Source organism: Humulus lupulus, chromosome X (assembly GCF_963169125.1).
Source record: "Humulus lupulus chromosome X, drHumLupu1.1, whole genome shotgun sequence".
Lineage (NCBI taxonomy): Eukaryota > Viridiplantae > Streptophyta > Magnoliopsida > Rosales > Cannabaceae > Humulus > Humulus lupulus.
In genome coordinates, this window is record NC_084802.1 from 147414852 (window position 1) to 147486940 (window position 72089).

The window sequence follows — 72089 nt, forward strand, 5'->3', positions numbered from 1 at the left end:
CCCTACTTCCTTAGAGCCGTTACCAAGTGAGTTTTAAAAGAAAACTTTGTGCAATTAACTCGCTAACCGAGATTTTGAAACGAAAGTGTGACTAATTAAAAGTTAAGGCCGTAATCTTTGCAAATGCGTTGTTTCAATAAAAACTTCTAGTATTAAACATTTGGGATCCCAAAATAAGGTTTGAAAACTATTTACATCTTGAAATAAGTTTACAGTTGATCAGTTCTAAAAATCATAGATAATTACAGCCATTTTTGAATAAACCCCCAAACAAAGCATTCGGGCAGGCCAAACATGTACGCGTCGCTTCACGCTCTCCGTACTCAAGGCTGGTTGACTCAATCTTTGACCTTACCTGCAACACAGAGCACCCGTGAGCCGAAGCCCAGCAAGAAAACTCATGCAGTACATAACATATGCAAATTATACAGTTAATCATACCAGATAGTCCACAGGTAAACAAGTCAACCATTAGACTAAGCAAACACGGCCGTGCCGCCCCAGAAACCTTACCAAAGCCTGGGGTCTCGGTCCTTACCGTAAGGATATTAAATTTATCCACTAGGTCCGACCTTGACTATAAGCATCCCAGGTGCTAAGTGCTACTTCCGGCCCCACTGCCGTTCTCGGCCTTTCGCCGTTCTCGGCTCCATTGCCGTTCTCGGTTCCGCGCCGTATCATTCTACTATAATCAAAGATAGTCTAACTCAAATAACAATTGAACATATATATCAATTCAATAAAGTCTACACCCTAACATATAATGCAATATAGGGTCGTGCCCGGCTATCACACTATGGGCCCATGCCCTATCCTACGGGTGTTATAGTTTTCTTACCTGTATCCCGAGCTTTCCGATGCACCAAGGCCACAAGCACGGTCCTCTAGCACGAGCCTCTCCCAAATCCTAGTCACAACACACATAAAACACTTTTTAATACTAACCAACCCAAAACCACATCCCGGGACCAATCCAGCACTCTCGGGACCTCTAAATCCTTAAAACAATACATTGGAACCATCCCTCGAGTCCCCGGGCAAAAGCCCTAAACCCAGAATTTTTGCCTGCCAAAATGGCCTAGGGCCACGGCGCCCAGCGGCTTGGCCCCCATCCTGAAGCATCCTCGCGCCGCGGCGCCCAAGAACAGGGCCGCAACGCTCCATCGCGGACCCAGATTTTCTGGGTTTTCCCATGCGTTTTTCCCGAGCTTCAACCTCTCCAAATCACCCCAAACAAATAGCTCAATCCCAAAATCAAATAAAAACCTCATATGAACCATCTAACAACCTATAGATACTAGAATCAAGAGCAAAACACCATCACACCCAAAAATCCACTCCTTGATTTCAAATTTCAGCAACTCAAACCAAAACTCAAAAAAACTAACTCAAGCTTTAGATTCACAAGTCAAAACAGAAATCAAACTTAAATATGCATAAGATCCTTACCTCAAGTGGAGAATCCACCCTAAAAGTTTCCTTGATCTCCTCCTAAACTCCCACTTCAGCCCATTTTTCTCTTCTTCTTCTTCTTCTTCTCATTGCCCTAACTTTCCTTCTCTTTATTTTTAACAAAGCCATCATATAATCCAAATGCCCAAACCGTGTACCCTATAATCCCAGCTGAAAATTGGCTAAACCCCTTGCCAAATGACCATGCTACCCCTCCAAATAATCCTTTCCCAACTAAGTCCTCAAGGGCACTCTAGTCCTTTCACTAATATTTCAATTCTACCATTTTCCAACTAAACTTGTTACTCACAGCAGTAACTAATGGTTACCCAGGTTACTCAATCACCAATAACCATTACCCGCTAAATCTCAACTTAACCATAGAATTCCCAAGGTACCCCTAGGCTCCTCCCGAGCCGGGTATAGAAATCCCGCTGTGACTTTTAAGTTAATTTGCTCTCTAGGACTGGCTCGGCACGTGCATCACAATAATAACACCACACTCACGTGGTACAATTCATAGAATACAATAATCACATATATGCCCTCAGCGGGCTAAAATTACCAATTTACCCCTATCATGCAAACGCGGTCCACATGCATAATTATTTCACCTAACATGCGTACTAACCACGTAATCATGCATCTCGAATGTTCAATTAGTCATATAACATGCTTTAAATCATAATCATGCATTTAACTCATAAAATCGCACATAAATCCCAACATGCCCTCCTGGCACACTAATCAAGGCCCTTAAGCCTTATTAGCGATTTTGGGTCGTTACACTTTGGGCCTACCTTACTTCTCACATGACCTCCACGAGACATACTCCTTTTTCCCTGACTTTTGGAAGCGAGGCCATGCTTCTAGTCAAAGTAATGGTAACTACTCACAGGCAAAAGACGTTTGATCAAGAACATAATAATGGATTACTAAATGCATTTCTCGATCTGATCAAAGAAAAATGAGAGGAATCGCAACTACAGCTCGCCCATTATCAACAAAAGATCACTCGCTATTTCAATTCAAAGGTTAAGAGTCGTGGACTGGGGTTAGGTGACATAGTTCTTCGAAGGGTCTTTTTGGCAAATAAGTACCCCAAGGATGGTGTAATAGGCTCGAACTCGGATGGACCATATCAAGTCGTTGAGATTTTGCGTGACGGAACTTTCAAGATAGCTCGGCTGAATGGGGAAGTAGTCCCACAGACTTGGAATGCTCTACATTTGCAAAAATCTTATCAATAGTACCACCATCCATGTAAGGCTTATTTATAAAAGTCATTCTGATTAAATAATAAATGGATTACTAAATAACTATTTCATAGTATTGTATTAGCTCGTGTTCTCATATTTACAGAAGAAACCAAGAAAGTTTATACATTCTGGTTGCTTGGGGGGAACATAGCCGGAGGTTTGCAAAATTAAGCCTGCTCAATAAGATTAAAATACTTAGAAGTTTGGAAAAATTGATTATTCATGGCTTCTTAGAAGCTCGAGTTTTCAATAAACCTAGCACGAACTAAGTTTAAATCTTTTAAAACCCTGGATGTAACCAGGTCCGAAAATTAGAAATTTGGGAAAATTGATTAAAGGGCTTTATAAAGCTCGAGTTATCAATAAACCTAGAACAAACTAAGTTTAAATCATTAAAAACTCTAGATATAACCAGGTTCGAGGCTTGATTCTTAATAGGTATGATACAAATAAGTAAACAAAACTTGGACATAACCAAGTTCGATAAAACCTATCTTGATCTAAAAGTCGATTCCTAAAATCTCGAATACACAAGAGTCTAAGGATTCATAAGCGTGAGAAGTTAATAAAGGAAAGACGAACGAATCAAAAGTTAGATATATATTAAAGACAATTGTTTACTGTAAAAAAACTTTTACAATTATAAAGAAAACTAAAAAAGAGATCAATGGGCTCCATCAGCTCGCCACACAGAATTGGAGTCCTCGCCTCCAATTCTGCCATTTCGGATGCCTCACCAGTCTCTGATGGTTCTTGCAAGAGCCGAGCCTTGAATTTAGCAAGATACGGATCCCCCGAACTCCATAAATGAGAAGTTTCCATCCCAGTTGAAGGCCCAGCAATGGTATAACATCTCCTCCATGGCTGATGAAGACGCCACCTTTTCCTCCTTGGATTTAGCTTCGGCCTCGAGTAATTTTGTCTTGAACTCTCCAATCTCGACCTGAAGATAGTCAATGAGAAGATTCCCCTTAGCGGTTTGAGCTTGGGAGGCAGATAATGCGGTCCTCGCGACCTGCTCGCTTTCTTGGGAAGAGGTGAGAGCAGCCTGGGCAGCCTGCTCATTCTTCTGAGCATTCGTCAGGGCAGCTTTGGCAGCCTGCTCACCTTCCTTGGCAGCATCTAGCTCGGCCCGAAGCTCATCATTTCTAGCCTTAGGATGAGTTATGCTACAGTATTGGGCAAGGACAAACTACAAAATAACAGAACAAGTCAAAAATCTAAGGTGAGCATAGTAAAACAAAAAAAAAAACAAAACAATTTCACCACCAAGTATAGGAAAAGAACTCACGATGAGATTCATCCCCATGGTGGTCTCAAGGACGTTCTCGGGGCTGCGCTCCTCAATGGTCCTCAAGTTCCTCGAGCTGGCTTTGTAAGTGCAACCCACCATGTGAGTCGTGGTTTCATATATGACCCTAGAAGGCTTCGGGGATCTTCTCTAGGTCTTCAGGATCAACGGGTATTCAGACGGAGGGGTCCTCTGCTTGAATAACTTAGGGAGGTGGGGGCATATGTCGAGAGGGGGGAGAAGGAAGTTGCTCAACAACGACATTGGCCATCAGAGCTGGCTCCCGAACTGTGCTCTTGTCCTTATTCTTGGCAGGGGATTTTGAAGTGTTCCCCGTTGTAGGGGTGGCCTTCTTCGCCACCCTGAGCCCTTTCACGACAGGGCCCATGCCAGCTTTCTTAGCTTGGAAAGAAGTCCGTTGGTCGGGTGCTCCTGGTTTTTCCATCTCTCCACCTATAAAGAACAAAGGGAGTTAGTTCACAAAAGTTGTATAAAAAACATATATAAAGAAAGAGAAAACAAAGATCCTACATTTTGGGCTAGGGGAGGAGTCTATTATCACCATCTTGGGTGTTTTGACTGGGATAGGCACGACCTCTGGCCCTCGATTTAATGGAGGAGAAGGGGAGTCTAAAGTTAATATCTCTTAGATCTAGGGGGTTCAGGTTCTTCCTAGGGGCTGGATTCATCTACATATTGTCTGAACCCAATGGAAAATGCACCCTGGAGCAGAGAAGGCCAGGCCCTACCGTTTGTCCCATATTCCTCAAAAATGGCAGATCTAAAGTTTAAGATGTTATCAACTACTATTGTGCCCCTAGGGTAGCTATTTTTGTAATGTACCACTAGGTGTTCTATGCACTAGAGAAGGGTTACATTTAGATCCAGGTTGGAAGGATGTCGGCTAACGAGCTGATTCGGGTTATAATGAATTAGCCTAAAATTCGAAACAACCCTATCTAATTCCTTAAAAAGGTATGGGTTACCTTGGCCGGAAGGGCGGACTGTTGCCGCAGAAGCAACTTGGTCATGATCAGGTATCTAGTCTGCTTCGGAGGCCCGCCTTTTTCGCACGAGAGGCACCTCGTCCTCTTCCTCCTCCTCGTCCCCAGTGGCTGGCAAGGCCTCTTGAGAGGAAGGGAGCTCGAGGATCACTAGAAGAGGAGCCTGGGTCCTCATGGCCAGTCTTTGACCCTCACCAATCAATTTACAAGCCAGCATGGTGACGTCATTCATGACCTGGCGATAGTCCTTTTTAGCGGGAGGAAGTCTGGATAGCTTCTCATACTGACCCCGAGTGTCACAGACTTTTCCATCCATGCAAATATGGTTGCACGGGAAACAAATTCAATTAAGACATGTACAAAAAAAAAGGAAATATTTTAAAGGAACAAAAATTCATGAGCTAGATTTACAAGGATGGAAGACTTACGAGGTTGGTTGAAGTAACGGTGTTCACAATTTCTGAAGCCATTCGACATAAAGATTACATATTTATAATCGCTTGGATGGCTGGGGAGCTCAATGACGGAGGCAGAGTTTGGAAACCGCTGAGGTAGTAGAACCCGTCACCACGTCCCCTCTGGTCGGGGCTTCCCTTGAGGCAGAAGAAGTACAATATGTCTGCCGGGGTGGGGACCTCCCACTCATGATTCAAGAGCAGGTACTTCAGCCCCGCCATATGCCTGTAGGAGTTTGGGGGGAGCTGAAATGGAGAAAGTTTCACGTAATTCAAGAAGTCCACGAAGTACTGGTCCAAAGGTAGGAAGGCACTGGCCTTCATATGTTCATTGCTCTAGGTTGCGTAGTCATCCTGGAAGGGGGAACAGCTCCGTTCCCCCTCAAACACAGGTCAGGTGAGAAGAGCACCGGATCCTACTTCTATGTTGTGAATGAACAATATTTTTTTGACCTTCCCTTGAGTCGTGATTTTTGAGACTATACACTTAGCCTCGAAATAAGCGTTGGGGTCGATAACGAGCTCCTTCTCCACCACCAGACCAAAGTGCGGGATGGGAGAATTAGAGGCGACTTACTTCCCCTTGTTCTTGTATTGAGAGGATGAGCTCGAGGTGTATTTCTTTGGAGCGGTCTTCTTCAGAGGAGCCATCAGATTGCCTGATGACAAAGCGACCTAGTTAGAAGGTGACCTAAGATGATTTCTAACTATGGCATGAGAGTACGAAGGATGAAACAGGTTATTTTGGTTAAACAACCTAAGGTAAACCTCAGCTCCATCGCGTGATGCCACACGATATCCTAAGCTACTCGCCTCAGTTTCCTAACAGTCCCCTGATATTTATGGATCCGTGTGTCAGAAATGCTAGACCACTACTTTCCTTGGGAAGCGGTTTAGTGCAAAACCACCTAAGAAACCGTGACCCCTAAGCTATCTGGTTTTAAACCTAAAGACCCTTCAGTTTCGTTACCCAAAACTGGTATTCTTTAAATCAATTCACCATTAAGGTTACCTAGATTTACCCATAAATTTCCCCAGTTTTATGGACGTCTTATTTCTAAAACATGTTTGGACTTACCCATTGAACCTAAATCAAAACCTATTCCCTATGAACATTTAGATAGAGTCTAATAGTAACTACAATAAGCATTGTGGATGAACACAATTAAGAACAAAAATTCCAGTGGATAAAAAGAAAAAGGGGGAAACATTTCAAACCAAGGGATGAGATACTTACAGGAAGTGTGTTTGTCGACTCGAGGATGTAGATTCAGATCACAGGAAGCTTCTAGAAAGCTTTTTAATGTCTGGGCATGATGAACAATTTTGAGGATTCTGGGAAAGAAAGGAAACTTGGGAGTTCAGAAAGGGAAAATTTCTAAATGCAAAGGTGGTGAGGTTTGAAATTAATTTGGGCCATCTAATTGGGTTAGTTAAAAATCCAAGGGCCAAGATTGAATAGACCAAATGGTGACAAAAATTTGACAAGATAATTAGTGCAGTCCGTGAAACCCGAACAGACGCCAATCGCAATAGACCACGTGTCCAGTACTCGATTAGTGGCTAGGCGTGGTTAGAAAGTGACGACATCATACACGAGCAGGAGCTTGGGGGCAAATGTTGTACCCTGATTTTAGCACGAGTTCATTCACTCTGCTCGGGTACAACTGGCAGATAAATACACGGAGAAATGACTAAGGGAAATAATATCTGCTTATTATTCATGTCGAGAACTCGATATTCATAGTATTCATACGAGGTGTTAGGCGGCCTGAGTTTATCCCGAACTAAGGATACAATGGCTGTCAAGCACGAGCTCGGAATATTAAATAGTTGTCGAAGCACGGGCTTGGAGGAGATATCCAGCTCATGGTAATTCTAGTATATTGCATACTCGGAGATCCCCAGAGATTCAGGATCCCCTTTACACGTTTATTTATGAACAGGCTATCGTATTTATTATCTGAGATAACAGGAACTTGTTATCTTGTAATCAAATCATATCCGAATATAAATGGGAATTATTTGTATTAAATGTAGATATTATGTAAATACGTGATTGACTCACGCAGTTACCCAAACCTGTCCATGGAATTCCTCTATAAATACTGGGAATATTGGACAGGAAGGCGGACCATTATTCTGTAATAGCAAAACTCTGCCAAAATAGAGAGAGAAACAACATTAATATTGACTCGTGGATTAGGTAGATTTTAACCACTGAACCACGTAAAAGTTTTGTGTTCTTGAGTGAATTTTGTTTATTGTTCATTACGGACCATTATGCACTAATCTGCCTTGTTAATTCTTAATACACTATTGGCGAAAAACTGCGTCAACAGATTCCAATATTGTAATTCATGTTCCTAGCCATCCATGATATTGAATCTCCAAAACAAAATTCATTATCCTCATTATTCTAAAAGCACTTAACGAGTGAATCAAAAGATCCAATAAACACAAACAAGAGTTCATGAATACTCAGGATTTAGATTGATCTACAAATGATCATCTATTATGATTAGAATTAATTCTTTGTGTCAAACGACAAGTTTATAAAGATAATTAATTCTCATCGGTTCTGTCATATATAGTCTCTATTAAATGCAACACCTTTACTAAGATGTCTGTCCACATCAGTATTACTCGCATCTCGTGTGCTTAGAAAACTGCACTAGTAACCATTAATTAAATATTTCATACTTTAATATATTACTGACTATTTTATTCATTATATATGATCTTAATTCCCTCGTACTAATACAAGTACTAATACAAGATCATATTCTTATGAATGAATAGAGAATTTTCTTGATATTATTTTATAATTAATCAAAACAATAATTACAATGTTCAAATATATTAAAATTATACTTTTATTTAAAACCAACAAAATATCTTTTGATGCTTTTAGGACATTAGTTCTAACAAAATCTCCCCATATATAAATACTGACATAGATTATGGAGTCTAATCATTGGCATGATATAAGTTTGGATGATTTTGTCATCACTTCAGTTTAGGGCAGTGAAAAGTAACTTCGGCAACAAAGCGGGAGAAGGGGGCATATTTATGAGTTGGTATTCTATGCACTGTTAATTTGTAACTATTATATATATATATTTATATAAATAAGAGTATCGAGGAAATGAGGCTACAACCTATATATATATGATCTAACTTTCCTATTTTTTATTGTTTTCTCAAATTTTCTATTATTTAGTTTTATCATTTCTTTATCTAATAATTATAATAATGTAGTCAATATATATAGTGTAATACTTCGGTGCAGCCAGGGCACAGTTCTGGCACTTAAATAATTTTTTTCAATTCTTTTTATAACTATGTACATTGTTTTCATTTAAGACATCCTGCAAATTTTCAAAAAATTCCAAATAGTTTACGGTGCCGAATGTCGGAATACAACAATGTACAGTGTCATAAAAAAATTTGGAAAAAAAAATTATTTAAGTGCCCGAATTGGCCCTGGCTGCATTGGTGGAGCCAAAATATTGGCTACTCCGAATTCTTACCCTATATATATACATATAGAACTTACTAATCATTCCCTTTTTTCTCATTTATATGCATTTAGTTTGATATGGTAATGGACAAAAGCTAATGGTAACAAATGAAAACGTAACCTCCCTAACCCAGCTGTCTTTTTTATTTTATTTTTCTGTAAGCTCACTACATTTTACTATAAGTAATTTGAGTTAGGGAATTTAGTTATGTTCCCCATAATATTAATTTTTTTAAAGATATCACGGCTGGTGCTAGGCATAGGCAGAGGGCAGGGAGGCTTTGCAGAGGTGCAGAAGGCGGAGGTAAATCTTTGCGTAGGGTTCGTCTGTGCCAAAAAACTTTCTGAGTCTAATTCATTGTATAAAATATATATATATACTCGTAATAATACAGTCATACTAAGGAATAATGAAGACGGAGCAATGGTAGAACAAGATTTCATTACCCTATTGCACTTTTATTACAGTCCTTTTGTTTTTTATACATTACAGAGACTGAACTCTCCACCAATGCCCCAAAGGAAAATGACATTATGCTAAACAATTCCTCAAAGGAAACTCTGCAAAATTGATCTCCCACATTCAACAAACAACTGGCATATCCCTCGAGGAAATTGACCTAGAATCCATCTTCTCTACTGATGACGAAATGAATCTAGAGTCCCTTTGTGGATTCGAACAACTGGATAATTTAGATGAATTATAGCACATGGCAGCTAACAATAGAATACAATAATCACCAATCATCTCCATGCAGATCCTCTCTAAAAAATATGCTCGGCTAGTCAAAGTAACAACCTTCTTTGATACTGGAGCATCATACACCATGATGAACCATGATGTTCTCCCTTCGAAATATTGGAGAAAAGAAAAACAATTCTTCCACGCTATAAATGAAAGCATTTTCTGTACATAGCTCATCAGTAAAATAATTAAATTACAATTCTTCTCAGGGTGCTCTATCATTCATAGAGTAATTGGTTCAAAATTACTTGGGAAAAATCTAATCATTGGTTTCGATGTCCACACCAAGAAAAATGGTTTACGAATCCTTCTTGGTGGCCTTGGATATAAACAAAATTTTTCCCCATGGGAATCCATACCAAACTATTTCCTAATACCTCGTAATCCATTCTAACAGATCAAACAAAGGCTCATAAAAAAAATTTGTGACACAAGTCATGCCGAGTTACTCCAAAAAATGTGATCGTCCTCTATGGAAAAATCAACATTTCGTCATTGGTCTATCCTTCAAGCTCAATGAAGAAATTAACCTACCAAGGAAAGTCACCCAAACATGAACCAAGAACACTTGTAAATGGAATTCAAAGAATGCAAAGAACTACAACAACAAGGTTTGATTGAACTAACCACCTCATCATGGGCATGCCATGCTTTCTACATTAATAAGAGATCAGAACAACCTTGGGGAAAACATAGAATGGTCATCAATTACAAGCCCTTAAATGAATTTTTGGTAGATGATAAATTCCCCCTCCCAAACAAGAATTCCTTATTTCCAAGCCTGTCAAATGCTCAAATATTTTAAAAAATCGATCTAAAGGCAGGATTTTGGAAATTGGATATCAAACAAGAAGATAGGCCCAAAACAACCTTCTACATTCCAAATCACCATTATCAGTGGACTGTCCTTCTTTTTGGTCTTAAAACAACCCCATCACTCTTCCAAAAGGCCATGACCAGAATCTACGGCCCTATTCTAGATAAGACCCTGATCTACATCGATGATATATTACTCTTCTCACAAGATGAACAAGCCCATCACAATCTACTAGCCCATTTCATCTCTCTCACAGAAGCCCATGGGGTCATGTTATCCGAAAAGAAGATGCTCATTGGATAGCCCAAATTGAGTTTCTGGGAATGAAGCTTTTTAAAAGCCAATATGAGGCCCAACCTCACATAGCCCAAGAATCACTGAAGTTTCCTGAAAAAGACTTCACAAAGGTCCAAACTCAACAGTTCTTGGGAATTGAAAATTATTTACGGGATCTCGTCCCTCGACTTTCAGAAATGACAAGACCACTTAGTGACACGCTTAAAAAGAAAACTCCACCATGGTCACTAGAGAAAACTATTGCAGTCAAAAAACTAAAGGAGATGATGTAGGCACTACCACCTTTATATGTTCCTTCTGATGAAAAAAGAATCTTGCAGACAGGCGCTAGTGATTGGTGTTGGGGAGATGTCCTACTTGAACAAGACCAAATAGGGAAAAGCAAAATATGTGGATACAAGAGTGGCCACTTCAAAGAATCTCATCTCCACAATACTTCTACTTTAAAGGAATTAATGGCAATAAAGATGGGCATTACAAAATTCAAATTCCATTTTACTGGTCGTCATTTCATGGTAGAAACAAACTTTGCCACGTCAAAAGGAATGATCGGTCTAAAGAAAAGAAAGACAAAAAATGCCCAACTTTTGAGATTGGTAGTCTAGTTCGACAACTACTCTTCTGAGATTAAACACATCTAAGGTAAAGACAATATTGTGGTTGATTTCTTATAAAGATCACCCCTTGCTATAAATCCAGCCTCACGATACTCACCAAAAACCATCCCCCATTGTCTCCCAAAAATCATCACGTACCGTCCCTTTCATAGTCATGATGACTTATTCCTCTTCTACCAAACACAATCAATCTTTTCCTTGGGATGCAAAAAATATCCTTTCAAAGAAATCCCAGAAATCAACAAAAGAAAGAGCAATCTTTCTTCAAAATTCTATGATTTCCAAACTTGGACCTTATATACAAAATGACTTTGGAATCCATCCAAAGTATCCATTTTCTCAAATCCTCCCTCTTCGAGACGCTGTCTTTACACAAAAGCAAGTAGCTCACTTCTTCTAGTATTTGGCCAGTGTTTTTACAATAGTTGTCGAGGTACAAACTATGGCCTTGCACACATCAATAAAATCATTCTTGAACCAAGAAAGGTTCAAATCGACTTACCAAGTCCAAATGGACATTCTGCCCTGGTTTGCTCTATTGGAATAATGGAAAAAGGTCCTATCGACTAAATGAAAAAGGGTCCAAAATGGCAGGCCTGCTTTTATTTACCCACTAGGCCCAAATGTTGCCATCTTAATGAATTGTTATACTTTTCTCTTTCTTAGTCTGAATGCCAAACTTGATGAAGAACACAATATAGTTATTTATCAAACATTTGAAGTCTACGGGTCAAAAGAAGAACCACTATGTTGTCTTGGGGGCCAAGAATGCATGGACATCCAGAAAAGTCTGTTTGAGAAAAATCAAACTATACCTCCTGAGTTATGGCCCAAACCAGAAGAAGGCGCTCCTTGGGAAATGTTTCCTTCTTATTCTACTTGTAAGATAACAAGGGCTTTGAAGCCTTCTACATTGTAGATAATGAAACAAATCAGGCAACACAAATAAAAGAATCTTTAGAGCAAAAATATCTGTCACTATACAAATTGGCTGATACTGAAGGGGTAATTTTGTGAAAAATTAATTACTTTGAAGATTCTCCAGATCCACATGTCAATAATCCAGTTATGCAAGATCCTTATCTCTTCCAGTACACAGAAAAGAATGGGATATGACATATACAGACTACAAGGCCTGCCCTCCAGCTGGCAGTGATCAGGATGAAGAAGAACCGACAGGTTGGAACCCACTCCACGAGGATCCAACATATAATTCTAACTACAAGGCAAACCATGAAAAAACTTTTAAACAAATATTATGTAGTTTAGCCTTTACTTTATGCTTTGGTCTGGGAATTCTATTCCTTTTCTTGTATTCTTTAGTCAGGGAATCTTATCCCTTATCTTGTATGGTTTACTTTATGCTTTGGTTATGGAATCTTATCCCTTATATGGTCCTAACTATGGTTGGTTAGGTTGGCTTGAGTACATGGATACATAAGGCCATCCTCTCTCTTTGTGTAAGACAGAGAATTATGAAGCAATAAAATATCAGGGTTTTTATTATCAAAAATGTTCTGCTAATTCCTTCCTTTAGAGATTTATGAAGTATAGATAGTATGCATTATGGATCGTATCTGAAGGCAACCACTGTTATAAGTTACTAGATTAACCTTCGAGTTAATTGATCTGGTAATCTATCCTTTATGACCATAAGTCACGCAGTTTGGAGTGTAAGTCATGCAGTAAAAATCATCTAACCTTTCAATAAATTTCCAATGTGAAAAATTGATGGGTTTATTAATTCGATAGTTTGTCTAACTAATTGATAGCAGGAACACTTAATGGTATCCCTTTGCAGTAAAAATCTTCTAACCTTTCAATAAATTTCCAACGTCCTTTTTTTTAGTTACACATACTTTCCATTTTATAGAATTTTGTTTCTTGAGTATATATTGTAGGATCTTATTTATATAATTTTATATGCATGCTTCCTATAAATATATATTTAAAATAATATACATAGTAGAAGACATAAATCATACAAGCATGTGAATATTACATAGATACATAAAATACAATAATAAAAATATTAGAGCACTTACAAGATGCGTAGCGGAACAATGACTACATATTTTTTATTCCCTAACCTTTTGTCCTTGGTTAATGCTAGGTATAACAAGGAATCCAATCTACTTTGAAACAAGACCACAGTCTTCCAAGTCTTTCTCTAAAACAACGTAGTGATTGTGTGGGCAAAGTCTCAACACATGAGATGAGAATTTCTAGAGAGAAAACAAAGAGAGAGTCCACGGTTAGGGATAGAATATTAAGAGTGAATTTTTACTTTGTCAATGTGTGCATTCTATAACACTAGTATATATAGGAAATTAGCTAGGACATAAAATATGTTTTAGTTTCCCATTTTATTTTTATTTAATTAATAAATACAACTCATTAAATACTTGTCAAAATTAACCCATTATAATCTTGACCATTATTCAATTCATATGATTAATATAAATACCAATATATTAATATTAACAAAATTGTCACAATTGGTTATAATACTCTCTTTTTAAGCTTTGCAATAAGAACCTCAAAGTTTCTTCTATTTCTTTTCTCACAAAATATCAATAAATAATTTAACAATATTTATTTTAATTGACCTAGTCAATATGATATTTTTTTATAATTAATCATTAAATTAATTATTCAAGACTACTAGGTTGATTTTTTATAAGATATGACATAGGGACCATGAATCCATGAACTCAAGCTCCAATAAGTTACCATGAGATTATTTATAACAAATAATCTCACTACCTTATTAATTCCTCGTGACTCCACTATAGACTCATAATTACACTCTTCAATTCATAGAACGCTTTACACCAAATGTAAATACGTTATTCATTGTTATAAGTATAACCATCATTCAATCCTCTATAGATGATCTACTAATGAGACAGGTGCAAATTACCGTTTTGCCCCTCATTGTTATTTTATCCTTAACTCCCACAAAGTTCATTGTAATTGATATTTTCGTAAATTTAATTACACAAATGAGTACTCTATCATTTAACACTTAAATAGAGCAATAAGGAAATCATAGTTTCACTTCTAAAATAGAAGCTATAACATATCTATGATAAATACTCCCTTTCAATTATACTACCAAATCTTCAATATGTAAGTATGAGCTAGTTTGTAGGGTAAGTTGGTAATGAACATATCAAAAGACTTGAATAATACAATTAGCAGAATATTAATCACTCAGAATTAAGATTGAATTGACATATGGTCAATGTTGTGATATGATTATATTAGATAATAACGATACTTACTTCTCTTATCAATAATCAATATCGGTCCAGTCCAACATTTGATCTTATCTTCTTGGTCAATGTCTTGGATAGGACATCACAACTGATGTTGTTAGTATTAATGCCCTAAAAGCATGTAAAGACATTTTAGTGAATTAAGTAAAAAGAACAATTTTATTATATTTGAATATTATAATTATTGTTTGAATTAATTCTATGATAATATCAAGATAATTCTGTATTCATTCATGAGAATATGATCTTGTATTAGTACGAGAGAATTAATATCATATATAATGAATAAAATAGCCTGTAACATATTAAAGTATGAAATATTTAATTAATGGTTACTAGTACGGTTTGCTAAGCATACAAGATGCGAGTAATCTAGATTCAGATTCCTGATGTGGATAGAAATATTGGTAAAGGTGTTGTATATGATATAGATGATATATGACAAGACCTATAAGAATTAATTATCTTTATGAACTTGTCGTTTGACATAAATATTTGATTCTTATCATAGTAGATGATCATTTGTAGATCTGTCTAAATCATGAGTATTCATGAACTCCTATTTGTGTTTATTTGATCTTTTGATTCACTCGTTAAGGTTTTTTAGTATAATGAGGATAATGACTTTTGATTTGAAGATTCAATATCATGAATGACTGGGAACATGAATTATAATAATGAAATCCATATTTTCCTAACAGATCGAATATTTGTTCCCTCAAGGGTTAATTATGGAACTGAATATTTATTGAGCTCAAATTTATAACTTGATTATAGATTAATTATTCGCTATTGAATTAATGGTACTTAAGGATCAAGAGGTAATTAGAAGAGTAAAATAGTAATCTTGACGACCTCTAATTAATGAACCAATAAATGGAGGACATAACTACATTTATTTATTACATCAACACACTACAAGAGAAAACTCTATAAATACTCAGAGTGCAATTCCATATTTATAGTGGAGTAATCATGGAATTAATAAATAAGATTATTGGATTAAAGAGTTTAATTAATAATCTGATTTATTAGATATTCGTATTATAGGTCCATGGTCCCTAGATCACCTATGTGCTACACTGTCAATGGTATGGAAGTCAAAAGAAAGATTTGTAGAGAGAAGGACTTAATTGCAAAAGAATTATTTTTTCAGGACAATGAAATAATTATGTGATAGTTATGGGAAATTGATTAAATATGAATGAATTATTATTTAATATATAGTTTATATTTTAAAAAACTACAGGTTAAAATAATTATTAATCTTTTTTGGATTAATATATCATGAGAGATTAATAATTATCTTATTTAGAATAAGATATTTATTTAAAACTGATATTTTAAGATAAAGTTAATTTTGAATTAACTGATATTTATTTTAGGATAAATATATTGTCTTAAATATTAATTAAAAAAAAATGAGAAAATTAGGGATAACCCTAATGGTGTGGTTGACACACTCACTATACAATGAGTGTGGTGCCACAGAGAGAGATTTCCTATCCCTGAGATTTGAATTTTAAATTTTAAATAATTTATTTTATTTAATTATTCTTTTAAATTTTGATTTAAATTAAATAATTAAATAAGGTTATAAGTGATTAGTTTTATTTTAATAAGATAAAGATTAATTAAATTAGTGAATTATCTTTATAAACGTGAAAAGAAGCGATATTTTTCAAGTGATTGTTTTTCATATACAGTTAGACTCTCTTTCTGAAACAGAAGTGATAGTTTTCTTAAACCTAAAAACTATTCAATTCCTCTTCTCTCTATCAAACCTCTCTAGATCTAATGTTTTGAGTATATCTAGATAGTCATAAATTAATCTTTTGAATCCTACGTTCCCACACATGTCCTTGTATGTTTGAGGATTGGTCTGGAAGATCAATGGGTGATCTTTGGGGACACTTGATAGGCTACAAAATGTAATCTCTAATATGATTGTATGTGATTTATTATATATAGATATACATATATATATATATGTGTGTGTGTATGATCTTGGCTGATATTAATAATTATTAAAAAGCGTCCATTCCTCGTTGCGTATCATTGATTTGCTCTTTTAATACTAACAATTGGTACCGGAGCAATCTACATATATATATATATATTAAATATTGTGTAGGTATCTTGCATTTGTTATATGTTTGTTGATATGTGTATTGATGGATATATTTTTTGAATGTATGGTTGAATGAATGATCGTTAATTATATGGTGCTATTGGGTTAGGAATTTTAATTTCTAGATCTTGTGTAAGTCATAAAGGGAATAGGATTTTTTGTATTTAAGATCTAAAAAATCTTTACACAAGAAAAAGAAGAAAAATGAGGACTCGAGCCTCCAGCCAAACCGGCGGCCCGAACCTTCACCAGCCAGTCGCGCGCAAGGACCCAACCGAGCCCCTGCTCCCCCGCGCGCGTCGCCCAGCCAAGCCATTGCATGCATCAGCTGCACAACCTACAACACACAGGCTTGCGGGCACATGCGCACCCGCACCACACACTAGCCCCTCAGCCCCTTGTGCACCTAAGCCCTCTCGCCTGTTGCTCCATGCGCGCCTGACCCCGAGCATCCCTACTGCTATGTTTTCCCCAGGCCTCTCGAGTCCTTGAGGCTCCACGGCGCCACTGGCCCTAATGGTCTAGGGTATCAATCTTGGTGCCCAAAGGTAGATCCTATTTTTTTGCAATTAATCTTTTATTTAATTAATTTTTAAATTGTTTGAATTTAAGAGTTTAATTATCTTATTTTATTTTTATTAGAAATATAAAATATCTTTTAGTTGGTTAAGATTTTATCTTAAGTTTAAATAATTATTTGAATTTGATTCTTTAATTATTTAAATTCAACTAAATTAAAAAGATGACAAAAATGGTTATTTAATTAAAAGTTAGTTTTAATTAAGTAAATTAATTAGAAAGTTAGTTTCTAATTAATTAGTTTGGCCTAAAAGAGAGGAGAAGCATTCTTGGAGTCTTGAAAACAAGTTAAAGGCTATTTTGGAATTTTATTTCTATTTTTTTCAAAGGTTGTAAATTTAGAAATACACAATAGTACTCGGTTCATCATTTATTGTTTATTTATTATATTTATTTAAATAAATTATTGATTTATAACATGATCATGCATTAGTCAATTACATGTCATTCATAAAACCCCACAGAGTTTTTATTAATCATGCATCTCTTAGAAACATGATTATGTAGGAATGTCTTTATTGTTTTGTGAATTATTTTTGAGAAATCAATCGCATTTAAACTACTAAGTATTAAATTAGTTAAAATTTGGTGACTCACACCATATTAAAGACAATAGTTATGTAGGCCTTTAAGATAATCAACTTTATTTTAAAAGTGTTTTTAGTAAAGTTAGCTGGATGTAATGGGTAATTATCTAGATCACATTAATTGAAGAAACATGCTCTTTTATAATTAAATGTATTTTGTAATTAATTACATTCATAGGTTATTAATAAACTAGTAATTAATTTAGAATTAATTGATTAGTTTAATAAAATACATTATTTCTAAAATAGTAAATGGGAGAATGTGAACATCTCAAAGTGACCTATGGTCTCCATTATTAGTACAACGTTGTGAGATATGAATAAGGCCTCGAGGCGGCTTTGTTTTTGTTCCCCTAAGGAAGGTTTTTAGACATATTAATACCAAGGTTGGCTTCTTACGAAGATAAGAAAGAGTGATGTATTTGAACTTCTAAATTCCTTAATTTTCATTTTGCTATTGAAAAATCTGGTATTTTTATATGTATAAATATGTATATATATTTATATATGTATATTCTACCAGAAACCCCTTTTTTTTGTGGTCAATCTTTTCTAACTGGTTTGTTGAATTAATTTGGGTTCTGTAGCTATTAGAAACAATGGTAAAGAACTGTGGGGATTACGTTCACTTCCAAATTGCCGAGAGGAATGTATTAGGGGAGATGATCAAAATTGTGAAGAAGAAGGTAAGTTTTAAAATGTTTAAATACACCATTTCGTAATGAGATTAGTGCTATGTAACAGTGCTCAATTGATGTTGTAGGTTCCACTTAATATCAAATTTTACTATGTGGCAATGCTGATGGCGTACCACATAGGTAGTGCTCTACCGCCATTGGTGAGATATACAGTAACATCTGATTATTGAGACAATATTATTATTTTATAGAAGTAAATATTCAATTAGGTTTAAATTGCATAATTATTATGTTTGTTAAAGGTGCCTTTATTTAAAGTGCAATACCGATCAAATGGATATTTGGAAGACTTTTTGATGTTCCATTTGGCCATTCCTCACTGAGTTTGGTCGTTCAAGGAAATTGGTAATTTATTGAAGCATAGGCTCAAGTTTCATTTATGAGTGTGCTTTGTTTGTGTGTAATGAAGTACCAGCAGCACTCTATTCTCACCCTCTTTTATATTCCTTCTTATTGCTTGACATGTGAAATCTTATTACCATAAGATGAAAATTAATATTAAGACATTAACTGTTTATTGCTCTTGTCGGGTAATGAGAGGAGTGTAAATTGTAGAAGATAGTGAGAAAAAGAGCATTGTTCGCATTGCTCTATGTTCATGTGGAATCTTATTATAAAAAATTATAATTTAGTATTAGGATACTAACTTTTTTTTTTCTGCATGCTAAGAAATGAGAGAGAGAGAGAGATTAGGAAGAAGAGTGTTGCTAGCAGTCTCACTCCCATATATATATATATTTATATATACAGTTACAGTGTACATCCTTATCATACTAGTTTTGTATAGTTCATCAGCAATTCTCATTCTCCACATATTTAAGTTGTCCGAATTGTTAAGGATATTATTTTTGCCAAACAAAGTTGGATAGGTGTTTATTTCCCCATCTTTTTGTTTAGTAACTATTTTCCAAACTTTTATTGGTGGAATTGTGTTCTCTTCTAGTTCTCTATGCATCTAAATTATTTTCTCTGATTAAGAATTTGTATGGATTGTTAATTTTGAAACACGTGGATTGTAACATTCAGGCAGATATGCAAGTGAAGGAGAAAATCTTGGTCTTGCTTGACTCTTGGCAAGAAGCTTTTGGTGAGCCTGGAGGAAAGCATTCTCAATATTATTGGGCATGTGATGAATTAAGGGTATGCATTTAGCTCCATCTTTTAGATGCTATGTGCTCTTCCTCCCTGCGGCACTAAATCTAGAAGAGTTCTTTTTTCCTTTTCAATTGTTCTCACCTTTTTAGGTATGATATAGAAATTTGGTATTATGAGGTTTGATTTGCATCAATCACCTTTTCAAATAAAAATTCATCACAGCCTTTACAGGGCTGATGGATCCTATGTTTTTTTTCTATCTGGAACACAGTATCAAGTGGTTAAACATGTTGTAGCTACCATTTCAATATTCTGACCCTTAAATTTATTTTTTTTTTAAAAAAAAGGAAATTACCTGAAGAGCTAGTCATAGCTATTTGTATACTTTTCCTAACTGTGTTAGGGAATTACTAGTTGGAAATGATAATGATCACTATTCTTAGTATCCCACTGTTTCATTACTGATATAAATTTGTTAACATCCTATTATATTAAAATTTGTGAAATAGGTCTCTCTCTCTCTCTCTCTCTCTCTCTCTCTCTCTCTCTCTCTCTCTCAAATCAGATGAATTGTTATCCAATAACAGTGAATTGAATGAATGACAGCGTTCTGGAGTAGAATTTCCCAAGCGTTCATTAGGCGCCATCCCTATTTTTACACCCCCTGCTTCACATCAGACCATGGGTTGTCCTCAACCTGGATATGGAATGCCTAGCAATGCTTCAAGAAGGCTTGATGAAACTATGGCTACAGAAATTGAGAGTTTGAGGTGACAATTTTAATGCAGTTCATGATCTAGATATTAGGTTTTGAAAATTTTTTGTCTTCTGATTTTTTTTTTCATAAAGCTTGTCAAGCATGGAGGCTATGCAGAATGTTCTGGAACTCCTAAGTGACATGCTACAGGCAGTAAATCCTGGTGATTCTACGGTATGAGCAATGAATTTTTTTTATCTCTATGATCTATGATATGAGTTACTTGTCCCCTTTTTTTAATCTCTATGAACTTCTTATCCCTGAAACTTAATGTGATTATTTTGCCAATCTGTTCAGGCTTTAAAAGATGAAGTGATAGTTGACCTTGTTAATAGGTGCCGCACCAACCAGAAAAAGCTGATGCAGATGCTCACTTCAACTGGGTTAGTTTCATCTATACAGTCAGGATATTTAATTAGGAATAATTTGCTCATTGTATTTTATATTACTGTTTTCCTGGTGTTCCCTTTTATGCTGTGCATCTTTACAAGGATTGATAGTCATGCCAGGTTGATCTAGTGAAGGATGGGGGACATACATATTTCATCAGGTTTCTTGATAGCCAGGAAGCATATCCAGAACAGTGTGCAATGGCTGCATTTGTTTTGGCTGTAATTGTGGATGGTCACAGACGGGGTCAAGGTTTTTCCATAGTTAAAAAATTATATGGTTTGGATAATTAATGCTATGAAATGTCCTTGTTTTACCCTCTAGACAGCAGAGCGGACATTGTCTTGTTTTCAATTTTTTGTGTGGATGGTAGTGTGCCAATGGAGCTGTCCACTGGCACACCATGATTTTATCTGTGACTGCTGACACTGACACTGACATTTCATTACAACCACAAGTCACTTGTTGTAATTTTGTACTGTTATGGTCCATCTCCATGGCTGCCAGATTATTGTTTAGCTGTATCCATACATAGATATATATATACATAATTTTAGACCTTATGTTATAAGCTACTGCATTCATACATATATATTTGTATATAATTGTAGATTTTCTATCTGTTATAAGCTACTGAATCCATACATATGTATGTTCTGGCTACTATACATCTCATTACCATGGTTTGAAATTTGTGTACCACAAGCATATTGGTAGCTTGTTCATACTCTTGAGGCTGCTCAAACAAACCTGCTCCTCCCGGGGCAGTATTGTAACTTGTTAACTGAACTAATGAAGTTTGATTTCTTTTCCATCCTGGCAGCTCTAGGGAGATTTTCCTTTGGTCACAACAATCATCTCAAGTTAATTACTACAGCATATTGGAAGCATACTGGGTCTCTTTTGAGTTCCCTGCATTCTTTGGCTCATAGAAGAAGTCCAAGTAGTGTTGTTCCATCTCAGATTTGTCCATTATCGAGAGTTGGCACTGACAGCTCGTCTCTTATTCGAGATGGAAGGGTCTACACTAGCAGCCCTCTTGCTACTTTTGGATTGGCCCGATCCTTTGGCATCAACTCCTTTTGGATTGGCCTGATCATCATCATGGCTTGATATGAATCGAGGAGGTATTTTTTTTCTGCCAATTATATGCCAGGACAATCTTATTTGTTGGAATACATGTTTCTTGTTATATTTGCGTATTTACTTATTAAATGAACTTTTATGAACAGGCCATGCGTTAAAAAAGCTTTTAATGGTCTTGCTTGCTTATTGACTGCTTGTGATGGTCTTGCTTGCTTTTTTAATGTATATATTACTAAGCTTTTAAATAATGCCTTAGAGGTGTTTGAATGAATGCTTCACTGAGATATATGTGAATAAAGGTATTTAGTCTGAACATATATGATAGGTTAGGTGTAATATATTCCATCATATTATGTAGGGTCATGAACTTGTGTGTATGTATGTGTTATCACATTCATAGCACCTCCATATTGAGAATCCAACGTGTGGATGATGCATAGATACATTGTTATTACTAATTTAAACTCGATTCACTAAATTCTTTTAGAAAAATGTTTATTGTGAAGTGGAGATTATACGCATAGTATGCTGCTGCTATTATCAGAATCTTGTGATTATTTTTAGGTGCAAATTCTTTAGAATATTTGAATAGGGCCAATAATTTGAAAAAAAAAATTGCTTATTCTCTTAACCAAATTTTAGCTTAAAACTTGCCATGGCTTCTTTCTATTTTGCTCATACCCACTATTGCTACCATATTTATAGATACATTTGTACTAGACATGATAAGATTTTCATCTTGTCTTTTTATGGTCCAAGCATATAAAAGCACCTTCGTATTACAAAGATGCCTCACAAATTCTAAACTTTTATTCTAGCTCACAGTTTCAGCTAATTTTGTGAAAATATGAAATTATCTAGATCAGGCCCTTTTTTCAATTATGGTGTGAAATCAATGTTAGGCATTTTTAAAAAGCTAATGTGCTTGTTTTTATTTATTTATCTCTTTTCCTTTCTGTGTCAGAAGGCATAACGAGGAAAATCAGAGGAAACAGAAACACAAGAAAATAGCAAAAAGTATAAGTGGTCTCTAAATTAGAGGAACAACCTCATCAAATTTTGGTACATTACTCGAATCTCGTCCCTAATTAAATTATTATTATTTTCTTGCTTTCATTTCTTTCCCCATACCCATAATGGAAAAGAGTTATCTAACCTTCTATCACTACTGGGTAACAAAATGTTGGATGGGTAACTGATGATTACAGACATGCCACAATCTCCTGAATGTGTCATTTCTCTCAAGAGCATTGTCTTCTGAACTTTTATTTGCCTCTATATCAATTATAACTACATTGTATGTGTATGGAAATGAATTTATTTATTTTTCTGTTTCTCTCTCTGTTTCCATTTTAATTTACTTTTTTGTTTTTCTGTATGCCTTAAGGATATTCTTTCTATTCCTTCTTCTCTTTGTATGTATTTGTATCTTAATGGGAATGAATTTTTGCTTTTTTCTTCTCTTATATTTTTCCATTTACAGTGATATTATATTTTGTTCTTTTCAAAATTTGGTTTGCATATAAACTGTTTGATTAAACTCCAAGATGGTAAATTACAATATAATATTTTGAGTTAGGTGGCTCTTCTATTTTGACAAAAGCTTGAGATTGGTTAAGAAAATGTAGAACTCATGATGTTAATGCCTCTAAAAAAAAAGCTAGGAATGTCGTGAGATCATGAAACTTAAAATTTTGTTGGCTCTTAATCTTTTTGTCTCAATGGGCACATGGGTCCTTTTGGCTCATGGAGATTGTTTACGTACGTGGAGATTGTTTTATTCTTTGTCATGCATTTTGCTATGCATGGTACATATCAACATTGTTGTATATTTTTCCTTATTCAGTAATTGACCACTGTTATGATTGTAAGATACCTTGCCTAATTTATCTACCAAAGTCACGAATGACTTTAAAAGTTAAAAGAGAAAAGGCAGAATTGTTAAGCACAAATTGATGTAACTATTTAAGTAGTTAAAAGTAAAAGACTCCAGCGCCAAAATAAAATAATTTGTGGATTATATTATAAGTAAGCTATCATTTGTGTGAGTATTTTTATTTGAAATAAGTAATCAAAGTTTGTATTTTGGTAACAGGTGTAAGGAAACATGGTAGTTCATTATGAGTTCTGCATTATTATACAACACATTACACTTTTTTTTTAACACTTGATACCTTCTTAGTTGTAACATTATCTCAAGATAAAATCTTGAAGGAATTATTGGATGAAAGATGTTCACCTTGTATAGGAACATCATGTCCTTATTTATATGGACTCTTCATGCTTTTTAAAGTGCTTTCTTTCTGTACAAATTGGCTGCGTTTTATTTTCCTGTTACTAGCACAAGCTCTCTGTTTTGTATGCTTGATTCTTGATTACTAGTTTGAGTTTAAATGGGTATTTTCTTCAGGTGTATGAGAAGCTTCATGGGAGCCAATACTTTAAATGCTTGTGGTGATTTCATGAAATGCAGAGAATGAAATTCTTGAATATATTATATGGACTACTGAAAATTTGTAATTGAATGTGAATATGTATCACTGTTTTGCAATTACTTGTTAGTGCCCAAATAACTTAAGGTCTAGAGTTTAGTACCTGTTTGAGCTCCGTATTCTATTACACCTCTCCTTTAAATGAGATATGAGATTCGATGGATCTACCCTAGAAATAATAGTATCATTCTAAATGCTTTTGTAACTCAAATATCCCAAACTCTTAACATGTTGTCTCAGTAATTAAGCACCTGAACCAGAGATGTCTTTAGGGTGAAATTGAGGCCCCTTTAACCTGAAAATGTTAATGTTTGTTTACTGTAATATGTATCTATTCACTGTGTGATAGCAGTATTTTGAATTTTGAAGTATATTCACCTAGTATTGCTTGCTTAGGTCTTATATTGTATACAGTTTTATCATTTGATTCATATTATTTAATTTGTTTAAGCATATACCTTACCTTTTATCTGCTATTGCAGGAGAAAAATGTCTCTTTCTCCATCAATTGGAGGAGAAAATGATACTTAATTTTGAAGGCTTTGTGTTGGGCAGCTGTAGAATAATTTGTGCTGAAATTTGTAACTTTTTCAATATGTTGAATATTTAAGACTCCTTGAATACTTAAAGAACATTTTGTTGTTGATGACAGTGTTGAATGTTTTAAACTAATTTGTGGATTGTTAATACAATGTTGAATGTTTTTTTACTTTTTGTTATTTGAAAATCAAGTTCATTTGATAATGCGTATATATTAGAAACTTAATTTTAATTATATAAAAAAAAATTTAAATATAATAGAATAAATTAGTGTTATATAAATGAATATATAATGAGAATTTAAACTTATCTAAATACTAAAAAAATACAAAAATTGTGTTATAATATCTATTACAATAACACTTTTTATGTAAAGAATTTTGTTATGCAAACTTCATTATATAACACAAAAAATGTGTTGTACTAAAGTGTAGTATAACACAAAAAATGTGTTATACTAAAGTGAAGTATAACACAAATTTATAAGTATTGAAATGTGTTATATAATCGACTATAAATAATATAAATAAACACTTATCTATTTATTAAAATAACACATAAAATGTGTTATTGTTGACAGTATAATAACACATATGTATAACAATGATAAAGTGTTATGTAAAGTACCCTGACCTACGATAACATAGTTGGTCTTAACACATCAAAAAGTGTTATGGTATGTTTTGATAACACATTTTTTGTGTTATTAAAAACATTTTTTCTTGTTGTGTTGTAAAGAATCATGTGCTCATTTTGTAAAAGCAACCTAGAATATGCATAAGTTCTGGTTGCTTGGGGGGCACACAACCGAATAGCTTTTAAAATAGCATATTCGGATAAAATTTGAAACATAGAATTTGGAAAAATTGATTATTCAACGATTTTTTAAATTTCGGATTTTCAAAGTAATTCCGAATACGAGCTAAGTTGGAAAATTTATAAGACAAAACAAAACCTAGAAGACAACTAGGAAACCCTGGATATAACCAGGTCCGAGGCCTGATTCTTAACAGGTACAATGTTATTAAGCGGATAAAACTCCTGGACATAACCAGGTCTGAGGCCTGATTCCTAACATGCATAACACTATTAGGTGGACAAATTCCTAGGTATAACCAGGGTATCGACTAAAATTGTTTAGTCAAGCCATCAGCAACCTATCCCATTCTAAAGACAACCCGTACGATTTCGAGTGTGCAAGAATTCAAAGTTCATAAGCATGAGAAAATAAAAGATTAAGTGTGTTTACCCAAAAATAGCTCCTGATGATGTGGCAAGAATTTCTCACACATGGCTGGCACGTGGCAGTTCTGAGTGAAGGGATCCTGTTCGACCATCGACTAGATAGTTGTTGATTCGTCAAGTCTCACGGTTAAGTGCGACCAACCTGGTCGTATACTTCTATTTACTTCCTTGAAATACGCAATCTTGCAATAATTACATTCATTATATTTCTTTTAATTACCTTGATACGCTGATCTTAATTGTAATTAAGGCCCATCGGCTCATATAACCTCCTTGAGCCTATAAATAAGAAGGGGAAAATTCAAGGAAGGGGCTTTTGAACTTCTAATCATTGGGATTCAGAGAGAAAAGCATAGTGTGATTATCCACCGAAAGTTGTAATACACCCAAGACTGTTGAAAATCAAGAACCTTAGTTCTTTGATTACAATATTGGGATTCAATATCAATAAGAACACTAAGTGGACGTAGGTCATTACCATCCAATTGGGGCTAAACCACTATAAATCACTCGTGTCATTTTCTTTCCATTTGATTTTGTTCTTGATTTCCTTTTTGTTCTTTGTCGTTTATTTGACTCTGTGTCGTTGACCAAATTAAGGGTCAACAAAGGGGAACAAAAATAGATCACAAAATAACAAACATGTACTAAAAAGTATATAATTATCTCTAGGAGAAAAAACTTTTATCTAAGCCCGATGGCGATTGTTTCAGTTTGTGAGAACCAAATTACAGGAAAAAAAAACGAAATAAGAAACATCACTGAGCTCCGTCAACTTGCCCGTGTGAGGGCACTTCCTCACCGTCCCTTTCAGTAGCTTCGGGAGCATCCATGGTCTCAAAAGGCTCTTTTGAGAGTTGACTCTGACACCTGGCAAGATAAGGTCCCGAGAACTCCAGCACCATAAAGGAGAAATCCCCTTCCTAGTTGTAAGCCCAACACCAGTAAAGCATCTCCTCTAGGGAATTTGTTGAGTCTGCGATCTCCTCTTTAGCTTTGGCCTCGACCTCAGAGAGCTTGTTCTTGAGCACATCAACCTCTTCGAGCTTCTTGTTGAGGTTGTCAACCCCAGCCCGCAGTTGATCCCATCGCTGGCTCACCTCCACCATCTGGTCCTTAGCAATCCACTCGTTCTCATGAGACACGGCCAGGGCGGCCTTAGCAGTCCACTCGTTTTCCTGAGACACGGCTAGGGCAACCTTGAGCACCTTTTTCCTAGCTCGGGACCGGGTAATGCTGCGGAATTGAGCTAGGAATAACTACAAAGGGAAAATGTAGGTCAAGATTAGTCCGTGAAAAAAAAATAGAAGAAAAGAAAAAGAAGTACTATAAGGGGAATGCAGGTGGCTCACAGTTAGGTTCATTCCCATGGTAGACTCAATGCCATCTTCAGGGGAACGCTCCTCCATAGCCCTCAGGTCCTTAATGTTAGCTCTATATGTGTGGCCCACCATATGGTTTGCCATCATATATACTGTCCCTTGGCATGCTTCTCAGATCCTTGCCAGCTCAAGTGGTTTTACCAGGATCTGAACGGAGGGGACTTCGCCCTGAAAAGCCTGAGGGACAAGAGCAGGTGCATGTCGAGGAAGAGGAGGAGGAAACTTAATGTAACGCCCTACTTCCTTAGCGTCGTTAATAAGTGGGTTTAAAACGTGCTTTTAACTTGCTAATCGAGGTTTTAAGGCAAATGTGTAATCAAACCACAAACAGAATTATAAACTTTGAAAATAACTTCATTACTGAAAAATCATAAAATGTTTAGCATTTGGGATCCCAAAACACTGTTTACAAATATTTACAACTCAAAATACACTTTAAGTCGACTATACGCAAAATAGGGTTCTTTACAAACAACTTCCAAAAATACCCTTGGCTGTAGCAGCCAGGCAGACCAGACATGTACGCGCTGCGTCACGCTCTCCATACTCGTGGTCGGTTGACTTTCTCCTTGCCCTTACCTGCACCACAGAGCACCCCTGAGCCAAAGCCCAGCAAGAAAACTCCACATAAACAGATAACATCCACATATGAATCACTTAGCATATAACCAATTTGTCAACAAGCTAAACACATACGGCCATGCCGTCTCAGGCGATTTACCAGGCCCTGAGTTGCAGTCTACACTAAGGATATCCCAGGTATCCTTTAGGGTCTTACCCTGGCAGCTTGCACTCCGCGTCACATATAACCAATTTGTCATATATAGCATATAACCAATTTGTCCACAAGCTAAACACATACGGCCATGCCGTCTCAGGCACTTTACCAGGCCCTGAGTTGCAGTCTACACCGTAAGGATATCCCAGGTATCCTTCAGGGTCTTACCCTGGCAGCTCGCACTCCGCGTGCTAAATGCTGCTGCCGGTCCCTTGCCGTTCTCAGCCTTGGCCGTTCCCAGCCCTAGCCGATCTTTCACATATATGCATACATAGCATAATTAAAACGTAACTTAAACATATACTAACATAATCAATGAGCTACACCCAACACATAATCATCTGGGGGTGTGCCCTGCAACACAACTATGGGGCCTCGCCCTGCTCTATGGGTACAACAGCTTTCTTACCTGTGTCCCAAGCTTTTTAAGCACTGAACCCTCGAGCATGGTCCTCTAATCCTAGCCTCACTGAGAATCTAGTCACAACACACAAATAACACTCCCATTACTAATCTATTTAAAAACGTCTTCCAGAACCAATCCTGAGCTCTCGGGACCTCCCGAATCCCCACACAAGGTGGCGGAAGCGTCCCCCGAGCCACCTGGGCAAAAGCCAAAAACTAAAATTTCCCCTTGCCCAGAAATGGCCTAAGGCCGTGGCACTAGCCCTTAAGGGCTGCGGCGCCCAACGTGGCTCCCTTCCCTGATGCAACCTAGCACCACGGCGCAAAAGAACAGGGTCGCAGTGCCCCTTCACAAACCCAGAAATCTGGGTTTCTCCAAACGTTTTCCGCGAGCCAAAACACTCCCAAATCAATTCCAAGGCATACCTAAGTCTCAAATTCAATTCGAAACCCCACATAGACCATCTAACAACTCAAAAACATCAACAACAAGCTCAAACACATAATCAAACCTACACTTCATAATTTGGTTTAAAACTTCAGAAACTTAAACCAAGCCTTTCAAAACTTAAACCTCCCTTTAAAAATCTTAAACCATACCAGATATAAACTTTAGAAATGCATAGAATTCTTACCTCAAACAAGAATTCGACCTTGAGCTGCTTTCCCAATTAAATTCCAAGCTTAATTCAACAAATCCAAGCTGAACCTAACCATAATTCACCCCAAGAATCTACCAATCAAAACACCCAATTTCAATTCTCAAACCATGACATTCTTAGCTGAATTCTACAATGTAATTACTCAAAATTCCCTTACCTCAATATGTAGAACAATCCTCTAAGTTTTTTGGCCTTAACTCCCTTCTTGATACCACAAAAATTCATAGATTCCTCTCCTTCCTTTCTGTTTTTCCCTAGTTTTCTCTAGAGCTCCCAAAGCCAAGCTCTTGCATAACACAAGGATGAGAACGTTCCAGCCTTTCCCCTCAGCCAAGGTTATCTATATCCAAGCCAAAAGACCCATTTTCCCTTCCATCTAACTCTTATTCTAGCTAATCCTCAAGGGCAACCTAGACCTTTCCTATTCTTTTACAAAAATACCACTTTCTCACTTAAAGTAACTATCCCCAATGGTCACCTATAGTTACCCAAGTGCCATTAACTGTTACTCAAATTCCCAAACTAAATTTATAATATTCCCAACATACTCCTAGGCTCCTCTCGAGCCGGGTATTAAATCCCCTTGTGACTTTTAGCGAAATAGCTCTCTAGGACCATCTCGGAATGTGCATCACAAATATATCACCATTATATCGAAAATATCACATATATAACATTTATGCCCTCAACGGGCTAAAATTACCATTATGCCCCTTACAACCCAATGGGGCCCACATGCATATTTAATCACCTAAACATGCATTCTAACCATATATTCATTAAATTCACATAAATTAATACATTATAACAATTATTGCCCTCCAGGCACACTAATCAAGGCTCCAAGCCTTATTAGCAAATTTGGGTCACTACACTTAAGAACGGTACCGGTCGTTACCAGAGCTGGGGGCTGGGTTTGCTGTTTCTGTCTCTGGGTGGACCTGGCACCTTTATCTTTTACAGGGGATTTGGTAAAAGCTCCGGACATGGAGGCAACTTTCTTTGATACTCTTTCCTTCTTGACCATGGGTCCAGGTCTAACCTCGTAAAATTTAAAGCTTCCCTTAGGTCCATATCGTTGCCTGAAAAGGAAAGAGGAGAAGATTCATATACAAGAAATGGTTAGTCAAAGTATTGCAAGGAAAAGAATAGAGCAAGAACCCTACCCTCCGAGCTAGAGGAGGAAACTATTATGATCAGCTCGGGGCTACGAATCGGACTGGGTAAAACCTGTAACTAATGGATTATCGGTGTAACGCCCTACTACCTTAGAGCCGTTACTAAGTGAGTTTAAAATGGAAATTGTGCAACTAACTAACTCTACGAGGTTTCTAAAACCAAAAGTGTGACTAAACCAGAAGTTAAGGCTGTAATCTTTGAAAATGCTTAGTTTCATTGAAAACATTAAGTACCAAATATCTGGGATCCCAAAAATAAGGTTTACAAAATATTTACAACTCAAAAATAGATTTACACTTGGTTAACTATCAAAAGAACAAGTTAATATAGCCATATTCAAAATTCCCCCAACCAAAGCAGTCGGGCAGGCCGAACATGTACGCGCTACCCCCACGCTCTCCATACTCATGGCTGGTTGACTTTTTCTTTGCCTTTACCTGCAACACGGAGCACCTGTGAGCCGAAGCCCAGCAAGAAAACTCAAATAGTATATAGCATATGCATATTGTATAGTTAACATATAATCCACAGATAAACAAGTCAACCATCAGACCAAGCAAACACGGCCATGCCGCCCCAGAAGCCTTACCAAGCCTGGGGTCTCGGTCCTCACCGTAGGGATACCCCATGTATCCATTGGGTCCTACCCTGACTATAAGCACTCCATGTGCTAAGTGTTACTTCCAGCCCCACTCCCGTTCCCGGCCTTTGCCGCTCTCTGCCTTGCCGCTCTCGGCCTTAGCCGTTCATTTCACTATAATTACACATATCGTACAATTCGAAATAATCCTTAAAACATATGATAATTCAAATAAGGTTATATCCTAGCATGTAATACAATCTAGGGCCATGCCCTGCAATAAAACTATGGGCCCATGCCCTGTTCTCGAGTGCTACAGTTTTCTTACCTTTCAATTCGATAGCTTTGATCACTTGACTCCTTGAGCACGATCCCACTCGAGCCCTAGCGCTCACCTAAACACAATTCATAGGTCAAAGTCATCACCAAACTTCAAGTCCAAAACCTAGCCTCGGGACCAATCCCGAGCCCCCCGGGAAGTCCTAGATCCACAAAAAAAGGTGGTGGAATCGAACCCCGAACCCTAGGTCAAAATCCCTAAAAAATAACCCAAAAACCCCTTTCTGGGAACAGGGTAGCGCTACAACGCTCAAAAGAGGGCGCTATAGCGCTACAAGGAGAACTGAACTTCCCCAGAAATAGGGCCTAGCGCTACAGGGCCCAAGGACTAGCGTTGTAGCGCAAGTTGCAGACAGGCAACACCCAATTTCGTTTTCTGCGATTTCTTTCAACCAATTCAACCCCAAACTTGTCCAAATCTTTGCCAAACCCAAAAAAAAACTTATCAACACCTCCCACTCATCCCAAGCATTCCAAGAACTCATAACCCAAGCTCATGCAACCCAAATCTCAAAGTCTACCATAGTTAACCCTAAACCCAGAAATTCAGTCAAACATCAAAGTTAAAGACTTAGAATTCATACCGTGGATGGAAATTCGACCTTGAGTTCAACCCTAGACCTCCTTAGCTTGCTTCTCCTCAACCTTGGCCTGAATTCCCCTAAAATCCCCATCAATTCAGCTTAAATACACAGCTCAAACCAGTCAAACCCTAAAACTAAAATTTCTAAAAACTTACCTCAATTTTTGATGTGTTCTTGCTAATCCCTTGCCAATATTCAAGTCTAGCTTAGGATCCTTGATGCTCAGCCTACCCTAGCTCTCCTCTGAGGTTAACTCCATGAAAAATGAAGGGAAATGGTGGGAGAGCCACAAACCGTTCCTTTGAAACAAAACCCCTCTGTTTTTCTCTTTTTTCTTTTTCTTCCTTTTTCTTTCTTTTCCACAGCCTTATAACTCTTTTCTACCAATCCTACTAAGTATAAAGTTTCATTTAACCTATCTCTAAGAAGTCCAATGACCAAAATGCCCTCCTTATTAATTCTAGACCCCTTTGTCCATGTAGGGCCATTTTAGTCATTTTACCCAATTCCCACTAATTCCTCGAGTGTCTCTAATAATTTCCCGCTTGCTACCCAGTACCTGGTTAATCACCAAATATATATATATTCCTCATCACCAAAATTAACCTCAATAAATATTCTCTAAATTCCCAATTAAACTCCCCAGGCTTAACCCAAGCCGGTTATAAATTCCCGCTTTGACTTTTCCGCTAATCCGCTCATTCTAGGATCGTCTCGAGTCACAGATCACAGATATCAATACAGTTGTGTCCAAAATGGCCAAAATTACAATTATGCCCTTTCCACACAATTAGGGCCTACATGCATACTAATACACATAGTCATGCATCTCAAATAGTCAAATAGTCATATAACATGCTTTAAATCATAATCATGCATTTAACTCATTAAAGTCACACACATAAATCCCATTATGCCCTCCAGGCACACTAATCAAGGCCCTTAAACCTTATTAGCGAATTTGGGTCTTTACAACTATCCCCTCCTAATGAAAATTTCATCCTCAAAATTTACTTGAAAAACTTGGGATACCGCTCCCGCATATCCGACTCCAGTTCCCACGTCGCCTCTTCAACCTTGCTATTCCTCCACAATATTTTAACCAAGGCGATGGTCTTGTTCCTCAAGACTTTGTCCTTTCTATCAAGGATCTGAACAGGCTTTTCCTCATATGCTAAATCCTGATCCAACTCCAAGTTCTCATAGCTCAACACATGAGTAGTATCCGATACATACTTCCGGAGCATGGATACATGAAACACGTCATGAACCCCTGATAGAGCTGGAGGCATTGCTAACCTATAAGCCACCTCCCCAACTCGCTCTAAAACCTCAAAGGGGCCAACAAACCTGGGACTTAGCTTGCCCCAAAAGCCAAATCGTTTTACTCCTCTCAGGGGTGAAACCCTGAGGAATACATGATCACCGACCTGAAATTCCACGCTCCTACATCTCTGATCTGAAAACTCTTCTGGAGACTCTGGGAGGCGAGCATACGAGCTCTAATTTTCTCAAGTGCTTCATTGGTCCTCTGAACCATCTCAGGACCTAAATACCTTCTCTCACCTGCCTTATCCCAATGTATCGGTGATCTGCACTTTCTTCCATACAGCATCTCATACGGAGCCACTCCGATAGTCGCCTGATAACTATTATTGTACTAGAAGTCAATCAGAGGGAGATACCTACTCCAAGATCCCCCAAAATCCAACACACAAGCTCATAACATGTCCTCCAATATCTGAATCATCCTCTCAGACTATCCATCTATCTGAGGATGATAAGCGGTACTAAACTGAAGCTGTGTGCCCATTTCCTTCTATAGGCTCTCCCAAAACTTGGAAGTGAAAGTGGGGTCTCTGTCGGATACTATCGACCTCGGAGCCCCATGAAGTCGAACAATCTCCTTCACATATGGCTCTGCATACTGCTCCACTGTATAAGTTGTCCTCACAGGCAAGAAATGGGCGAACTTAGTATACCTGTCCACAATCACCCACACCGAGTCATGCTGACCTACAGTCTTCGGCAATCCCACCACAAAGTCCATGGCAATATCCTCCCATTTCCACTCGGGATTCCCTAGAGGCTGTAATAACCCTGCTGGCCTCTGATGTTCAGCCTTAATCTATTGACAGGTTAAGCATCTAGCCACATAGTCCACCACATCCCTCTTCATGCCTGACCACCAGTACAAAACTTTTAAGTCATGGTACATCTTCGTAGAACCTAGGTGCAAAGAGTAGGGAGTGGTATGAGACTCGTCCAGAATCTCTCGCCGAATGTCTGATCAATTGGAACACAAATCCGTCCCTTGTACTTCAATAAACCCATCTCAGAGATAGAGAAGTCCTTAGTTGATCTAGTTAGGACATTCTCTCTACGTTCAGCTTACTGGGGATCCATTCCCTGTGCTTCCCTAATCCTCTCAAGGAGCGTTGACTGAAGAGTAATGTTGGCTAACCTACCAACCACTAACTCTATACCTGCTTTGGTCATCTCTTCCGCTAATCTGTCAGATATCTGCCTCGAACTATACAACTGTCCTAGGCCCCTCCGGCTCAATGCATCAGCTACTACATTAGCCTTCCCAGGATGGTACAGGATATCACAATCGTAATTCTTTACCAACTCTAGCCACCGCCTCTGGTGCATATTCAAGTCCTTCTGGGTAAAGATATACTTTAAACTTTTTTGATCGGTGTATATCTCGCATCTTTCACCATACAGATAGTGTCTCCAAACCTTAAGTGCGAATACCACTGCAGGTAACTCCAGATCATGTGTGGGATATCTCTACTCATACTCCTTTAATTGTCTCGATGCATAAGCTATCACTTTCCCAGCCTGCATCAACACACATCCCAGACCCTGTCTAGAAGTGTCACAATAGACCACAAACTTCTCATTATCTGTCGGCAGGCTCAGCACTGGTGCAGTAATCAATCGCCGCTTCAACTCTTTAAAGCTGTTCTCACATCGATCTGTCCACACATACTTGGTCTTCTTTCTCGTCAACTCTGTCAATGGAGTAGCAATTTTGGAGAACCCCTCTACAAACCGCCGGTAGTAACCTGCTAGTCCCAGGAAACTTCTAACCTCAGGAACACTGCTTGGTCTAGGCCAATCTCTCACTGCTTCTATCTTACTTGGGTCGACCAGTAACCCATCCTTACTGATAATATGGCCCAGAAATGTAAATTGCGATAACCAGAACTCGCACTTGATAAACTTAGCATATAACTTATGCTCTCTCAGCCGCTGCAACACCAGGCGCAGATGATGCTCATGCTCTGTCTCTGACTGGGAGTACACTAGAATATCATCAATAAATACAATCACAAACTTATCCAGATAATCTTTGAAAATTATGTTCATCAAATCCATAAATGATGCTGGGGCATTGGTTAATCCAAAGGACATAACCAGAAAATCGTAATGCCCATACCGCGTCCGAAAAGCAGTCTTTGGTACGTCCTCTTCTTTGATCCTCAACTGATAATAGCCTGATCGGAGATCAATCTTTGAAAACACTGTACTCCCCTGAAGCTGATCAAATAAATCGTTAATCCTAGGCAATGGATACTTGTTCTTGATGGTCAACTTATTCAACTCCCTGTAGTCAATGCACATCCTGAGCGATCCATCCTTTTTCTTAACAAATAACACTGGAGCACCCCATGGCGAGAAACTCGGTCTGATAAACCCCAAATCCAGTAGCTCCTATAACTGAATCTTCAATTCCTTTAACTCTACCAGAGCCATTCTGTAAGGTACCTTGGACAATGGCTCTGCTCCCGGAACCAACTCTGTGACGAACTCAATCTCCCGCTGTGGCGGCAATCCTGGCAGATATGTTGGAAACAGGTCTGGAAACTCATAGACCACTCTGGTTTCATTCGGTCCCACTACTGCCACCTTAGAGGAATCTACAACACTCGCTAGGAATCCTATGCAACCCTCCTGCATCAGGTCTCTAGCCTTTAGTGCTGAGATCATAGGCACCCGCGGTCCATTCACCGTCCCCACAAACACAAAGGGTACCTCGCCTTCTGGTTCAAAAGTCACCATTCGTCGCTTACAGTCAATTGTTGCTCCATACCTCGTTAACCAATCCATCCCTAGTATCATGTCAAAATCTTCCATATCTAGTTCAACCAGGTCAACAAACAATTCCCTACCATCTATTACTACTGGTAATGCTCTAACCCATCTCCTAGAGACTACCACTTCTCCTGTTGGCAATAAAGTCTGAAAACCCCTAGCATACAAAATACTAGGCCTACAAAGCTGATCAATCACCCTAGCAGATACAAATGAGTGAGTAGCCCCAGAATCAATCAATGCAGTATACAAAGAACCAGCGCTAAAAATATGACCTGTCACAACTGAGGGACTGGTCTCCGCCTCAGTCTGAGTCAAAGTGAATACCCTAGCAGGAGCGAGGCTGTCTCCCTGCTTTGGCTCCTCTTTCTTAGCTTTTGGGCAGTCTTTCTTCAAATGATTGGTGCTCCCACAAATAAAACATGCCCTGGTCCGGCACTCACCTTGATGTCGTCGCCTGCATCGCGGACACATCGAAAAGCTCCTCCAGTTGTCATTTCCGCCCTGACGGCCACCAATAGAACCGCGAACCCTCCTATCAGAACCATAAGGAACAAATGAATCTGGTGCTCTTCTTTTCTGCTCATTGGGACCACTGCCACGACTAGGCCCAGAAGAAGGAGGCACCGTCCTCCTGGTATCGCACCTAGCAACGCTATCCTTCCAGATCTGATCCTCAGCCCTCTCTGCAGTAAGGGCTTTATCCTCTACCTGGGCATAGGTGGTAGTCTCCAAGTTTAAGGTAATACTCACATCGCGGGCGATCATCACATTCAATCCCCGTATAAACCTATCTCTCCTGGCCGCATCAGTCGGCACTAAATCTGGCGCAAACTTCGCCAATCTGTCAAATCTCAGGGCGTACTCAATGACTGATAACCTGCTCTGAGTCAGGTTGATAAAATCATCAACCTTCGCCGCTCGAACTGCTACACTGTAGTATTTCTCATTAAAAATGCTCTTAAAATCTTCCCAAGTCATAGTTGCAGTATCCCTTCGCTGCCTTACTACATCCCACCATATTCGTGCATCATCTCTAAGCATATAGCTAGTAGCAGCCTGCTCTAATTCTCTATAGGGGTTACCTTGGCCGACTCAACTCGGTCTGGGTCAGGATGCTGCCCATCTTCAGGAGCTCTTCTCTTGCGCATCAGCGACGCCACCTCTTCTTCCCCTTTGGTGTCTTCAACGGTAGGGAAAACTTCCTAAGGAGGAGGGAGCTCGGGGGCCGGACCTCTGGCTCTGATGGCCAATGTTTGATCTTTACAGATCATATTATAGGCCACCATGGTAGCATCATTAACTACCATTAAGAACTTTTTCTCATTTGAAGGAATACAAGACAATGTCTCGTACTAACCTCCAAGGGTTTCATATCGCTCTGTCCTCTTGTATATAGTTGCACAAAGAAGCAACTCAGTTAGAAGGGTTAAACTTAATAAAAAATGTATTCACATATGAAATTCAAAGAGTTAGGAAAATTATGAGGACGATTGAAGTACCGGTGAGTGCAGTTCTTCAAACCATTTGACATAAAGAAATTAATCTTTATAGTCATTTAAGTGGCTAGGGAGGTCGATGACCAAGTTCGTGTTGGGAAATCGAGTGATGTAGTAGAAACCATCTCCTTGCCCTTTCTGTTCAGGGTTGGCTTTGAGGTAGAAAAAATACATGATGTCACCCGAGGTGGGGACCTCCCACTCGTGCTTCAAAAATAGATATTCCAGCCCCGGCAAAAGTCGATATGAGTTTGTGGGGAGCTGGAATGGAGCCAGTTCAACATAGTTTAAAAAGTCTACGAAGTACTGGTCCAAAGGGAGGAAAGCACCTGCTTTCAGGCGCTCATCACTCCAGGCTCCGAAATCATCCTGAAGTAGGGCGTAGCTCCGCCCTCCTTCCAGCGGAGGTCGTGCAACAAGCCCATCGGGTCCCATTTCAATCTTGTGGCTCAACAAAGTCTTGTTCACTTTTCCTTCAGTTGTTATTACAGACACGATGTGCTCGGCTTCAGAAAAGGTGTCACTGTCGACTACGGTGTCCCTGTCCGCCACTGTGCCAAAGTGGGGAATGGAGGTTTTGGGCACATCGTGTCTTGCCTAAGAAATGGAGCTCAACCTCCTTCCCCTTCCTCTTGCCTTGAGAAGAGGAGCTCGTGATGGTTTTCTTTTGATGGGCCATGATCTAGCTCGCCTAACGACGAAGCAGCCTGTTAGTGGCGACCTAAAATAAAGTCTAGCTATGGAGATAAAGGTTCAGTGACTCTAGGGTTTTAATTTAGTTTATTTAGCCTAGAATATATGTGTTATCCCTAAAATTTTAGTTTGACGACGTTTTAATCAGAAGTGACAAGTGGCAATGTATGGTTATCAAGTGGCACATTAATGTTCAATAAATGTGTTGACCAAGGGAAGTGCAAAGGTTAGAATATGACCTACAGAGTCGTCATGTCACTCGTCGGAAGAACATTGGCCGAGAAGATGGTTTTACCTTCTCAAGAAGTGGATTACATGACCAGGTAAGAATTTACCTGGTCAGGAAGTGATTTACCCGACTATGTATGACTTCACCTGGTCAGGGAGTGTTTTACCCGACCAGCTACATCAGAAGGGAGATTCACTCGACCAGTTACATCAGATGCAAGTAATAGAGATGACTAGCTATGTTAAAAAGAAGTATTAGCCGACCAGCTACATCAAGAAGAAGATCTAGCCAACCAGCTATGTTACATTTAAAGACTGTAGTCGATCGAGAATGTCAGAATCTCAGGAGTTAACTGCCCAGTAACTTTTCTACGAATCTCAGTAACAACTTCAACCAGAATCCTCCGTAAATACCACGAGAATCTCTTAGATATTCTGATGTGATAGCCATATTGTTGTATTTTGAATTTTTTTATTACATTGTTAATTAAAGTTGGACATTTCTTGTACGATCCATGGGCCTATAAATAGAGAGCTTGTGGGATCATTTAGAGGATCTGATCTTTTGGAGACTTTTAGACTCTCTAATTTTAAGACTTTGGGACTATTACTTGGGGCATTCTTGGGGCATTTTCTGAGAGAGCTTAGAGAGAGAAACTTTGTATTTTTTTACTTATACTTAAGAAACTCAGTTGACTTAGGTTAATCTGATATTAAGTGTAGGTACATATATAACAACCCAAAGTGGATTAGGCTATAACCAACAAATTGGGGCTGAACCACTATAAAATTGGTCATGTCGTTTTATTTTTATTTGTTCAAGGCTATTATGTTTATTGTCATTTTTGTGTCTACTCGCAGTTGGCCAAAATCGTGGTCAACATTTTTGGTGCTTTCGTTGAGAGCCTGAATAGAAGAAACACATTACCATCCTACCATTATGGCACCCAAGAAGACCAATGCATCAACTACAAATGGAACTATTAGCCCAGAAGGTCCTGCACCTGAGTACCCTAACACTGAGCCCAGGGTCACTCTCGAGGAAGAGATGATGCAATTCAATGCCTGGACGGAGTCTTCCATTGAAGAAATGGCCAAGCAGAAGGTTGCATTCGAGCAAAAAAAATGGGATATTGATTCCAGAAGTGCAGAGATCATATGACAGCAGGAGGAAGCACTCACTCTAGAAGCGACTACCCAGTTGGCCTACGCCAACGCTTAAGATACAACATGAGTAGCTGCCTAAGGAGCACAAAACGACAATGCTGGTCAAAAGTCCCCTGCTGGGAGGGCAGATTCTCGGGGACTAGACTAAAGTTGAAGCAATCATACTGGTCGAGCAGATGATGGCGTCCGCTCTAGAACTACGTCAACACAAAGGGAGAATTCTAGAACTCCTTCCAGAAGCCACTGTTCAGAAACCTCCTGATCAGGAAGTAATTGGTTCAGTATTAACAAAACCCCATCTGGGAATAACAAAAGTAGAGCTCCTTGAGATAAGAAAAATCCCCAATACAAAGATGGCTATGGTCGAGAAGAGGCTGATAGTCATCAAACTGACCGGTCAAAGGAAAAAGAGGGCAACAACAAATGAGAAGGAGGAAGAGACTGCCTGGGTTGTTTTGAAAAGATGCCACTACATCTTGACCAGCAGGATAGTGGGAAGGACCAGGTTTTGCGTAGTAACCCTTCTAAAAAATTAAAAAGTATGGTGTTCGACCGGTTAGGAGGACATGCTAGCCGAAAGGTTCTAAGAGATGTCATCAGCAACAAGAGGAAGACCACCCATGTCGAAGGGCATAATCTATCCTGGCCTGGCAATCAACTAGAAATACTTGACAACAATGCACCAGATGGAAATGCTCAACCAGGAGGTCAAAATATTGGAAGCTCATCGGTTGTATCGGCCATCCAAGCCTAGCTTGACGCACTAACAGCTGCAGTGCAGGGCTTATCTAAAAGGCCTTCCAGGCTAGATGCAGTAGACCATAGGAGTGGCAGCCCCTTTTGTGCTCAAATCAGAGCGGCCCAGCCGCTAGCAAAATATAAAGCACCAGTACTACCGGTGTATATAGAAAGAGAAGATCCGATCAGACATGTTGGATAATTCGAGGATTAGATGGAACTATTTGGAGTAAGCAATGATTATTGGTGCAGAGTCTTCCTGACTACACTGTCAGCTTCCAAGGAATGGTATTGGAAGTCTAGACCAGATTCAATTACCTCAGGGGAAACATTTAGGAAAGAGTTTTGTCAACAATTCAGTGCTGCCCGGACTGCACCGGTTTATGCCAACATCTTAGCAGATATCAAACAAGGAAAGGATGAATCTCTAAAGAGTTATATATAGAGATTCATGAGAGAGGCTAACAGAGCAACAACTATAGGAGATGAGGGGAAGATGGTTGCCATATCCTCTGGAATCATTTACCGAAGCCCCTAGTGGGATAGTATTCATCGAAACCCAATTTCAACACTTCAAAAATTTCTTGACCGGGCGGACAAGTATATGAATTTGGATGATGCAATAGAGAAAGAGGAGAAAGGAATAAATAATCCAGGCAGATGAACTGATCCTCCAATGGTTGGTGAAAATGGCCAGAATGGTGGAAAGAAATGAGGGAATAATTGGTCTGACCGCCATGAGTAGTGTAATGCCCCAAATTTCCTAATAAGGTTTAAGACCTTGATTAGGAGGCCCAGAGGGCCATAATTGATTTATTATGGTATTTAATGATTATATGCATGTTTATGTGAATTATATTATTATATAATGGTGAATGCATGCATATGGGTTCATACTTTAATTGCAAGGGCATTTTGGTAATTTGGCCGTTGGGGGCATGATTGTGTAATTTCATGCATACGGGTGAATTATAATTTTACCACATTATATGTGGATTGGTTCGAGCCATTCGACATGAGACGATCATGGGAATGCAAGTTTTCGGTCTAGTCATAACGGGATTAAGTTCGGGGCTCGGAGTGAGTCTCGGGGTAATTTGGTAATTAGAACGTTGCCAGGAATCAAAGGGTAATCGGGTATGATTTATTGGCATTTGAGAATATTGAGATTTGCAGGAATTGGAGAGCGTTAATTATGATTAACGGTATTGGTTGGAAAGGACAATTTTGCCCTTGGGGTGGCTTTAGGAACCTTAAGTGACCTAGGGGTATTTTGGTCATTTGATTGGATTTATATGGACTTTAAGGCTGTAGAAAAACATAACCAAAACAGAGCATCATCATCCTCATCTTTCTCTCTTTGCCGTACATCATTTTCCTTCTTTTCCCCTTTGGAATTTTGAAGCCAATTTGAAGGAATAAGCTAGGAAATCAAGGGGCTGAGTTTGTCGACTTGGTTCAGCCATTGGAGGAGGTCTAAGCTCGGATTTGAGGTGAGTTTTAGCCATTGGTTTCTGGTTATACTCTGTTTTGGGCTTTAGTTTTCAGCTTGTGAATTTCTTGTGAAAAGTTTGGAATTAATGGATGTTTAATTGATGTTTAACATGGGTTTTGATGTGGGTGAGTTGTAGATGATGTTTGGTGGTTGAATTGGGTGTTAGGTTGAGATTTGGGACTGGTTTGAAGGTTTTGTTTCGAGGAGAAACGCAGGGGAAGCAAGCTGGTGCTTGCTGGTTTTGATAATGGGGCATGGCACGGCTATGGTGAGCCGCGGCCTACGTGCGTGTTTGTGAGGGGTTTGGCTCTGTCAGGAGGATGAGCCACGGCGTGGCTTTAGTGAGCCGCAGCCCATAGAGGCAGATTTGGCCAGAATAGGGTTTTTGACTTAGGGATGCTAGCTTAAGGCCTCGGGGTCGATCCTAATACCCGGTTAAGTGTGGATTGATGTCCCGGAGGCTAGATATTGGTTTGGAAAACCTTGCTTTCATTTTCATTGATGGTATCCTATATTTTTGGTTATGACTAGGTGACCGTTAAAGGACTGATCGTTCTCAAAGGTCGTATCTTTTATTAAATCTCGCTCGAACCCAAGGTAAGAAAACTGCACCCCATATGTGACATGCAAGGCTGTGATTGATGCATGATGGATGTTGAATGTAAATATTGATAACATAATGAATGCTTGGAAATCTTACCCATTTGCATATGATTATTATTGAGGCATGCTGGATGATTAAGTGTGATTCATGTGATGCACGAGAAACATGTGATTAGGGCATGCCATGAATGATTAATATGAGATTGGTCAGGGCTTGAGTCTCTGAGTTTGTGCATGATCATAATTATGCTAGCAACTGTTTAGTAAGCATGCTGAATGCCCTGTTCTTGGATAATTGGCATATGATACACATTGATAGCATTGCTTACCTGTGCGTGGTACAGACTAATTAGTCAGGTTTGGCAAAGGTGCTAGTATCAACTGTGAAGCTGTGACTCATTAGTTAGGTTCGGCAGTGGTACTGGGCACTGGCCACACAGGGCAGACTCATTAGTCAGAATTGGAAAAGGTGTTAGTATCAACTGTGAAGCCGTGACTCACTAGTCAGGTTCGCAGTGGTACTGGGCACTGGTCACATTGTGCTAACTCACTAGTCATGACAACCCTAGTGTGTTTAGTGCAAGCTATGTCGATTGGACCTAATCGACCCTCTGCATTGAATGACTCAAAGAGCATTAATGCAGGACCAACCTCAAGTTCGATGAATATAAACAAGCATTTATCTAGGCAAAGGCTAGTCATTTAGAGCCATTGCATGAAAGCCTAGGTAATGGTGTTGTTACACGGCTATGGGCACTGGGCCCCTAGTGACATGGTTGTCAGTCACTCAGTATGGTTTACCAGGACCTCAAAGTGATATTCACTCATCTGATCAGAGCTATGAGCTCTGTATGATCATTTTGATCATCATATGCATGGCTTTGGGCACTGAGGCCCCAGTGACTTGCTTGTTGGTCACTCAGTATGGTTTACCAGAACCTATTGAAGGATAGAGGCTTACCCAATAGCCACCCTTCCACTTGAATTAGTGGCTCGCTTGTCGGTCACACAACATGGTTTATCAGAACCTCAGGTGTTGTGACACTCATCCGATTAGGATTGACTTGATAGTCCTCCAATCAGAAGGCCAGGATTTCTTATCCTGGATACCCCAGCATCTGTTTGAATTCATTTGCATGCTGAATAGAGCTATGATTGCTAGGCATGCCAGATATGATTTGATATCATGATATGACTGTTTATGAGCATATGAGTTTTCTTGCTGGGCTTCGGCTCACGGGTGCTTTGTGGTGCAGGTAAAGGCAAAAGAAAGCTGGACCATCCTTGAGTTGGAGAGCTTAGGTGATGACGTGTACATATGTAGCTACTCGACCAATACTTGGGCGAGGTTTGAAAGTGGAACTAGGGCTGAACTCTGTTTTGCTGCTTAGAACGGCCTGTTGTAAACACTTTCTTGTAATAGACTCTAAAATTATATTTTTGGGATCCCAATGTATACAGTAAACGTTCTAGTGAAACGTTATATCTTAACCAAAGTTTTTAACCCCTAAACCGCTAATCATGCTTAGTTGCACGTTTATGGCCAAACGACTCGATTAGCGAGTTTAGCACTATTTGCAATGTGCACTGTAGCAATCTCTGGAGTTGGGGCGTTACAAGTAGAAAAATCTATGTTGGGACCGAATGACAAGCCAACCAAGTATGAACCTCAGTTCACAAATTACACAACTCTCTCAAACAGCCGGGCATAAATATATCTTGCTAGTCATTAGAAGGTTCCCTACCTCCACTCATTAGGAAAGAAATGAGTAAGAGGGACATGAATAAGTTTTGTCGCTTTCATGGAGATTATGGTCATGACACAAATGAATTAAATCACCTCAAGGACGAGATATAATTTCTTCTCCAGTCGGGCAAATTGAAAGGTATCGGGCAGACAAACCCTAAGAAGAAGGAAGGAACATCAATCCTGGGTTCAAACTATAGTGATCTCCATCCTTACAACTTGAGCCTATGGACTTTACCTTACACACTATATGTGGAGGTCCAGACTTGTCTGGGGATAGGAACAAAGCAAGGGAAAGATACGCCCGGACACTTCGACATGAGTTGGCTGCAACATCAGATGTCATGACTGTTGAGGAGAGACCTCCAAAAATCCTCGTTATGAGAGTGCGTCTCTTACTTTTACAGAGGATGATGCAAGATACGTGAGGTATCCTCATAATGACTCGCTCATCATTACAGTCCAAATTGCAAACATGAAGGTGAAGAGGTGACTGGTGGAAGCTCGGTGGACATTATCTATAAGTCGTATTTTGAAAAGATGGAGTTGTCAGTTAATGACTTGAAGTCATGCTCTCAAGTTATTTACGGGTTCACTGGAGAAGATTTGTCATCGGCTGGAACAATCAAGTTACCGGTCACAACAGGATATGCTCTTAGGCACGAGACACTCATGACAGAAATTTTGATAGTAGATTACTCATCAGCATACAATGTGGTGATTGGTCGACCACTACTCATGGCTCTACACACAGCGATGTCTATATGGAACCTTACTATTAAATTCTCGACCAGTGCTAGCATGGGATGTATCCAAGGAAACCAAAGGTAAGCTAGGGAGTGTTACAATGCTTCGGTGGTGAAGGCACGGAGGGGAATCAGCGAGAATAACATGATTGTGTGTGGAGAGAAAGAAGAAGAAGTAGAGGAGATTTATGTCGACCAACACGATGTTGTGAACTTTGCCGACCAGGGAGGTATTGCAGATTTTACCGACCAGGGAGGTAATGAAAAGTTGACCAACCAGGGAGAGAACAACACATTACTAGCTGAATCATTGGACTTTATTGAAGAAAAATGAGAAAAAGCGAGCTTGAGAGTTTCTGCCCATCAACAAAAGGTGGCCTACAATTTTAATTCCAAAGGTAAAGATCGAAAGTTCCAAGTCAGAGATTTGGTCCTCATAAAGGTGTTCATCAAAGGCCCAATAGCTGGAGTGCTACGAAAAAATTGGGAAGGACCTTATCAGATTGAGCAAGTCATACCACCCGACACTTACAAATTTTCTGGGTTAAATGGTGAGCTGATCAGAAACTACTAGAATGGAGAGCACCTGAGTAAATATTGTCAATAAATACCGCTTACAGAGTGATAGCTTGGATTCAAGTGTTTTACTTGTTATTTAAGTTTGTTTATGAGCTGGTTATTTGCTCACCAGTCATTTATTTTTTAACAATTTTTGTTTGTTTGAGACTCATTATTAGACACATTTTGTCCTTTCATAATTTACGAGTAATAAAAGAGATCACACACAGTGCAGTCAGATCTTGCTACAAATTATGCATATGTATTGATTATTTTTACTTGAACAGTGTTCAACTGGTCAGTACAAACCGGGCAGTGTTCAACCGACCGGTATTCACCTGGCTGGGCAGATTGACAGTATTTACCTGGTCGAGTATTCTAGCAGTGTTCAACTCCTCGGATGTTTTCTTTATATTCGATGTGTTTCACAAGCAATAGTTTCTCGAACAAATTCAGTCAAGTATCAAGTGACCAAAGATCCTTCAAACCTCGATCACTTGGGGGGCACATAGGGTATACTAGTATATAATTCAGCATACGCAATGAGAGCACGAGTTAAAATATTTGTTTTTAGGCTGACTTGTAAATTTTCAAAGTCAAAAAAGGCCATTAAGCTAACTTGTTTGACAAAGCTTAAGTAACTTGGAATTTTTCAAAATTTCAAGTTAGAAGCAGATATTCGTGTGAAAATAAACATTATGCTCATAAAATGTTAGAGTAATAAGAATGTGATAATGTATACTTAGTAGGGACTTATGAAATGTCTATAATTTCTAAGTTAGAAAACTAAGTACTCATGCGAAATGTTAGACATAAATCAAAGTGTCTTTACTATTCACAACAGACTAATAATGTTTTAAGAAAAGTAAATTAAATGTCAAATAGCTTAGCCGTACGAGCAAAATATCAAAGCTTCTAAGCAGCATCCTTACAAAAGCAAAAGAAAAAAGAGTAAACTATTGGCCAGGTACAAAGTTTTACTGGTCAAGTGCAAAGTTTCACAGGTCGGGAAAGCGCATACAACTTCCCTGGTCGGTTGAGCATGCATCACTCGTTGGGTAGGAAGCTCCTTGGTCGGGTAAGAAGCCCCTCTGGTTGAGTAGGACGTTCACTGCTCGGGTAAACTAGCCCTTGGCTGGTCAATATCTAGAACCTACTCTATTTAGAATGATAGAGCAGAAGAGGCAGACACAGTGCCAGCTGGAAGAGTTGCCTCCTCAGCAGCCTTGGCTTCACATTTGGCAAGCTCTTCATCATTTTTCCTCTTCAAAGAGAAAGTCGAGGTTGATAGGCTTGTTTAACTTCCATATCTGATAGAAGCAGTTGAAGCAGATTTCTTCGTAACGAGCCAGATCAGTTTCCTTGTCTTGTTTTAGCTCTTCATTCTCTTGAGTTTTTTCAGCCAGCTAGTCAGTCAACGTCTTGTTGGCCTGGATTTGCTTGCTATCCTCATCAGCCAATTCTTCCAGAAATCTATCTCCATCAACAACTATTTTTTTTGTCTGCTCACTCTTTTGTTGGAAATCTTTCTCAAACTTAGTCAGAATTTCAATCTTTTCCTGGGCTTCCATCAATTGATCATTTAAGACCTTGACCAGCTCCTTATAGAAACTGCTCGGCGTTGAGCATGACTAACAGTGATGAGTCCCTGAAATAGATAACAGAAAGATTATTCAAAATAAGAATAATCGATAAGAAAGTGAGCACTTTTTATGATAAGATACTTACACTCATTATTTCAGTGAGGCCTTTATGAAGGGAAATTTCAATGCTTTGCCGGGGTAGAGTCTCAAAGGTCTAAGTTGTCATTTTATGGTGAAGAGTGTGGTGTAGTAACTCTTTGCCATACTCACCAGCAATACGAAGGGGATCACTCAAGCCTGTTGGTCAGGTAGTTTGTAGGCTGGCAGAAGGTGGAATAGATGGAGGAGTCAAGCTTGGAATAGTGACTAACTGGTTAGATGGTCTCCCTTAGTTAGGTGGTACAATCCTCACGACCTTGCTTGGAGGATTCAAGCTGCTACCTTCACCAATTTTCCTCTTTTGGGCAGAGGGAGTGTTGAACTGCTTTAACATGGCAGGATCTGTAAAAAAGTAAAGCAAAAACCCAGTCAGTAGAAGCAAGAAGTAAATATAAGTGAATGAAAATTTTACTGTGACCACATGACTCTATACACTTTCATCACATTCATTTTCACAATATAATTGTGGTTACTGTTAGTGGAAAAATGTGAGTTTAGAATTTCATCAAATATGTCGTCCTCGTCTTCTGGTGATGGGTTGTCTTCTCTGAGGAGCTCAATGCTTTTTCCTTTCCCAGGCCTGGTAGGGAAAGCGGGTTCGTGAGGATTTTCAGGAAGAGGTTCTCTAATGATAAGATCACCTATTCGGTGTGGCTGAGGAGATGGTTCAGGAGAGAATCGGTCAGTGACTACTTCGGTATCTTCATTTGACTTGTCAGCCGTGCTTGCTTCATCAGTAGTGGTGCCCACAACAATGTCTTGGTTGTTCTGTAACAACTCCGCTGAACGAAGATTCTCTAAGGTGACCAACTGCTCAACGTCCTTCTCCTTAATGGGCATGTTAGTGAGATCTTCTACCCGGGAATGCATTTCCATGGTCAGGAGAGTTTGATAAAAAGAGCCCCCATGCATAAAAGCCAGGTTGTTGGCTTTAATGTCTGGAGTAAGAAAGAATTCCGTATAATACTTTCTAGGATTCGATTAAGGGGCAATACCATCATGATACTTATCCCCTTTTTGCCTATGAAAGAGGTCGAAAAAACCAGTATTCTTATTGCTGGGATTGGTCCTAAAATCGAACAAATAGTGTACCTCATTGGGGGTAGGTGGGTTCCAACCCTGGAAGTGGTAGAGAATTTATAGAGCAGACATGGCTTCTATCCCGTTTGGAGCTATCTGGAAGGAGAAACATTAAAGTAATCCACTATTAACCAAAAGAAAGGATGCAAGGGGATAGTAGCTCCTGCATAGATGTGATATATAGACCAAGCACAATAGGCTCCACCGAGATTATTGGCTCTCTGGTATGGGTGAGGACATATCACATTCACTCCTTCAAGCCCCAAAGTCTGAATGTGTCTACTGAGCATTTTGGGGTTTAGCTTGGAACCCTAAGGAACGAACCAAGAAGGCACACGATCCTCTTCTTTCCTCAGTTTGAGTGTAGCAATTTGTTGGATTTCTATTGCAAAAGGCTGGGTAGCCTTTCTCTTGGGTTTACAAATTTTTTGAACTTGGCGGGGAGGCCTTGAAGAGGCTTCAGTCTCAGCTTCTTCTAATAAATGTTCTCCCATGAAAGGTTATTGTTCCACAACCTTTTGTGTTCCATAACGAGCTACTTAGGGATCTTGTTCATGAGGAAGTCGATTGGACTTTTCTACCCTCATTGGTTGGTGTTGACATTGCTGCTTAAGGAATTGCTCTTCGTGAAGGAAGCAAAAAGCTGATCAGGGAAGGATTTTCTTGAGACAACGATGACAGTCTTCGGGATTTCGTTTGCTTGGAGATTTGGAAGAAGAATCACTGCTCGGTGGGCTGTCACTTGACTTGGGAGATGAAGAATTGGAGTCTGTTTGGTTGTCACCTCCATTGTAGTCGAAACGATTCATCTACAAAAATACAGGGAGGTGAGTAAACCAAACAAAAGTGCATAAGAGTAAAGATATTTACTGCCTAGTGAACAATTTCTCTAGTGAGTGAAAACATTTTATTGCCCAGATAAAAGTATATTTGAGCAGTGGTAACAATTTTAAGATGTTCACAGCGAAAACAAAAATTGATTTTGGTACCATGTGTTCGGGGGCATAAGGCTTAGAGTTTGTGTGCAAAGTTTTTTTGTGCTCAGTTATGAACACAATCCCAGGTGGCTAAAAGCGCACAAACTTGAGTGGTAAGTGCATGTCTTCTTGTTTCACTACATATTATATTTACAAATTTAAATGATATATAAAAATATATAATACAAAAACTAAATATATTGATATAAATATACATTGCTCCATATAAGAAAAAAAATAAAAATACTAATTTTAATAATGATATAAATTTGATAAACTAAAAAATTAGAACTAATTGGGCAAGATTTTATTGATTATCCACCCATAAAAAAAATTAATTGTTCGATAAATCAAATTGAATGAAAAAAATACATTATTTATAGCTTACAACTATAACACCCACAATTGTTTGTAAACCATGTGAAATTCTGACAAAGAAAATAATTACTTAACATATACAAATGAAACTCAAATTCACTTAAATTCTAATAAAATAGATAAAATAGCTCTAAAAACAATTATAGAATGCTACTTCAACATTTCAAATCTTTTCTTTATAGATATATAGATAGAACATAGATAGATTTTGCAAATGAACTGAATATCACCTCTACATATAATCTTTTATATGTCTCTTCAAAAATTGTAAATTTTTTTTTTTTAAAAATAAGTTATACAATTTATGTCTTTTTGTTACACTATATATTATATTTACAAATTTAAATGATATAAAAATATATATTACAAAAGTAAATGTATAGAAATAAATATAAAATTACTAATTTTAATATTGATATAGATTTGATAAACTAAAAAATTATAACTAATTGGGGAGCATAATTTTATCAATCAATCACCCATAAAAAAAAATACTAATGGTTGGACAAATCAAATTGAATGAAAAAATAATTTATTTAGAGCCTATAACTATAACACCCATAATCGTTTGTAAACTATGTGAGATTTTAAAAAAAATATATATTACCTAACATATATAAATGAAACTTAAATTCACCTAAATTATAATAAAATAGATAAAATAGTTCTAAAAATTTATAGGATGTCACATCATATCTCCAAAGCTTTCCTTTACAAATATATATAGATATAGATTGGTGTATTTCTTTTACATTTTAATCCAATTTTATAGAATATTTTACTATTATGTCCCTATTATTTTTTTTCTTTCACTTTTACATGTAACTTTTATACATTTATGGTATTATAATTTTACATACATATTATTTGTATAGTTAATAAAATTTTTAAATTTTCGCCCCAGTGGATGAAAATTTTGGAGTGCTAAGGGGACTCTCTAACATACTATCTTTTGCACTCTCTCTTTAATTTGATGACATGTGTCATCTTATTAGCAATGTCAATTTTTATAAAATAATTAATTTTAATATTTTAAATTTATTAAAATTATGCAATTATAACACTCAACTCTTTATTTATTTATTTATATGTGAATGATATAAATTACAATATTTATTTATGTGTTTCCACTGCATAACTTTACTGATTGTTGTTAGAAAATATATTATATTCAATGAGAATAGAGAAACCAAAATACAACTCCATGCAAAAACTACAATAGATACGATGATAGATAAATAAGTTTAAAAAGCTTTGTGTATTTCCCCCTATTCTCTAAACACTAAGGGGCCTCTCAAGTAAATATCTCTCTGGAATTATCAAGCCACTATGGTGTATTTTCTAGCCAAGTACTTTGTGGATAAAATATGGTGTCTTACAAGTGAGCATTAGGCTTCTATTTATAGAGTTTGAGATACCTTTTCAATTTCAAATTCTACCAACTCCTGTGGATGTTACCAATGTTTAATTGGATGTTTATGGAATTAAAATGGAGATTTGTGAGTTACTTAGTGTTTACCGAGTTTTTCGGAAACGAATACAAACAGAATAATAAAAAGATAAGAACTGTAGAAATGCTGAAATATAGTTAAACAAACAGTGTTTTTACGTGGTTCAGGCGTTAACAAGCCCTAGTCCACGAGTCGATGTTATTATACTTGGAAAAGGTTACAGTAAGATGGCTGGTGCACAAGAACTTCACACACTCACAGTGTTTCTCTCGGGTTCTCTTGAAGAAGATGAAGCTAGAGAGATTTTAGTAGAGTTTTTGCTATATGATCTCTTGGTCCCTCTTCTTGTAAAATGAAGGGGTCTTTATAGCTAGGGTTTCGGATTAGGGTTTTTCTCTACGTCCATGAGTCTTAATTACACCAGCCATAAATAGGGGATACAATTACTGTAGTAGCATGGCTATAAGACTCTATGTGGGTATATTTACGTGAAAGTATGGGGAACACACAAAGTCAGCCGTCCTTTCCAAGTTGTCAGCGGAACAGTAGGCGAAAAGGTACCCTTAGGCGTGCTGGGATGTGTGCGGCTTTGACCTGACGGGCGTGTCAGGCGGGATCCTGTGTCAGACGGATATCGTTCCAAATATGCCTTCTCCCGGACTCGACCGTTCAGTTTTGTTCTGTGCGAGGCACGGAACTGTTTCCGCGGGGACCACTCGAAGAGCCTCTCCTGGAAGGGGCCTCCCCGAGGGGTATCCTTCGGGAGTCCGGGAGAGTCGACGTGTTTCTGTGTTGTGCTTGCTTGGAAGAGTAATCCGGATACTAAACAGGAGAGGCGAAGCCTTTCTGTCCATCCGCGAACTCTGGTCACCTACCGTGAAAGACATCGATAATTCTGCTTCCCCGAGGACATCAATCTAAACGCTATCCGGAAATCTGGATAACACTTAGGATGTTAGAAACGTTCAAATTGGAAAAAACTGAAAAGTGATATTGGCTGTCAGCCTCACTGGCCGCGATCACAAGCCTCTTTTCCCCAGGCCACGACCAGGGAATATTAGTGGCCGCGGCCACAACCCATTTTTCAACATCCAAAATTTTAGATTTTCCAAAGCATCCCAAACTCTTTCCCACATGATTTTGTAACTTCCACACACCTAAAGGGAGTTAAAAACATTCCTCCAACATCAATATTTCATAATGGCTTTGTGAAATCCAAACTAAATTGTGTGATACAATTTACACATTATTGGATAATATATGGGAGTTAAAAATTTGTAATTGATTTTGTAACTAAAAAATATGTCAGATTTGGACATACATATGTGTTACAACGTGTAACAAATCACATTATATCACATTATTTAATGTAACATTATATTATTTAAAATAATATAACATTCTTCCACTTAGATTAAATAATCACTTTTTGTAACTCTTAATTAATCAATCACATTATATTAAAATATAGTAATTGTTGTATTGCAATGCATTTCTATTTTTCTATTATATATATATATATATATAAATGTATACAATTACACATTCTATTTGTATTTAGCTTTTATAATGCAAAAAATGCAATATTGGCTCATTGTAAAAGTGTAATATTAATTTTTCATAAAAAGCATAATAGTAGTTTTCTTTCTAGACTCAAACAAATCTACTTTTTTCCTACTAACTAAATACCATAAAAGATATCTCACTTAATAAATTAGTATATGGCATAGGTATAAATTACTTGTATGAATTAATACATGTTAAATGAAATAAGTACAAAAGACTAACTCAAAACGATAAATGAATTTGTAAGCAAGTAAATATTATTACTATGTTTAAGCTTAGGAGTTATAGAAAATGATAACTTTCCTTCATAAAATAAGTGTTCTGCATAATTATAAGGAAGTTTTAAACAATAAAATGAATTTGAAAGCAAGTAAATATTATTACTATGTTTAAGCTTAGGAGTTATAGAAAATGATAACTTTCCTTCATAAAATAAGTGTTCTGCATAATTATAAGGAAGTTTTAAACAATAAAATCATAACTAGTTTTTTTTTTTTTATTCACATGTAAATTTTAAATAAAATTAATTACATTAGCATAATTATAGTAAAATCTAATTATTTTGTAAAAATAAATATATTTTTAAAAATGACACGTGTCATCAAACTAAATAAAAGAATAAAAAAGAGCCTGAGTTAGTGAGGATCCTTATCGCACCTCATTAAATTTATACTGGTACACATGGAAAAGATCACGTTCAATTAATTTTTAACGAAAGAGAACAAATGTGTCAATTCAACAATAAATAAAAAAAATAAGTGACCATAGGGTTCGATCGATCATGTGTTTCACTTTATGTCCAAATTGTATACCATTTTTCTTCACATGGTTTTAATATTTATATATTATAATTTAGTTTGTAAGAAAAGGGGTTTATTCTACGATGAGTATTCAATAAAGAGAATTTTATGGTCTTAATTGAAAGTATTATTATTATTATTATTATTTTAATGCAATGTGCGTGATGGGATCTGTTGCATTAATTAGCAAAGGCATCAAATCCTAACTTGGATTTAGCAAAGTGATGGGATCTTTCCCATATGGGTTGTCCAATTATGTCATGCATGTGCTATGTAGGCATCTCTTAAACTCCAAAATCAAAGCCATATTAATTAAGAAATAAATACAATAAGAAAAACCTTTCATTATAACTTATTTTCTTTCAAATAATTTGTATTTCCTCAACTAGGCTACTAAACATATTACTCGCTTTCTATAAGGGAGACCTGTAAGTGGTCAGTGTGGGGTCATCTATTGATCAAGCCACAAGTCCACTAATGGCATTTGTCCATTTATCTAATGTCATGATAAACCAAAATTTGGCCTCCTTTGAATTTTAGTGCATTAAGACCAATCTTGAACATGCATGGTAGTGCTCCAATTAATATATATATATATATATATATAGACATTGTCAAATTTATGAATATGATGGGTCAAAGGAGTATAAGTTTTATAGTTTTATAAGCAACTTATTATTATTAAAATTTACTAATACATTTTTTCTTATTTAATCGACAACCAGTTTGTACTATTCATATAATCAGTTGATTCTGCAGTTTCTTTTCTCTACCCGGGGCCCAAAAAAAAATGAGAAAGGAAAGTACACTTATATTATAAGATAATTCTTTAGTAGGGGAATAGAAAATGCTCCTATTGTACGAGTGTTTTTTTATTTCTGTTATTTGGAAAAATTATAATCTAATTTTTTTTTCATGACCATGTATATTATAGTTATAGCAGACTTCTTACTAATTTTTAAAAAATGTCGAATAATTTACAGTGGTCAAGTTTTTTTATACTAGTGGAAAACAAATTGTTTGAGAACTCTTATTTGGGCACTGTAAATTATTCAGGTTTTCTTGAAAAGTGGTGGAATGCCTGCTATAATTATAATATACATTTCCATAAAAAAATAATTGGGTTATAATTTTTCCAAATACCAGATTAAGAAAATGACCCTACGGCAGGGGCATTTTCTATGCCCTTACTGGAGAATTATCTTATATTATAATACTTAATAGATACTGCCAATAGCCATGTAGAACAATATGTTGAGGAAATCAATTAAAATGATTATAGCTGTAGTATACGTATATCTTTATGTTTCTAGTTTACACGATTTAGTTGATTCAGTATTTATTTCATTTATTCAGTACAACCTTATGAATATATACTATTCTTTTCATAATAAAATTAGAGAATTATTTTCTTCATAGATTTTTTTAGATGGTATCAGTGCCAAAGTAGTTCAGCATTGGATAAATCGTCATCTTTATGCCCTTTTCTCAGAAAAAATATATTGTTCACGCATGGTAGTGTTCATGAATTTTTTTTCTCCTTTTCCTGGGAGCAACTTTTTCTGTCGATTTCTGGCAGGTTTTTGGGCTCCATCTGTTGATTTCTCGGCTGCTCCACTAGATGTCATCTACTCCAACATGAATGTTGCATCCAACTCCTCTTTCTCAAAAATTCAATCTCAAACTCAATCCACTAGTGATGCTAATACTTCGACCTATACATCTCCCTTGTCATTCAGCAAAGAACAAGTTGAGCACTTATACAAACTGCTCAATTAGTCCTCTTTGGGTTTTGCTTTGCCCTTTATGTTGGGTTTCCACTTTGCCCTCTATGCCCAATTTAGGTTCATTTTCTGTTGCTCACTTTGGTAATTGCTATTTTGCTTTATCTTCCTCAGTAGCATCTCAGGAGAGTGGATAATTGATTTCAGTACATTCGACCATATGACAAGTCATCATCATTTATTTGATTCATACACTACATGTATTACTAAAACTAATGTTTGAATTACCGATGATACATTTTCTTCTGTTGTAGGCATAGGCACAATTAGATTATCTACTGGTCTTCTCCTTAAATCGGTTCTTCATGTTCCATCATTGATGTGTAGGTTCATTTCTGTTGGCAAACTTACATTTGATAATCACTATGTTTCTAAATTTGTGTCCAATTATTGTCAAATTCAGGAACTATCATCGGGGAGGATGATTGGCAGTGCTAAGATTCATGATGGACTTTATTTGTTTCAGAGTCAACATTCATCGAGACACCAACCTCTTATGTTTAGTAATGCTTCTGTTTCTGTTTCTAGTAATAGCAAAATAATGTTGTTGCATTATAGACTTGGCCATCCAAGTTTTTCTTATTTAAAACATTTATTTCCCTCGTTATTACTAATAAAAGTTCTATTTCTTTTCCTTATGATCTCTGTCAACTTCCAAAGCACACTCAAAGTTTTTTTCCTCCAAAACTCTATACTCCTACAACTCCATTCTCCCTAATCCACAGTGACATATGGGGACCCTCCAAAGTTAGCACTTCTCAAGGTAAACGCTGGTTCATAACATTCATTGATGATCACACACGTAACACTTGGGTTTATCTTCTGACACACAAATTTGAGACCTTTCAAATCTTTCAAAATTTTCATCATATGATTCAAACCCAATTTCAGACCAACATTCATATATTACGTACGGATAATGGTGTGAAAGTTCATGTGTTGGTACCCCTCAACAAAATGGTGTCACATAAAGAAAGAATCACCATCTGTTGGAAGTAGCCCGTGCCCTCATGTTTACCATGAATGCTCCAAAGAATCTTTAGCAAGATGCTATCTTAATAGCCACATACCTTATCAATTGTCTACCAAGTTGTCCTCTTCAGTTTCAAACACCTTACTCAGTTCTTCAACAATCTTATCCCCATGTTTCCACCGATACTCTTCCTGTCAAAACCTTTGGTGGTGTCACTTTTGTCCATATCCATGCTCATGATCACAACAAACTTGACCCTAGGGCTATTAAGTCAATTTTTAATGGATATTCTCCAACTCAAAAAGGATACCAGTGCTACTGTCCTTTCAACAAAAGACATGTCTCATATGATGTTAGTTTTTTTTTTTAAGATAATCCATATTATCCGCCCCCTCACTTCAGGGGGAGAATCCTTCTCCAATGCAAGAAGCTCAGTGGTCATGGGACACCCTAAGTTAGAGTTACCTCTGAATCAACCTACTCCAACTCCTTCTCCGTATTGTTCTAATATTTCAGCTGTCCCTCTTTCTACTCCAACTCTTTCTCTTCCTAATCCAACTCCTTCTCTGTCTCATCCTAATATTTCAGGTGTTGCTATTTCTACTCTTCCTTCTCTTCCCAATGATTCAGTCGTTCCTATTTCTACTCCAGTTTCATCTGACCTTACTCTAGACAACCAACATGAACTAGTCATAGAAACAAGGACAAGTCTTCCGGAGTTGAATCAACAACAAGAGCTACTTGTCTACACTAAAAGATATCCCTATCAAAGAAATAACCAAGTCATGAATCCTCACCACAGTCAAGAGCCTAATCTAGTGATAGAACTCCATCATCAAATGTGTCAGGTAACCATTATTCATATTTTGAATTTGATCTAGATGTCCCTTGTAATGTCCCGAATTTTCTATTAAGGCTAAGTGCCTTGATTGCAGTGCCTAGAGGGCCTAATTGGGGCTATATGAGCAATTAATGGGTTATACATGTGAAATATGTGTATTAGCATGTGATTACATGGATAAATGATTAATGGTTACATATTCATGTTTAGGACAATTAAATATGGATGTGGGCCTGTTCTTGTTAATAAGGGCATACTCGTAATTTTGGCCCGTTGAGGGCATAAATGTAAATTATATGTGTGTTGTGCTTGAGACCACAAGATTGTGGAGATTTATTTATGATGTGTGATTTGAGATGGTCCTAGGGAGCGGAATAGCGAAATAGTCACAACGAGGTCGAATACACCGCATGGGGTGAGCCAAGGGGTATTTTGGGGATATAGTACGTGTCCAGGGTTACCAAGCAATGAGTATTGATTTATTGATTATTTGTGTATGTCGAGATTAAAAGGGGAATTATAGGACTATTCGAGGAATTAGCGGGAATGGAGCAAACCACGAATTTTCCCCTGGTGGTGTTAGAAGGGCTAAGAATTTACCTAGGGGCATTTTGGGTATTCTACTGCTGGGGATAAACTTTGTTTTGCCTAAGACTCTAGAACTAGTGAGAAATAGAAACATAAATCTCAACCTTTCTCTCTTTCTACTAGCCTCTCTTTGGTGTGCTTGGAGCTTTTGTGAAGTCTTGAGGATTTGGCTGAGAATTAAAGCTGGGAACTAAGGGGAAACACGCTAGAAGTGTTGGGAATCAGCTCGGGGTCGAAATCATCATAGAGGTAAGGTTATTTCAATGTTTCTTTTGGTAAATTCTGCTAAGAATGAAGCATAGCTAAGTTCTAGGCTTAAGTTGAATTTGGTACGAATTGAGTGATATAGTTAGCTTTCCAAGGTACTAGTGCTGCCGAAAGTGTTGTAGAGTTGTTGAGGGACTTAATTTTGGCCATAAAGTATGTTTAGACTAAATTTCATGGAGTTAGAAATCTGAAAAGCGGGAAAAAAACATTGGGTTCGCAGGTTCGAGACGCGACCCTGTTCTTCAGACGCTGAGACCTTTATGAACCTAGGAGGCTTGGGAGCCTCTGATTTTACCCAGGCACCGCAGCGCAGGCTGAGGTGCGCCGCGGCCCGTGTCCCCTTGGCGAGAGCCCAAGGCTCTCTGACTTACATCGGCCCGCGACTCAAATTAGGGAGAATGACCAAAATAGGGTTTTAAAATTGGGAACTTAAATCTTAAGGCTCAGGATGGATTCTACTACCAGATTAGTAGAATTCGAGGTCCCAGAGACTAGTATTTTATTCTGAAGGCTTTTAATTGATTTAGATCATGATGGCTATTTATCATTATGTTATGACTAGGTTTTACCGCTCAAGCTAGGGATAAGGGATCGTGCTTAGGATCACTTTCGGTTGTCAACTCGGGACACAAGGCAAGGGAGTTGTATGTGGTCGTAGAGCTATGTTGTGTTTAGTGTTGTATGTATTGTTTATCTCTACTATGTCATACATGTAACAACCCGGATTTTCAAGACTCGATAATGCGGAAATATAAATGTTTTCATTTAACAAAATGTCTCAAAAACCCATAGAAAAAAAAAACTTTTTAAAAAGTCGTATGGCCGTACTTAACATTTAGTAACAAACATGTTTTATAAAGATTAGAGTGAGCCTAGTTTAGGAAAATTACACAATATTTCCAAAAATAAAAAGGCTTCCCAAAAGGTCGGTCCACATGTACATTTGCAAGGAAGACTCCAGCGCTCACTGCTCTGCCCTGCCCTTGCCCTTACCTACAACATGAAACAACTAGGTAAGCGAAAACGCTTAGTAAGATCAACTTTCAAACAAAGCAGATAGAGAAATAGGGATCCGGACCCATCCGGACCCTACACAATCAATTTCAAGAACGCTAAAGCGTCCTGGCAAACTTATGGTCATGCCTGATAACCAAGGATAAATTAATTCATATCTAGATAAAAATCCTGCACTCAGAAAAATCCCAGAACAAGCAGATATATTATATCACAACTATATCTTATCAACAATTATATCCCTGCACTCCCAGAGCAAGCAGATATATTATATCACAACATAATTCGAGACCAACGCTCGACAATTTCTAACAATTCATGCGTAACGCGCCCTCCAACATAATTGCTAATCTGTAAAAGAGAACCGAGTCTCCACACTAAGATCTAGCCAATAAATATTCTCATCAAGGGTAACTATCGTGTTACCTAGGGCATCGCTACTTATCCAAGAGCGTAATCCAATTTACACGGTTTTACGGAGACTTCTATGTTAATCAGTGGTGCTGGTGAGCAGCTGCCCCTAGGGTGTTCAACCTCACTCTATCTTGGCAACCCCTAGTATCTCTAGGCACTCTCACGGAATGGCCAATATTCACGGCTGCTATCCGGGAATAACTTATCAGAGCACTTGCTCGGATTCTAACCGTCCAATGATTAAGTAAGCATGAGGGCCCCTAGGTCCCATTTATCTTGGCGCCCCTAGGTTTAACCAGCTTATCCTCATCTCATGGCCACTCATCGCGGTAATGAACCGGACATAAATAAAATCAAGCAGTGTGACGGGGATCAACCGTCTAGGATATGACGGACTTCTACCGTTCATATTTTCTAAATCAGCACTCACTAGACTAACGTCTCTAAGCAACTTTCTATGACAGCCTATATATGTGCATGTATCCCTATACTAACATACAAGACAATAATCATTTCATGTTGCAGCCATACAATATAAGTTGACTTACTTGGAGTCCTTAGCGCTCAGCAAGTTTTCACCCTCCAACGTTCAGTCCAGTTACGCTTAGCCAATACTGTAGTTATCCATACAGTATACTCGGATTAATTATGGCACTAATAATTCGTTATTATTATTTTGGGCAGTTTGGTCATTTTAATAAAAGTCATTTGTAAGGATTTATAATCCTTATTTGGGTTTTAAACCTATTAAGGAAAGTTATACAAAATATTCGAGACTAAACCCTAAGTCTCGGGGAGACCTATCCTAAGGTCTCGATACCTAGGCTCGGGTATCACAATGGTATTTCCCCACAACCCGCTAAAAATCTTACTCTTTCAAGGTATCGCTATTAACCCGCACTTTCGACTAGTCGGTTAAAATATGTAAGATTTTAGCCGGTATTATATCCAGAAAATACAAATAAATTCCTTAATTATTTTTAAAGAAAATAAACTCTTTAAATTTTCCTTTTATTTTTCTTAAGGTTTTAATATCTAAAAACCGTTTTAAGAAAATTGCCTAATTTGTCTTAATTAGGAAAACCGTTATAAATTTCTCATCTTGACTAATTAATTTTCTAAAAGAAATTAATCAATTTTACTTACTAGAAAAATCATTCATTTAATTATTTTCTCAAAATATAGGGTTTTAAACCCTCTTTTAATTTATTAACTATTAATAAATTAAATCTCTTATTTTTAGAAAGAATAAAAACTCTTTAATAAAAATAATTCATTTAAACTCAAAGGGTAAATTTTAGTGAAAATATGATTTCAAGACTTACCATTTTATATCTTGAAATAAACAAAATTTTACTTTTTTACCTTATGTTCCAAAATATCATTTTTACACTAAGTGTGAAAAACTTATTTTTCACATTTTTAACTACATACTTCGTTAGTTCATATCTTCAAATTTACTTACCCAATTGTTACCAAAATTTCCCAATTCCATTTTTGTTATGCCATTTAGGTCTTTGTAAAATCTTAGGTCAAAATGAGCATTTTTGATTGGTGAAATCATTTTCCAACAATGAGGTAAAAATTACCTTATTTTCAAGTCCTTATTTTTTTCCAAACTTTGACAGCTAATAACTTTCAAACCGTTTAATATTTTCTTACCAAATTTTACAGTGGACTAATAGGTTATGCCAGAAATGTGTCCACAAAATTTTAGAAAAAACTGGGTTCATTTTCCCTATACAGTGGCTGTCCAAACTTGGTTCCGAAAATGAGAATACGAAAAACAGTTTTTTACCTAAACTTTGAAATAGCATAACTTACTCATTTCTAAACATTTTTTAGTGTTTCAAAAGCTCAATTTTATGTACTCAATCTCAACAACATAACAGTACAATTTAATTTTACAAAAACAATATACAGTGGCTGCTTGACCCCTTGGAAGTCACAGCTTAAAACATGTTTTGTTTTAGGGTATCCTACAAAACCCTTGGGGGTTTTGGTTCCCATTTTCAAAAATCAATACACATGCATCATAAAAATTATTAAACAACTACCATAACCTTATTACATCATCAACAAGAAACTCTAAGCATTAGATATACAAAAAAATGCTTAAAACTAAAAACCCTACAACAAACTCATCAAAAGTAAACTTTTTACCTCTTTGGTGTTCTTGCTTAAGGTTTGGACCTTCCTATAAGCTTTGACTCCTTCAAAACCTTTCAAAAACCCTAACAAACTTCCCCCAACAACATAGTCAATTAGCTATTTGAAACTCTATGCTTAAAACTTTACAAAAACCTAGATTAGTGAAAGTTTACCTTAGGGAAAATACTTCCTAGACCAAGACTTAGCCTCAAAGTTTCCTTGGTGTTCTTGGGCTTGAAAAATGGAGAGAACACTTTGAGAGGTCTTCAAAAATCAGATGATTGAATGTGAGAGAGTGGTGTGGTCGGTTGGGGAGGGATGAAAGAGATATATACTATCTAATTTACCCTAAAAACACTCAAGTGTTTTACCCACTTGCTTTTATCCCTAACCTTTAATTAAATGGGATTTAAATCTTATAAAAGTGGGTTAACACAACTCTAAAAGACCACATGGCCGGCCACCCTTTGCCATATATGATCATTTCATATATTTTTTTTTTTTTTTTTTTTAAGGGTTAATAAATGTTTCATAAGAAGAAAAGTCCAAATTGACTTTTGACACCTTTTTCACTCTTATTAAGTTTTAATTACCAAACTTAACATTAATTAATTAAATTAAATGTCTCTCACATTTAATTTAATTAATCACATAATAAAATTTAACCTAAGGTCCATTCATGGAATAAAATTCCCCATTTCGGCAAAATTAGGCATTTAGCACAAAATGCCTTAAAATTTCCATTTTCTTTTAGGTTTATTATTTTTGACCAAACTTTAACTTTTATGAATGTATTTTATGCCCAAAATATAATTGCCATGATTTTTCGTTTTATTTTCCGAGATTTTTACCCGATCAGGGTTTTTGTGTCGGTCCAGGACCGAAAGTCTTATCTTGACTTTTAAAATCACAAAATTCATATTTTGGCTAGCAATAACTCATGGAATACTTACAAACAAAATATAATATTATTTAAAATAATATTCTTAACCCGGGGGAAAAATCCCGACCCGAGTCGTTTAAAGGTACCCAAAAACGTAGGACGTTACAATACATGTGATTGGGCAAGGGCCGAGAGTGGCAAGGGTCGGTAGCGGCAAAGACTAGGTGCGGCAGAGTCGGGAACGGTAAAGGCCATGAGCAAAAAAGGTTGGGATCGACGTTAAGCACGCTGAATATAGGCCGCTACGGCGAGACCCTCTAAGGGTGCTGTACACACCCGCTCGGTTAAGAATATGAACTTGGTGCCTGGTAACACACCCTAATCGGTGTAGGTCGCTCTTGTGTATTCCAATAGGAACTTGTAAATTGTTTGTTGTCTTTGATTAAGTATGTATTTGTTGAGATAAATTACTGTATGCTAGGTTGTGAAGTTCTCTTGCTGGGCCTCGGCTCACGAGTGCTCTGTTGTGTAGGTAACAGCAAGGAAAAGGTAGATCAACCACGACTTGGAGGGCATGGAGTAAGGCATACATGTTTGGCCTACCTGGCTGCTACGGCTGGGCTATTTTGAGGGGCGTGTTATAAATGTTTGATTTTGTCGCTTATGTCGACTTTAAAGTAACTTTGAATTGTACATATGTTTCTAAACAATATTTTGGGATCCCAATGTAGCACTTTCATGATTTAAATGAATGTTCAACCCTTTTATTCAAAAATTTTATTTAAATGAGTCTTCATTTTAACTAATCACACTTTTTGATTAATACCTCGATTAGCGAGCTAAAGGCACATTTTAAAATCACATTGTACCGACTCTAGGGTAGTAGGGTGTTACATCCCTATGACATTGAGAAAAGGAACTAGGTCTTGTACCCAACATCCTATCTCCAAGTTTATTTCATATTCTAATTTGTCATCTTCATTCAAATCTTTCACCTCCAGTTTGTCAAGTGTTCTTATTCCTAGGAATATTGGAGAAGCTCTTGATGTTCCCAATTGGAAAGCTACTGTCCTTGAGGAGATGAAATCTCTTAAAAAAAATGATAAACGTATTGTAGGGTGCAAATGGGTGTTTACTATCAAGTATAAATCTAGTGGCTCTATCGAGCGATACAAAACAACTTTGGTGGCGAAGGGATTTACACAGACTTATGGAATTTACTACACTAAAACCTTTGCTCTAGTTGCCAAGCTCATCACAATCAGAGTCTTACATTGGGAATTACATCAGCTTGATGTAAAAAAAAAAAGAAGCATTTTTATATGGTGATCTTAAAGAGGTGGTCTACATGATTCAACCCCCAAGTTTTGAAGAAACACTCAATAAGAATATTGTTTGCACACTCAAAAAGTCACTTTATGGCTTAAATCAATCTCCTTGAGCTTGATTTCATCATTTTTCAAAGGTGGTTCAAGGACAAACTGATCATACTCTATTTGTTAAGCACTCTGTGAAAGGAAAAGTAACCATCTTAATAGTTTATGTCGATGATATTATTGTTACTGTTGATGATATCGAAGAGATAAATCTGATCCAGAGCACGATGCCAAGGGAATTTGAGGTTAAGGACCTTGGTACATTAAAGTATTTTCTGGGTATGGAGTTTGCAAGGAGCAAAAAGGGTCTTTCTGTGTCTCAGAGAAACTACAGTCTTTCCTCTTGAAATAAACAGGTATGCTAAGAAGCAAGCCTTGTAAAAATCCTATTGAGCTTGGGAACAAAGCAAAAATGTTTGAAGGAGATCCAGTTGACAAAGGAAGATACCAACATCTGGTTGGCAAGCTTATCTATCTTTCACACACTCGACCAGACATTGCCTTTAGTGTAAGTCTTGTAAGACAGTATGTGCGTAATCCTTGTCAAGGACATCTTAATTTTGTCTATAGAATTTTGAGATACTTGAAGCAAACACCAGGGAAAGAACTTTATTTAAAAAAATGAGTGATCGAAAGGTAGAAGTGTTCACAGATGCCAATTCAGCTGGATTAATCAATGACTGAAAGTCCACCTCTTGTTACTATACTCTCATATAGGGTAACTTAGTATTGGCGACGAAAAAGTAGTATGATGTTGCAAGAAGCAGTGTAGAAGCAGAGTATAGTGCTATGGCTCACGGAGTATGTGAAACCATTTGGATAAAAATATTGCTTGAAGAGTTGAAGATAAAGTATTATGATCCCATTCAACTTTTTTGTGATAATAAATCCACCATCAGTATTGCTCATAATCCTGTTCACCACGATAGAACAAAGCATGTAGAAGTGGATTGTCACTTCATTAAAGAAAAATCGATGGAGGAATTATCTATATAAAGTATGTATTTACTAATAAAAAATTGGATGACATACTTACAATGGGATTAATAGAGCAAGTTTGATTTCCTATTAGACAAGCTTGGTGTATCGTCCTAAAACTCCTCATGAGGATTAGTATGTTTATTAGTGTACCTTGAGGGCATAACAAAAAATTATGTGATTTTGATCGAATATATAAGTGATTATATAGATTATGTAAGTTATATTATGATATGACTACTTATGCATGTTTATGTGTATTAAATGTGCTTAAAGGTCCGTTTTCGCCAAAAAGAGGCATTTTTGTAATTTTGACCCGTTGATGGTATATTTGTAATTTTACATGCTATGTGCCTGAGATAAAATTATTATGTGGATATATTTGTGATATTTGGCATGAGTCGACCTTTCTCAGCAATTTAGCGGAAAAGTCACACCAAGGATTAATACCCAACTCAGGGTGAGCCAGGGGGAATTTTGGTAAATTTACACACTTCGGGATTTATTGATAAATGAGAGTATTTGATGGGAAATAAATTCTATTGGATGATTGGTTGGTTAATTTGGAGATGGGGCATAACTTGAAGTTTAGTGCGAATTTAAGCTATATGAACAAAATAACCTGGGGGACTAATTGAGGGTAATATGAGCTAAGGGGAATTTTTTTTGTTACCATTAAAATAGATAAAGATTGAACTAAGTCTGACGCTCATTTCTCCTACACGTTCTCTCTTTATCTCTTTCCCTATTGTTTTCTTTTCTTCACGTCACGGCTTAGAGCACTTAAGCCAAGCCCATCTTATTGGGATTTTAGGAAGTTGTTAAGAGAATTCAAGTGTTCAAAGAGAATAAAATTACTAAGCTCTTCATTAAGATTCTAGGTTTTGAATGTGGAGTTATTGTTTCATTATTCTGATGTTTTGTTTTTTTAAGCTTTTCTTAAGTTTGAGACAAGTTTATGATTTTGAGTTCAATTTTGGAAATTCATAAATGTTAAGCTACTTTTTGTTGGGTGTTAGTCTTGGTGTCGATTTGACTTCGATTTGTGGTCAAATCTGTTGGGAATAACTGTTTTTGGGTAAGAATATTGGAATTGAATGTACGGGAAAAATCACAGTTCTGAGTTTTCTCACGATAGCGTCGCGATGCTTGTGGCAAGCGCCGCATCCCGCTTGAGTTTTCTTGAGGGCAGGGTCTTTCCTCTAAGCATTGTGGCATCACGGTGCTAATGTTAGATTTTTGGATAGCAACATCTCTCTGTCTATTGGAGCGTCGCTGCCCTTTCGACGGGGTGTTGTGACTCAAAATGCACATGTTTGAGAAAGGGGCTTCTCGAATTATTTTAGAGCCGTGACACTAATGCAGTTTGGGGTGAATTTTATTTAGGGTTTTGGGGAGTAATCTTTGGAGGCTCAAGGAAAATTGCTATCCAGTTTAGTAGGATGCGAGGTCCCAAGAGCTAGGGCTTAGTCTTGAGGCCCATTATCGGAATTAGTTCTTGATAAGTATATAATTGATGTTGTGACTAGGGTTTCGAAAAGGTTGGGGAATAGGATCGCACTAGGGATCGTACTACTTGTTGCAAGAGACTCGAGGTAAGAACACTTACACTTGCACCTAGTGTAGAGCATGTGGCTGATTATAGGACCTAGGTATGACTGTGCGATGAATCTGTTTAAATTTAAGTGTTTGCGTTATATAAGCCTTTGTTATTGGACCTGCTTGTAATGATTAGTTTTATTGTGATGTATCGGCCGTAAGGTCGTTATAAGAATTACATGCGTAATGTAGGCCGTAGTGGTGGGGCCACTACAGGGGTGCAATGTGCATCTACTCGACATGAGTCGTATACTCATTGAAAAATAATGCGAACCTGTTGTGATTATAAGGTATGCAGTTCATGTTGATGCCTACATGGATATCTGTTTTACTTGTTTGAGTTTTCTAACCGAGCCTTGGCTCACGGGTACTTTGTGGTGTAGATAAGGCTAAAGGAAAGACAAACCATCCGTGAGTTGGAGAGCTATAGGAGAGGTGTTTACATACTCAACCTGTGTGGCCGCCATGGTCGAGATACTTTTGAAAAACAAGGGTTCTTTGTTTGATTTTGCACATTAGGTTGTCAAATTCTATAATTTTGATAAACCTGTATTTTTATTAAGGAACATTTGGGACCCCTTGTAATTATTTAAACAATTTTTAATGAAAATTTCAACTTATTAACTGAAAATATTAATACTTAAGCTATTATTTAACCTTAATTACACTTTTAAGTCAAATTGACTCACTTAACGAGGTAAGCACTATTTTTAACACATAGTAGTAGGGCATTAGAACTTGGTATCGGAGCTGCCAAAATTCAAGGTTCTTGAAGATAGGCTGAGTGTGTACGCTTGCTCCTAAAGATAAGCTCGACTCCCAGTTTGGTAACTTATGAGTTAAATATGTGTTTAACTAGAATATATATGCCTTATCTGCATGCTACAATAGGAAGCTTGAAATATACTGATAGGGCACGGCCCTCAACTACTAGGTGAATATGAAAATGCATGCTTATTAGTGTTGTTTCTTTATGTTAAAGTTATTGAAATGCTTATTAGCATTATGGTTGCATGTGGTTGCTGAATTTTTTGGTCAAAACTGTAATGCCCCAAATCCTTAATGTGGTTTAGTGGCTGGATTAGTAGGCCGGGAGGGCCATAACTGTTTAATTATGCCATTAAATGAATATATGCATGTTTATGTGAATTATATTATAATATGATGTTATATGCATGCATGTGGGTCCACATTTGAATATTATGATGTTTTGATAATTTGGCCCATTGAGGGCAAATTTGTGTGTTTGGGTGCATAATGTGATTTGTGAATGAGATTCCATCATTATAGAGATATATTCGAGCTATTCGGCATGAGACGGTCCCATATGATGGATTAGCGATTTTGTCATAACAGGGTCAATTATTGGGTAGAAAGAATGTTTATTTGATGATAAATTGGGAGTTATTGAGATCAGGATGAAATTCTGGAAGTTTTGACTATAATATCCCCAGGAGTGATTTTGGGACCCCGAGCACTAGGTTTTATTTGAGGTTACTTAAGCTTGAAGTAGCTTGTCAGATAGAACGTACGTTAGAAAACCTCTCGTTCTTCCCCGTTAGCACATTTTCACTATTCGAAGTTTTTTGAAGATATCTTGAGTTCTAGGATTCAGAATCAAGCGAGGATCGAGGCATAGCGATCCTAGGAAAGATTAGAAGCTTCTTGACCGAAGGATTTGATGAGAAACAACACAATCGAAGGTAATCTAAGTTTAAAGTTTTGAGTTTTTAGAGTTTCTAAGCTTTGGATTGGCTTTTGTGAATTGTTGAGTTTTTGGTTTGATTGAACCATGGGTTTTGACGGTTTTGGAGCATTGGGAAGCTTAGGAACTTTGATTTGATGATTTGGTAATGTTTAGGCATGATTTTGGAGGCTTTGGGATGTTGGAGAACGAGTTTAGGCGTGTTCTGGGTTGGGCGTTGCGACCCTGTTCTTGGGGTGTCGTGGCCCTTGCTTGAAGAAACATGTGGGGGAAATTTTGCTTGCTGGGCTTCGCGACCCTTGATGTTGGGCGTCGCGGCCCTTGCTTCAGTGGTGGTTGGGGACCGTGGCCCAAGGTGTCAGGGCCATAGCCCTTGAGCAGGGTTGAGCCCGTTTGAGTGTTTTGGCACCGGGAGCATGGTTTTAGGCCTCTGGATCGTTCCTACTACCTAGATTAGTGGGGATTGATGTCCCGGAGGCTAGATCTTGGTTTGGAAACCCTTGATTATCATTTTATTGATGGTGTCCCATATTTGGTTATGATTAGGAGACTGTTAAAGGACTAAAAGCTAGACCGTTCTCAAGGCTCGTTCTTCTATTCATTGTAGCTCGAATCAGAGGTAAGAAAACTGCACCGCATATGTGACATGCACGATTATTCTTGAGGCATGTTGATTGTGTAAATGTGGACATGGATTGATTTATCGAATGCTTAGCAAAACTTGCTCACTTGTGCATGGTACTGACTCATTAGTCAGAATTGGCATAGGTGCCAGTATCAACTGTGACTCATTATTCAGGTTCGGCAGTGGTACTGGGCATTGGTCACATAGTGCTGACTCATAAGTCAGGACGGCCTTAGCGTGTTCAACTCAAGCCAATAAAGATTAGATCTAATCGATATCTGCATTGGATGACTCAAAGAGCATTAATGCCAGACCGACCTCAAGTTCGATGAATATTATAAGCGCTTGTGTGACTTACCCATCAGTCACTCATCTGTTAAGTTAGAGACTTACCCATCAGTCTTTCATCTGATTAAGGCTAGTGGCTTACCTAGCAGCCACACTTCTGTTTAAATTAGTGACTTGCTTGTCAATCACTCAGTATGGTTTTCTAGAATCTCAAGTGATATTCACTCATCTATTTAAGAGCTATAAGCTTTGTGTGATTATAATGATAGTCATTTGATAACGTTTATATACAATACTGTGTTTTCTTGCTGGGCTTTGGCTCATGGGTGCTATGTGGTGCAGGTAAAGGGAAAGAAAAGCTCACCCAGCCCGGAGTGGAGAGCTTAGGTGGTGATGTGTACATATGCGACCGCTTGACCACCACGGCCAAGGAGTTCTCAGAGGAACTAGGGGGTCTACCCTATTTTTGCCGCTTAGGTCGGCGGGTTTGTAATTTTGATATAGTAATGACCTTTTTGAGTTGTAAATAACTTGTAAATGTTGTTGTGGGCCCATGAACAGTTTTATGTATTAAATAAGACATATCCTTTCCCTTTTGATTAATTTTCCTCCTTAGCCTGTTGATAACACTTAGAACACGTTTTTAACCAAAGGACTCGGGTAACGGGACAAAGTTCCGTTTCACCATTCACCGTAACGGTTCTGGGTTAACCAGGGCATTACAACTTGGTATCAGAGCGTGCCAAGGTTAAGGTTCTTGTAGACTGGCTGGGCATGTACACACATCACTGAAGTCAAGCTCGGCTCATGGTTTGGTAACTATTTATGTAGTTATATGTATAACTGCTTAAATATAGTATATATGCTTTACCTGTATGCATGAGACACTATGTTAAACCTGTGCCCTGAAATATTATATCCTCAGCAACTGTGTGCTAATTAGTACTGAAATTGCTGGAACATACTTATCAGTATTGTTGATTATGAATTATTATGTGATACATGCTGAGTGCTAAATGCTATAAACATGTATCTCCCTGTATAATTGTATGACTGTGGAATATGATAATTGTCTGCTTGTTCTGGGACCGTAAGGTGGCAAGAGGTTTAGTTATTACTACCTAACTGGCCGTATTGATCAATGTTTCAGCAAGGCATATCACAAATAAGAATGAATCCAGGGCAGACAGATACTTCAGCTGGCCAGAGTGATCAGGGCTAGAATAATAATAACAGCCAGGGTCAGGAGAATGACCAGTCTCAGATTCCACAGCCAGCTCCTGCAAACTGGCAGCAGTTGTTTAATGACTTGCAGGCAACAGTGTTGAAACAGGGAGATGAGCTTCGTCTCCTGAGATAGCAGCAAGCGCCTACAGTGGCTATTGTATCAGAGGCACCTCGTGTGTCGGTGCCAGCAGCAGAGCAGCTGCCTGAGGTAGGAAATAAATGGGAACCTCTTTATGAAAGGTTTAGGAAGCAACAACCTCCAGTTTTTGAGGGCAGTGCAGATCCTGCCAAGGCGGAACAATGGATGAGTATGATTACCACTATCCTTGATTTTATAAGGGTAACTGGTAATGAGAGGGTGGCATGTGCCACTTATATGTTTAAGGAGGATGCCCAGATTTGGTGGGAGGTGATTACCCAGACCAAGAATGTAAATGCCCTGAGTTGGGAAGAGTTTCAAACTCTATTCAATGAGAAATATTAAAATGATGCCATTAGGGCAGCTAAAGTTGAGAAATTCATTAGGCTACTTCAGGGAAGTTTGTCAGTCACTGAGTATGCCTTGAAGTTTGATCGTTTGGCAAAATTTTCCATGGAGCTGGTGCCCACTTATGGGACAAGAAGAGAGAGATTCTTGCAGGGGCTACAACCTAGATTAACCCATGATGTACGTATCACTACTGTGGCTGGGCTTACTACCTATGCACAGGTGGTTGAGAAGGCACTCACAACTGAGAATGCAGAGAACAAGCTCTGGCGTGACAGTGCAGCCAGAAAGGATTTCAGGAGGACAGGTCCTCCATTTGTGGGTTCTGGTAGGGGTGTAGGCCCCAATGATCAGAAGAGAAAGGTTCGTGACACCTTCCCAGTTCTAGGTCCTTACAGGTGGCCCCATGGTATTACAATGGGTCGTCCAGGGGGTAGTGAAGTCTGGAAGACTCCTCCTGAATGCCCTAGATGTAAGAGGCATCATTTGGGAGAGTGTAGGGCAAAGGCCTGCTACTTGTGTGGAGCGGTAGGTCATTTTAAGAAAGATTGCCCTCAGGTAAGAAAAGAAGAACCCAGAAAGGCGGACAGCTCGGCCCCAGCTCGAGTGTTCGCATTGACTCAAGCAGAAGCTGAGGATTCTCCCTCAGTTGTTACAAGTCAGCTTCTTAGTGCTGGAACCCCTTATAATGTGTTGATTGATTCTGGTGCTATATATTCTTTTGTTCATAGTAGTATTATTGATAGACTGTGTAGACCTTGTGATTTCTATGCTGTGGAGTTTGGAACTTTGTTACCCACTCGAGAGTTAGTGGTATCCAGGAGAAGGGTCAGATCTTTGCCAGTGACAGTGGAGGGTAGAGAGTTATCAGTGGACTTGATAGAGTTGGTTATGACTGACTTTGATATGATATTGGGTATGGATTGGTTGGAAAAGTATGGGGCAACCATTGATTGCAGAAGGAAGATGGTCACCTTTGAGCCTGAAGGTGAGGATCCTTTTGTGTTTGTTGGTGCTGTGCATGGACCTCGCATTCCTATGATTTCTGTATTGAGGGTTAGGGATTT

The 72089-nt window shown here is 37.8% G+C and overlaps 2 long non-coding RNA genes across 4 annotated transcripts; both read left to right on the forward strand.

Moving 5' to 3' along the window:
* Nucleotides 1-20264: 20264 nt before the first annotated feature.
* On the forward strand, nt 20265-20756 carry LOC133805129 (uncharacterized). The gene is made up of 2 exons (XR_009878855.1): nt 20265-20601; nt 20681-20756. It is a non-coding gene; the product is annotated as an uncharacterized LOC133805129 (long non-coding RNA).
* Nucleotides 20757-20884: 128 nt separating this feature from the next.
* LOC133804164 (uncharacterized) lies at nt 20885-21823 on the forward strand. Of its 3 annotated transcripts, XR_009878334.1 has the most exons (3): nt 20891-20971; nt 21089-21230; nt 21802-21823. It is a non-coding gene; the product is annotated as an uncharacterized LOC133804164 (long non-coding RNA). The 3 variants fall into 3 exon arrangements; XR_009878333.1 differs by lacking the exon at nt 21802-21823 and having other exon boundaries at nt 20885-20971; nt 21098-21541; XR_009878332.1 differs by lacking the exon at nt 21802-21823 and having other exon boundaries at nt 21089-21541.
* The last annotated feature ends 50266 nt before the right edge of the window (nt 21824-72089 follow it).